General features: G+C 37.5%; 1 protein-coding gene across 1 annotated transcript; it reads left to right on the plus strand.

Annotated features, from left to right (window-relative positions):
* Positions 1-31,208: 31,208 nt before the first annotated feature.
* Positions 31,209-60,377, plus strand: ptchd4 (patched domain containing 4). The gene is made up of 3 exons (XM_007245404.4): positions 31,209-31,928; positions 37,342-37,822; positions 57,421-60,377. Exons 1-3 carry the CDS (start codon positions 31,377-31,379, stop codon positions 59,076-59,078), a joined length of 2,691 nt encoding a protein of 896 aa, XP_007245466.1. The 5' UTR covers positions 31,209-31,376; the 3' UTR covers positions 59,079-60,377.
* The last annotated feature ends 3,055 nt before the right edge of the window (positions 60,378-63,432 follow it).

Here is a 63,432-nt window from a genome sequence, read left to right on the forward strand (position 1 = left end):
GACATTGCTGTTTCCTTAAATGAGCTACTGTACGTCCACAGCGTGAACACTCACACATCACAGCACTGTTCAAATCTCAACACGCCAAAGTCAGAGCACACCTGCCAACTAAAGGGAATGACAACAGGAACACTGATTGGTTTATTTCACATTACGACCAAAAACATCCATGATTAATTAAGATTTATCAATTAGTAAAGGCTTTTTGCACGTTTCAAGCCACGTAAAGCATATTTTTGCGCCCTCACAATACCAAAGAAAGACTTCTAAAATGAAGATTTGTGTGCTTAGTTCACACAAGGAACAGTGCTTACAGAGTTTCTGCCATTTAATTGGGTCATTTAGCACATCTACACCATTTATCTGTTTCATGGTTCCATTTTTCTGCATCTATGCATGCTAAAATAGAGTAGAAACTTAATACATTTAGTTAAACTTGATTTGTTTTTAAAATTTACATCTCTTAGTCGGTTAGTCTATTATTTTGGAGTGAGCCCAAGTATCATCTCCAAACTGAGACCAAGTTCCATATCACAGAGGATGTCAGAGACAGATTGCAAAGTGTGCACCTCAAAAACGACGTCACCACAAGAACAGCAAACGGCTGAATAAGCTGCTTGTGATTCTACAAATTGTCTATGGGTGCAATACTCACATACTCTGTTCTGCCTCTCCTTCCACAAATACATGTTCCTCATAAATGTGGCTCCATTTAAAAAATAAATTAACACACTTTCTAACGATATGAGACTTATTGCCAAGAAGCATTGTTACAATAAAGAAATAATCTACCAAACACAAGCTGTGCTATGCTTGAAATGTACATGTATATATTGTATTGCATATGCATATTGTATACATCATATCACATGATATCAAATATTTAATCTGACATTTTAAAAAGTGGACACAAAAACGTCCCAACACTAAAATGCCCCACATTAGATAAATGCATTCTATATTTCTTTACTTATTATATTTGTGAACATACTTCATGTCGTTCTATTGTTACAGTGGGACAATTCTGTGTAATATTGAGGAATATATGTGCTGCACTTTTGACTCTCTCATTTCCTGAAAGCACTCAGTCAAACAGGCAAAAATGCCCTGCCTAATAAAATACGTTTCTTATCTCAAGGGCAAGAGAAAATGTAATTTTTCAATTTGATGAGAGCAAAGTTCTTATCAGCATGGCTGTCATGGAAAGAGCAGCGTGGCATTCTGGACATTCTGAGGCGAGTCACAATCCTAATTAAAAAGCACGATCCATCGTACGATTATATTCACACTTGTTAGATCTGGTGACTTTGTGTGTAGATGTCAAATAAAGGAGAGCAGAGTAAAACCCATAGTTGATTTAGATGAAATGATCTAAGCTCCTTAGACATATAGAACCTCTTCCACCTGCAGATCTACAGCAAATAGACTTCTTACAGTATTCCAAACACCATCCAGATATCTCTGCAGTCTCACCTAATGTGTACACAGCGTGAAAAATGATCGGTGCATGTGTTAAAGAAACACATGGAACTGGAAAAAAAATTATATATATTTTTTCTAAACTACATATTTGCATAAAACCAATTGAATCCTGTATAAGTCAGCGTATACAGTCTTACCATGGATGAAATATCTGATCAGTCTCACATGTTATGCATGCTGATCTGTTCTGGTCGTTGAACTGCATTTTTAAATAGCCCAGACTTGCATTTTTAACTCACACTCAATTAGCTCACACTCTCTGTCATTAACGAAACAGCGTGTGTTTGGTAGCGGAGTGAAGTCTCCATGCAGTGTTACACCATTTGATCTCATGAATATGCAAAACACACCGTTATGCATACAGTACTGTGCAAAATCAATAATTGATTGTTTAAAACTATATATCCCAGTTGTTAGTGTGTTTCTGTCTCCAGAATTCACATTCTTTGTGATCTATAGGCACTCTATGGGTCCACGTACGATGTTTGTATAAGCGGGAAGAACCTTTTTAAGGATTTTGAGAACCTTCACTGCATGGAGAGGTTGTTTATCAATTTAAAAATTCTTCACACTCTTCACACAACTCTTATATAACTTTTATAACTTATATTATTTCCAATTTTTGAATAGATTGCTATTAAAATTTTTTGTTTTGTGTAATTTCATAGTATGTTTAAGTAACTAGTAGACTCAATAAAGAAGCAAACATAACTTACAAATAAATAGTTTTTAGAATAAATTAAAAATGGATCTAACTAAACCTTTATACTGTACAGTAGAAAGCTTGGAGCTTAAAACGTCCAGAATGAAAAGCAGTGAGTTGTAGGGGATTCTACAGTGACAAAGCAAGCAGAACATCAGGGATAATGTAAACGTTATTGGAGAGAGAGAGTCTATTGGCTGAATAAGACTGGGGTCACTTGTAAAGTGTAGTGAGTAATGTCACGTCCTCTCTATATTTCCCTGCATTTTCCCCGTTTCCTAGTGTGTTTCTCCAGTGGTTTTCCATGACGTGTGTGTAATTTGTAGCTCCGCCCTTTCCCCAGGTGTTCAATGTTTCATGTTAGTATAAGTAGTACCTGTTAGTCTATGTTTGCTGTCGGTCTTCGCACCTTCCTCTATCGTTTGTCTTGCCATGTTTCTAGTATTTTATCTCCACGTCCCATAGTTCTTTGTTTATTAGTTATTCTCTGTTTATTTCTCTAGTTTGTTTCCTTGTTTATTTCTTGTTTATATTCTGTTTATTTTCCTTGTATATTTATCCCCTGCCCTGTTTAGTTATTATCTGTCTAGATTTAGTTCTTGGTTTGTTTCCCTGTTTGTTTATGTTTTCATATTTGCTCGTTTGTTCCTTGTTTGTTTGTTTGTTTGTTTGTTATTTAAAAAATCTTGTCTTACCCGCTTTTACGTCCGCCTCCCGTCTGCTCCCTCGCGTTACAAGTAAAGTTTCAGACTTTAATAAAAACCGTTAATCTTCTTCTTGATAAAAGCGTAAAGTATGTAGGCACAGCTTTACAGTTGCAGATATTTACAGTTACTATGTGCTGATATTGGCTTTTGGTTTTAGCAATACTTTAATAGCTAAACTTACACTTGCTTAAATATTGTGCCTTCCAAGCTGAATGATTGCTCTTGTTACTTTCAGAGCCCAGTGTTTGAACACTTTGAAGCTATATTCATATACCTTCCCACTGCTGTGCTAAAAAGCATTTTAATGAACAGCCTACCTTTACATCCCTTTTAAACTTGTATTGTGATCTGCAATAAGCTTCAAATGAGAACCAAGCCTTGAATGAATACTGCACTGAATAAAAAAGATCTCCTTGGTCAATAACCAATATTTACCTTTTTTATTTATTTACCTTTGGCTTTAAGAGTTTATATTATTCCATTAATGTGAAAATAGTGTATAGCACCACATTCCAAAATCACATATTTTTCAGTGTAACCTGACTATTTCAAAAGGCTCTGCGCAATTAAACTGAACTGAATCTGCCCTTACAAGGCTTCAGTCAGTTTTAACGAACACTGTTTGAATTTATAGTTGAAGCCCTGCTTTAAAAGGAGCCTGGGAGCAGTGCTGCATGTTGAGTCATCATTATCGATGTGGTGACGTCACCCTTTGGCTAGGAAAATATGCCGATTAAGGCAGAGTAAATCCTCTGATGATGTGAAGGTCATGTGCACTGCAGGAGACACGTGGGTGCTGCTTCTCATTTCCTACGCTGCCCATTTCTGTGCATAAAATCACTGCTCTCACTGCTTTCCAGAGGAAAGCAGAGGTTTGGACATTTATTCACTGGGTATTAGTGCATGGATTATATATCTGATCATAATAATACAAGATTTAAGTACAATGTATACTTACAGTTTAGCGTTCCTATATGTTACAGGATGTATATTTACATTTACAGCATTTATACAATCTAATGTCTCCTCATTTATCATCATATATATGTATATATAATACAATATATCATTATACTCTTAAACATATGTAACTATGTGGACCAAATCATTCTTACTTGTTTATTGCAGATTTAATTCCAAAATATTTGCTGTTAAAGCAGCATTATGTGGAAACTGGTGTTTCTGGCTCCAGTGTTTAAATAGGTGGAATTTGTCGTTTAAACAACCACTAAAGGACATACTTTTCAGGTGCATTTTATAATCTGGGAGATATAGAAGCAGAACCAGACATAAAAGAATCTAGTGGTTTATTTTTGGGGTAATATTACAGGATAAATAACTGTGATATGGTTTATACATGGTTACACTATTCTTGGCAGCACTTCCCTGCCCATTTCAACAGTTACAGCATTCCAAGTTACAGCATTTCAAGCCTGCAGTTACAACAGTAAAGCCACAATACAGTGAACCAATGGGGAACCAACATGATTTAAAAGTAATTTTAAGGTAAGTAATTTTAAGGTAAAAATGCTACCTGCAGCAGTAACATAGAGGTAGACTGCCTTTGCTGCCTTGGCTACTCTAACAGCCTCCACTCCTCTTAAAATACTTTTAACTGGTGCTAATGTTTTTCAGCTTAAACAAATCTCCATTGAAAATAGCATGTCTGTGTTCTTGACTTTATTTACACCTTCCTAAAATAATCATTAACACATGATGCTTTTTTGTTTGTGTTTTTTAGGAAACACAATAGTTTAAGAAAATAGTTTGTCATACAGTTGAGCAGTAAAACCAACCAGAAACAATCCTAATTTAACATTTTAACAATATTCATTGAAATAATATGAATAAACAACTGTTTAGTTTAGTTTTAGCTTATAGTTTTTAATAATAAGAAGTACACTTTATATTATATTATATTAAAAATCACTTCTCACCAATTAGGACAAGCCCTGAATTGTGGAAATTAGTTCAGTGAAAAGCTAAATCACATTTTATTATTAATGGTAAAAATAAATTAGCTTATATCACACTCCTGACATATTCTATTACAGTCGATTATCCTAAAAGTGTAGAGTCAAATCATCTGATCAACTTAGGATGCAGTGATTTTAGCACAGGTGGCCATGCTGAATCATGAGGAGAGGATTCAGGCTAAAAAGTTGCCAAATTGCCAAAAAATGACATGGCAATTATTTTTAGGAAGGTGATGATATATGCATGGATAGGAAAAGGATAGGGCTAACATACCCAAACACACTGATTAAAAGGGGAATTAAATCACACATATAGTGATATCGTGTATTTTTGCTTGACCTAAATAATTAAAAATAAATCAGTATAGCTTGAAGAATATCTACTTTTTAAAAGCAATTTTCTCCAAAGATCTTCTAGGATAGCTCTTAACATTCAGGGACTGATTGAAATATGCCCTACGTTTAATTGACACTTGTGAACACTGGTTAATTGATGTGAAATCGAGATTGTAAGGCGCACAGGTCACGTGGAGTAAAGGCCCTCTAGAGTGTAAAGAATTTTGCAAAGCTAAAAATATAACCGGCATGATAGACTTGATTAAAATCCATTTCTATGCTGCTCGACAGTTTCATGACTATTCATATCTGTCGAATGGAAGCATGAGCAGGGTTTTGAAGAGCTTTTGTGTTCTTTAATGACGCAATGAATCAAAATTCCAGTGGAACGTTCGCTCTCAGCAGTGCCATCGATCAATGCGCGAGGCCCCTCTATAAATGGATTTAATGGAGCGTGCGGCCTAGGTGCTTTGCAGCATCTCTTTAATCGTGGAAGACTGCTCTAGCTGCTTATAGCTCTCACCTGCAAAGGTCAGCCACCCGCCCATCAACACAGAAACAGCCCTCGTTACTATTACGCTTAAAGAAAACACACAAATAAACCTGCATGTTCAGTGTGCTATCACAGCACGTTTTATTGCCATAATCAATTAATTGAAAATTCCATATAAAGCCCCTGAGCAGCCAAAATATAGTGAGTTACTGGAGAGAAAACACAGGGATAAATCTAATCTTCAGCCATATTATAATATATTATATAGCTATAGCTATAGCTAATGAAAATGAAACACCTGGTTTTAGACCACAATAATTTATTGTGGTGACGGACAGTTCTGGTGGAAACAGGAGAGTTGAGGTGCACATTGAATTCTGCCGTGATTTGGGCAGCCGTGTTTTTTTGATTTTTGGATACAATCCGGGTTAGCACCCGAACATCTCTTTCAGACAGCTTCCTCCTGCGTCCACAGTTAATCCTGTTGGATGTGGTCGGTCCTTCTTGGTGGTATGCTGACATTACCCTGGATACCGTGGCTCTTGATTCATCACAGAGACTTGCTGTCTTGGTCACAGATGCGCCAGCAAGACGTGCACCAACAATTTGTCCTCTTTTGAACTCTAGTATGTCACCCATAATGTTGTGTGCATTGCAATATTTTGAGCAAAACTGTGCTCTTACCCTGATAATTGAACCTTCACACTCTGCTCTTACAACTAATGAAGATTGGTCACCAGGCTGCTCCAATTTAGCCATGAAACCTCCCACACTAAAATGACAGGTGTTTCAGTTTCATTATCCAACCCCTGTATATTTAGAATGATCAATTATTAATTGATAATTAGATACTCTCTGATGCATCAGTAAACAAACTGACACATTACTCACCTCCTACTTGTGATGGCACAGTAGTCTGTAATGCCAAATTACAAAATTTGCTGCCTTCAGAATATCACCATGGTAGAAATAAAATAGATTACTCAGGTAATATAAATGATTCAACATGTAGAAAATAAAAGTGAAAACAGTAAAGGCTAAAAGTAAAACATAGGTGGATAGGGAAATATATAGGGACTACTGGGGATGTCAGACGTAGTAATGCTAAAAAGGTTGCCCCCCAACCCCACTAACATCAAAGATTTCCAAAATGCTTTATCGCATCTGCTTAAATTTATATTGTTAATAATACTTAGTTATTCCTGGATGGACTGGCAGCCTGTCCGGTGCCTGTTGTGTAGTAGAATGCTTTTGTATTGTGGATTTTAGCCAATTTGAAGAGGGTTTATAGTATCATGGGTCCCGGTTTATGGATCTAAGGAGTTTTTGTGTGTTCTTTCCATGTTCATGTGTGTTTCCTTTGATCGCCTGGTTTTCCTCTACCTTCTGAACATGCATGGTTGGTTAACTGGCTCTGCCAGATTTCGGCAGGTGTAAATGGGCGTGGCCATGACCTTACCTTGGCCCTGACTTTACCTTAATGGAAAAAGCCAGTAAGCAGAAGCATGAAATGGTAAAAAAAAGCACATGTGCATGTTATATGCACAATTTAAGACAGTTTTCCATATCTTTGTTTACTTTATAATAAGTGCCTCTAATAATAATAATAATAATAATAATAATAATAATAATAATAATAATAATAATAATAATGTATATTATTACACGCTGGTTGACAGAACACAGGGGCACAGGTCACGTGGGACACACACAGAGACATGAGACAAGGCCAGGACGTGACAGCTGGTAACACTTGAACATGTGTAAAAACTCATAACTACTCGTGTTGACTTTTATTTGTCTTTATATTTTCTTCATAATTTTATATTTTTTCCCATTTTTAAGGCCAATTACCCAACCCACTAATTAGGACTCCCCCTATCACTAGTAATGCTCCACCAGGCAGGTGAACACTAGCACATGCCTCCTCCGATACATGTGAAATCTTTTCTAACTGCTGCTGATTTATTATTGCTGAGTAGCATCACAGCGTGCTTGAAGGAAAGCGCAGCAACTCGGTTCTGATACATCAGCTCACAGACGTCCTGTGTTGAGCGACATCACCCTTTGGAGTAATGTGGGGAAAGAGCACCATCTACCCACCCAGAGAGAGCATGGCCAAGCTGATGGCAAGCTGCATGATCAGGATTCGAACCATGGTGCTGACTTTTCTAAATGGATTACAGTTACAGTAGTAGTAGTAGTAGTAGTACTACTAGCAGTGCAATGTACAGTGCCCTCCATAATTATTGGCACCCCTGGTTAAGATGTGTTCTTTAGCTTCTCATAAATTGAGTTTTGTTCAAAATAATATAGGACCACGATGGGAAAAAAAAGTAAAGTCCAACCTTTAACTCAAGTAAATTTTAAGGGGGAAATAAAATCCCTGACTAAGAAATAATTATTCTTCATAAAATCACCTGTTCCACAATTATTGGCACCCCTAACAATTCTTAGGAAATAAATTTAATAAAAGTATTTCTGTCACTTCTACAGTAGTTTACGAAGTTGATCAGAGTATGTAGGAACATTTAATTAGTAATTCAAAACTTGCTGTTTCCCTGGGGTATAAATATGACGTGACACAGAGGCCATTTATCTTCAACATGGGAAAGACAAAGGAACATACCATTCAAGTGAGGCAGATGTGTGTTGACCTTCACAAGTCAGGCAATGGCTACAAGAAAATCGCTACTCGCCTACACCTGTCCATATCTACTGTCAGAGGAATTATTAAGAAGTTTAAAACAACTGGAACAGTGGTAAACAAGCCTGGACGAGGACGCAAGTTTATTTTGCCTCCACGCACAGTGAGGAGGATGATAAGAGAAATAAAAAGTTCTCCAAAGCTCACTGTTACAGAATTGCAACAAATGGTAGCTTCTTGGGGTCACAAAGTCTCCAAAACAACCATCAGGCGCTATCTACATGCCAACAAGCTGTTTGGGAGGCATGCACGGAAGAAACCATTTCTCACTCACAATCATAAACGCAAACGTTTGGAGTTTGCTAAGCGGTACTGGGACTTCAACTGGGACCGTGTGCTTTGGTCAGATGAAACAAAGATAGAGCTTTTTGGCAACAAATGCTCTAAGTGGGTCTGGCGTAACACAAGAGCTGAGTATGCAGAAAAGCACCTCATGCCCACTGTGAAATACGGGGGGGATCAGTGATGCTGTGGGCCTGTTTCTCTTCTAAAGGCCCTGGGAACCTTGTTAGGGTGCATGGCATCATGAATGCTCTAAAATACCAGGACATTTTAAAACAAAATCTGGTGGCTTCTGCCCGAAAGCTGAAGATGGGTCGTCACTGGGTCTTTCAGCAAGATAATGACCCTAAACATGTGGCCAAATCTACACAGAAATGGTTCACCGCACACAGAATCAAGCTCCTCCCATGGCCATCTCAGTCCCCAGACCTCAACCCCATTGAAAACCTGTGGGGTGAGCTGAAGAGGAGAGTGCAGAGGAGAGGACCCAGGTCGTTGGATGATTTAGAGAGAATGTGCAAAGAGGAATGGTCAAAGATCCCTCTTTCTGTATTCTCCCATCTTGTGAAACATTACAGGAGAAGATTAGGTGCTGTTTTGTTGGCAAAAGGGGGTTGTACAAAGTATTAACATCAGGGGTGCTAATAATTGTGGCACACATGATTCGATGTTAAATAATTATTTCTTAATGTGGGATTTTTTTCCTACTGAATAAATTCACTTGAGTTAAAGGTTGTATTTTACTCTTTTTTTTCCATCGTGGTCCTATATTATTTTGAACAAAACTCAATTTATGAGAAGCTAAAGAACACATCTTAACCAGGGGTGCCAATAATTATGGAGGGCACTGTATGTGTACTCAGTTCAGACTACATGTGTAACAAAATAAATTGTTTTAGCAATTGTTTTATGCTAACTGTTGCTGCTGCTGCATTTTTTCCTTTTTCTATTCCAGTTATTGAAGTCAAAGCTGAAGCTGCACAAACCCTGCACTCCTGTAATGCATCTGTTGCAATGGCTTTATTGCCAGTAGTTACATTGTTATTACATATACTGTAGTTACAATGATCAGAGACACGATATAAAGTGTATCATTCCTTTCCAAGCACAGTGAGCTGAGTACTGTGTGCTGCATCTCTTGTGATGCGGTCTTTGGTGTCAGATTCTAATGAATGTAAGAAAGATCATTAAATATCTGGCGCATTCCCTCAGCAAAAGCCCAAATGGTGTGCAGCAAACAAAGCACTAGAATTTGCAGCCTATTTTTCAACCATTACTGCTCATTCCTGCAAGTGAAAAGAGAAAGAGAAAGAGAAAGAGAGAGAGAGAAAGAGAGAGATGCAGGCCTGGCTGAGGCAATGCTCAGCAATTAACCTACACACAGAATTTATCACATCACAAGCCTCACACATTATGTCTTGATTGCTTGTGATTACATGGTGGAATGTGCAGTAATTGACACATGCATTTAAATGCATAAGTAAAGGGTGAGAGCTGTCCCTATGGAGGCGATGACTTGTAATAGCAGTGTTTTTAAACGCTTTGACGAATATGGAAAATCTGATCAAAGACGGAGCCATCAAGGCCAGCTTCTTCGGGTGCTGTGCTGAAGAATGCTGAAGCCAGACGGCGGTTGGCACTGATGTATGCCCAATTAATCAGACCACCAGCGGAGTCCGCTGGGAGACACACACCATTTTCCGTCATTCTGGAAGAAGGAAATGTAGAATATCTGCAGGCAACAAGGAAATAGTAGCTGTTACAGCTGTAGTGCTTTGTTTGACCCATAAATGTGAGTTATAGATCACGACTCTCAGAGATAACGAGTTATTTGGGACTCGATGTCTTTTAATACGTGACTATATTAAGCAAGCAATTTGAGCTTGAATAAAAATACCCCAGAAAAGTCGTACTGATGTTTGAGCTGTACCTTTTGCATGTAAATGTATATGTTTATTAAGTTATCTCAGATCAGATCTAATGAACCAGAATCTGATCTTCATGTATTATAAAGATTCGGGTGAAGATTGCTGTTGCTATTGTTCCTACGCAGACACATCACACACAATCTCACAAGCGGCAGCTGCTTTGGAAAAAGCTGCATGCTCTCTCCAGGGGCCCTGTTGTAGCATCTGGATTGCTGTATCATTCACTGGCGCCTTTATAGCCTGCGCCTGTGCTCTGCTAATTGCTGCCTGCAAAAAAAAAGACTGAAGAGATTTGCCCAACGTATCTGTGGCACTCCACTTAAGTGTTTGACACTCACTGAGGATGACGAAAAAGCGAAAAACAGCTCTATAGCGAACTTCAAAGCCTACTTTTACTTCTTTCTGATACCTAAACTGATTCTTAGGAAAGTTGGCACAGCAACATTTATGTCATAATTCCCATTCAAGACCCTATAGCTAAAAGCATAAACAAAAAAAGAAAACTATTAAACAGATAACAGATAACAGATTACAACCTAACATCCTTTTTTAAAATTTACTACAACTTTAAAATGTACAGGGGATGGACAATAAAACTGAAACACCTGTCATTTTAGTGTGGGAGGTTTCATGGCTAAATTGGAGCAGCCTGGTGGCCAATCTTCATTAATTGCACATTGCACCAGTAAGAGCAGAGTGTGAAGGTTCAATCAGCAGAGTAAGAGCACAGTGTTGCTCAAAATATTGCAATGCACACAACATTATGGAGGACAAACTGTTGGGGCACATCTTGCTGGCGCATCTGTGACCAAGACAGCAAGTCTTTGTGATGTATCAAGAGCCACGTTATCCAGGGTAATGTCAGCAAACCACCAAGAAGTACCAACCACATCCAACAGGATTAACTGTGAACGCAAGAGGAAGCTGTCTGAAAGGGATGTTCGGGTAAATAAATTCAATAAATTATTGTGGTCTAAAACCAGGTGTTTCAGTTTCATTGTCCAACCCCTGTATGTCTGTAAACAGTCTCTGTTCTGATTGGCAATATTCATAAAACACTCCTTATATCTTCAGTGAGAATGACTGGAGATAAACCCTTGTTTAACGCTGCATCATTACAGATTATTAAAGTATAATAAAGTATAATGTGTCAAAGAAATGAGTGTTGCATAACATCAGTAAAAAATCTGTTCTTTACAGACTAATAAAACCTTTTCTCTTAGTCTTGAATAAATAACTGGATTAAGAAATGTGAGCAACAGATTCCCTATTGAAATACAAGAACTAAAGATAATTTTCTTAAATAAATTCTTCTTTTATTGCACTGAATCAAATACGTATAATGCAGCAGCATGAATCATCTAAAACTCACAGTCCTGATTCAAAGAAAGCTTCTTGTCGTGTTTACTGAATCTGTAACTGTTATAAAAAGATTTCTGTTAATATTATTTAAATCTTAATAAAAATTAAAGTAATAAAAAAAAAACTGAAGAGTATTTAAATGAAGTGATTCGTATGAGTTCAACAAGCAGGGTCATTGTTTATATTTGGCTTTGATGACATTCCAATTGGTAAAATATAAAGCAGAATTATGCAAGAATTGAAATGTATTGCTGTAGGGCTCTTTGGTGCATTGAGCCTCTTCCCAAGACTAATATGCTTACATGCATTTCTGGACATGCTGTGAGAAGCTGAATCATCACGGAAAGTCAAAGAAGTTTGTGAACTGGCACAGTCATGATATTAGAGTAATATTACAAGATGATTTTATACAAACATTACTCACTTATTTAATTACACAGTTTTCACAAGCATTGTCCTACAGATTTACAAATTGCAGTCAGCAGCTTAGCCCAAAGTAGTGATTATGATGCTATTCACTTTATTACACGTCAGTGGAGTGTTAACTTGATTTTGAAGCTGTTGTTTTTAGGAATGATTACTAAAAATCTTTTGTTATTATGATTAATGGAAATGCTAAGTTAAAGTTAAATAAAGAAAAACAGTTACTACACTGCCTGACCAAAAAAAAAAGATTATTTAAATCTTAATAAAAGATTTAAACACGATACACAATATGTGTACATTTCAGTAAATACGACAGAAATTGATCAACTTAGATAAAAAATAAGGTTGTTACACAAAAAGTAATTGTTACACAAAAGGACATTTTTCTTTTGACCTGTGGCATCAGTGTTTTGAAAAATGGCCATGTCCCCCCGACTCTCATTCACCATCAGTGTGTAGTCTTTCCCACCAGCTAGCATTGTAGCACACCATTCTGGAAACAGTTAATTACATTTTATTTTACAGAAGATGCATTGTAATATAACAGTCAAATCCTGGCAAACAGTGTGCCACTCAATGTTTTTTAGTATGAGGGCTCACTTCATTACATCTTTTATGTGAAAAGCTCTGCAAATTCTTCCGACTTAGAGGAAGTTCAGACAATTTAACAGTTTCCACTGATTTTACTAGAGCTTGTGTGTGACTCACTGCTGACCCACTTATGGTGTAAGGAAATTCTATCAGGCAGACATGGTAGCCAGCATGGTACAAAGCTATTGTTGTGGAAAGAAAGTATAGTTTCTTTTCAATAACTTTAACAGCATGCTTTTTAAGGATATATATATATATATATATATATATATATATATATATATATATATATATATATATATATATATATATATATATATATATATATATATATATTAGAGAATTGTTACCTCCTGTTGTGCTATACCTAACACACTTCAAGATCTACTTCATCTAGTACTTCAGAAATTTCGGAAACTTTGCAAAGAGCTTGGTTTTTAAAGGTGCTCTGATTTGGTCTGGCATTGCTGTTATGAATAAGTTATACAACGGGCCCAATAGATATATATATTTTTTTTTTTTTTATTCTACTGTAAATAACATGTGATCTTGGAGTAGATTATGAGAGCCACAATTTTATTAATGAAAACACATGACCTCAAGAGCTTTTATTCAAAAGTTATTACAAAATAAAGAATAAATAAATAAATGCTTCTGTCAAAAAGTAGTTGAGTTGTTGTTATGCAATGGTAACAATTTGCAAGCCTACCTTAGCACAATAGTCTACAACATGCATTTGGTTTATATTTCAGGATATTCTCTGAATGTTTTCTTTCATTAAATCTTCCCCTTTGCATATAGATATTTGAATGGTTCTCAGAAATATGTTGTTTGCCGACTTCAGTTTTTAGGGTCATTCTTCAAACACCTAATCAAACACCTAATCGAAGTCTAATCACATCAGATTGTTACATGTGACATAGGTGTGATAGATGTGGGGCTTTGTGAATGACAAAAAGCACAATAAATCTGATGAATCCAGTTTTGGCTTTCATTTGGATGTCATTAAAATAAACTGCGTGTCTCATACACAGCAATGCATCTTAATGTAAACAATAAGTTTGGAATTCATGTGACTTTTACACCAGTACAGCTCTCCATTTAATGAGGAGGAGGGAAAATGGATGACAGTGGTGGAGAGGTTTTCAGTATTGAGATTTTGTTTTTGGTTATTGGACATATTGGACATACAAACCAGAGGAGTGAGCATGTCCAAATAACGTGCCACATTTTTTACATTGAGCTCAAATGCATTCTCATGATAGCCCATCTGTCAGCCACTGGATATCTATAAACTCTTACATACAGATCCATGGATTGTTGAGTTACTCATCAGTAGTATACAGAAACAAATAACAACAAAAATACCCACATTATCTTATTGGTAAACAAACAGCATGGTATCAAATGTAACCACACTAAAATCAAGGCAAGGCATAAGGATAGTGAAAACATAAAAAAAAACTGTACTCAACAAAATTTGCATAAATGCATTTTTTATGAGAGTAGATTATGAGATTATGAAAGTAAGTAAATGATGTGGGTTTGATGCTGCAGTTGGTCCGGTCTGGGTTCAGCAACAGTATGTGCTGAAAGAATGAGGTCAGCTGACTACCTGAATATACTGAATATAGACCAGGTTATTCCATCAATGAATTTTTTCTTCCCTGATGACACGGGGATATTCAAAGATGACAATATCAGGATTCATGGTGCTGGAATTGTGAAAGATTGATTCAGGGAGCATGAGATCATCATTTTCACACATGGATTGTTCACCACAGAGTCCAGATCTTAACCTCATTGAGAATCTTTGGGATGTGCTGGAGAAGACTGTGTGCAGTGGTTAGACTCTACCAACATCAATGCTGCTGCAAGATCTTGGTGAAAAATTAATGCAACACTGGATTGAAATAAATCTTGTAACATTGCAGAAGCTTATTGAAACAATCCCACAGTGAATGTATGCAGCAACCAACTTTTTTTGGCCAGGCAATGTATTTTGTTAAACAAAGAATATACTGACTTTCCACATGCCATTATTAAAATAGTAATTTTTATTTTACACATTGCCTGCTGAGATTATATTAAAATTTTCCTTTTAATGATTTAATACACAGCTGTCAGAGAGTGTGTCACCCTGTGACACTATTAAAAATCCCTTAATGCATTTCAGACTGGCTTTCTGTTGTATGGCAGGTCTTTATGTTTGTTTTTCTTGTCAAAAAAATTTCCAAAACTATAGATAATGAGCTTAGAAAACTGAACTACTGGTTTGTTTGACCAAACAGAGCTTTTCTGTTATTAATATGGGTCAGAGTATTCAATTCTGTTCAGTGGTCTTAACAAGCCATGACCAAGTATGACAATACATAAAGGCCCATTTAATGGCAGATAAAAATTTCATTGCATGTAAAGGTTTGATGCAGTCAGTGGTGGAAATGGGACAGAACTATAGTAATTATGTCGTTTTACACTCTGTTCTTTTTATTGGGGGAAAACCATAATTAGCCTTCTTGTTCTGCTCTGTTTTTCAAGTTGTGCATGAACAGAATCTAATTTATTCTGTTGCCCATGGCATACTGTAGAACTGCAGGTTCCCCTTACCCAGTCCCTAAAATAATGCATTCCAGTACCAGTATCCAACAGTCTCAAGTCAAGTCAAGTCAAGTCAAGAGGCTTTTATTGTCATTACATCTGAGTACAGATACACAGTGTAGTGAAATTACATTCCTCCAGAACCATGGTGCAACATGGAGCAGCAATACAATAGACAAACATAAAGTGCAAGAGTGTAACGATAGTACCGCATAAAACTATTACATTACAGTAAAGACAAAAAATACAAAAGACGGGACAATTTAAAGACAGGACAGAGCCAGTACCGATACAATATAATGAAATGTGCATAGTGAAGATAATGTGCAGAGATGTGTAACATACTGTAACATAGAACATACATGATCACAGCAGTTACTGAGGTAGAAAGTTTATAGTTTTTAAAATAAAGCAGCAAATAGTGCTGAGAGGGACACCATTCAAAATAAATGAAAGCAAAGAGTTGCTAATATTTTCTTACTGGTAACATCAGACCACGGTGGCATCATTTAATTCTCCATTCATTCTTGTATCTTTGAAAATGCCATGTTCATCACAGGTTATGGTACAGAAAATACAGTGGAAAGTGAAAGAGGACAGAAACTCTCAAAAGGTACCACTAATACGATAGTAGGGCCTAGATAGCAAGAAGCAACATGCTAAACTCTGAACTTGTAATGTTCTATATTTAAGAAAAAGATTAAGATTTAAGATTGAATTGAGTTTAAATTAAGACTCAAAGTTTAAATATATTTTATAAAAGCCAATATTCTTTACTATTTATTCTTATCATATCCCTACCTAGCATCATTAGTATGGAGAGAAAACAGTAGAAACCCCCCAGCCAATTAATTACTCAGCCTTCCACATGTGGCAGTGTGGGGAGGCTGAGGAGGGGCTGTGGGTAAAATCCCTTGGCTGGGGGGCAATATATTTCCAGAAAAGCAATGTCAGCATGGTGGCAAATACACTGCGACAAGTGAAAATGATTAATGAGCTATGAAAGGCTGCTGCAGACGCTTAACGAGGGGCAATATTTCTGATAAAGGCGTTTTATACTACATTTTCTGAATGGATATTGGGACTTCCCATGACCTTTGAACTTAAGCTGTTTAAGGGGTAAGTGTTATGGAATATGGAATATGGACTAGTGGAATATGGCACTAATAATGCACTTGTACATCCTTTATGTTTCATGTGATTTAGGAACATCTAAATTTACAATAGATTTAAAAAGGTGTCAAAATAAAAAATATGATATACAGATTAAAACTAGACTAGGTCTTTATGGAATTGGAATTGTAGTATTATACCAACTAATTGTGGAATGGTAATTGTATAATACTTAGATCCCTACTTCTGGACTTGTAGTAGCAGTGTAACTAGTTACTTGTGGAAATGTAATTGTAATATTATTTTTAGCAAGCTATCTTTTTGTGGACTGATAATTTTAGAATAATTCATAGCTTGCTTTCAGTGTAATTGTAATTGTAGTATATTATCTAGCTGACTATATGAGGAATTGTAATTGTAGTGTAATATCTAGCTGACTATATGTGGAATTGTAATTGTAGTGTAATATCTAGCTGACTATATGTGGAATTGTAAATGCAGTATAATATCTAGCTGACTATAAGTGGAATTGGAATTGTAGTGTAATATCTAGCTGACTATATGTGTAATTGTAATTGTAGTGTAATATCTAGCTGACTATATGTGTAATTGTAATTGTAGTGTAATATCTAGCTGACTATATGTGTAATTGTAATTGTAGTGTAATATCTAGCTGACTATATGTGTAATTGTAATTGTAGTGTAATATCTAGCTGACTATATGAGGAATTGGAATTGCAGTATAATATCTAGCTGACTATAAGTGGAATTGGAATTGTAGTGTAATATCTAGCTGACTATATGTGGAATTGGAATTGTAGTGTAATATCTAGCTGACTATAAGTGGAATTGGAATTGTAGTGTAATATCTAGCTGACTATATGTGTAATTGTAATTGTAGTGTAATATCTAGCTGACTATATGTGTAATTGTAATTGTAGTGTAATATCTAGCTGACTATATGTGTAATTGTAATTGTAGTGTAATATCTAGCTGACTATATGAGGAATTGTAATTGCAGTATAATATCTAGCTGACTATAAGTGGAATTGGAATTGTAGTGTAATATCTAGCTGACTATATGTGGAATTGGAATTGTAGTGTAATATCTAGCTGACTATAAGTGGAATTGGAATTGTAGTGTAATATCTAGCTGACTATATGTGTAATTGTAATTGTAGTGTAATATCTAGCTGACTATATGTGTAATTGTAATTGTAGTGTAATATCTAGCTGACTATAAGTGGAATTGGAATTGTAGTGTAATATCTAGCTGACTATATGTGTAATTGTAATTGTAGTGTAATATCTAGCTGACTATATGTGTAATTGTAATTGTAGTGTAATATCTAGCTGACTATAAGTGGAATTGGAATTGTAGTGTAATATCTAGCTGACTATATGTGTAATTGTAATTGTAGTGTAATATCTAGCTGACTATATGTGTAATTGTAATTGTAGTGTAATATCTAGCTGACTATATGAGGAATTGTAATTGCAGTATAATATCTAGCTGACTATATGTGGAATTGGAATTGTAGTATAATAACTAGCTGACTATATGTGTAATTGTAATTGTAGTGTAATATCTAGCTGGCTATATGTGTAATTGTAATTGTAGTGTAATATCTAGCTGACTATAAGTGGAATTGGAATTGTAGTATAATATCTAGCTGACTATATGAGGAATTGTAATTGCAGTATAATATCTAGCTGACTATATGTGGAATTGGAATTGTAGTGTAATATCTAGCTGACTATATGTGTAATTGTAATTGTAGTGTAATATCTAGCTGGCTATATGTGTAATTGTAATTGTAGTGTAATATCTAGCTGACTATAAGTGGAATTGGAATTGTAGTATAATATCTAGCTGACTATATGAGGAATTGTAATTGCAGTATAATATCTAGCTGACTATATGTGGAATTGGAATTGTAGTGTAATATCTAGCTGACTATATGAGGAATTGTAATTGCAGTATAATATCTAGCTGACTATATGAGGAATTGTAATTGTAGTGTAATATCTAGCTGACTATATGTGTAATTGTAATTGTAGTGTAATATCTAGCTGACTATATGTGGAATTGTAATTGTAGTGTAATATCTAGCTGACTATATGTGGAATTGTAATTGTAGTGTAATATCTAGCTGACTATATGTGGAATTGTAATTGTAGTATAATAACTAGCTGGCCTATATTGTAATTGGAATTGTAGTGTAAGACCTAGCTGACTACTTGTGCAAATGTTATACTTAGCTGGCTAGCTATGGAATTATAATTACATTAAAATATCTAGCTAGCTATTACTGTCACTGTAATATACCTCTTAGCTATCTACTATCTACTGTCTATCTATCTACATGTGCAGCTGCAACTGTAGTATACATTTAATTAATGGACATTTGGTATCATTCTTATAGAGCTATATTTGCCCTGCTGTTAACATTAGACTACATGCATCATACTGTCTTTATCATGTGATCTACTTCACCTTCACCAAGTTTATGTTGCATACAAGGAATTATGTGAAATATTTAGGATTTTCTTGCATTTTCTGATCCAGATTATTTTGCAGGCATTGTGATGATAGTGACACTGGAGTACTGAATTGAACTGCTGCTTCTTGTAAATTAAAGATGAACTGGCTTTACACAGCATTTAGACATGACAGTCTACATTATAATCCTTTTTGGATCTCTTAAATTGTGTATATTGAAGTGATACGCGATGTATTGGCTGAAGTGATAACGTTTTAAGGCCCATGTGGAGGGGAGTGATGACGGAGAGGACTACTCTGTGATCGCCTGCCGTTAGAGGTGCTCTCCGCCACCTCTCGCTGAATGAAGTCTTTCTCTAAGAAATTAACATCGGATTTCTACAGCAGGTGGTGCTTCCTGTTTTCCTGAGCAGGAGCCAAAAAAACTCATGACTCAAGGGCTGCACGGACTCCACTGAGCACGAGGTGCTGTGTGGCGGGGAGCATCTGAAACTCATTCATAATGCCGTCAACAACAGAGAGGTGTGCTGCTGTCTCATCGAGCAGCTCCGCTCTCTCAGCCGCCATTCTGGATTTGATTAATTGCTCTAGCACACTGATGAGAAAGCGGAGCCAAGACTTTCATACCTTATGTATCAAGACTCACTATAACCACGTTCAGTGAGCTAGTGTTGTAAAATGTAGATTTAGGAACACAATGATGTAATATATATATATATATATTTTATATATTTTTTACACATCCTTAATAATGAGTAATGATCATGAACATTGAGTTGTCACATATGTGCAATTTGTAGGTTTACATTAAATTAAAATTAATTTTCTGAATTATGTGCTTTTAAAGTTTGTTTTTTTTTTTTTTTCAATTTAAGTGGAACTGATCTGAATTCTCTGATTACAGGCTTTTTAATAGAGTTTAAAAGAAGAAGTTGATAATAGTGATAATAAAAAAGCTACAGGTGACCCTTATCTCAGCTTGGAAAAATCTGCAATTTTCTTGAGCTTCTATGATTGAGCCCTGTGGGACTGCTTTAAAACTGCATTAATCCGTCCATTTAAAACAGATGTACTTACTATAGGTATATTGACAGAAGCCCCTTTTTTAGGCTCGTCTTTGGGCATGGAGAAAGCACTCTTAATTAAATGAGGTCGTTTGTTTTCTTCAGGACGTGATTTATACACATTAATGCAGTGTGTGCAATCCTCTGTCCTCCTGACTTTCTTCTTTTTTTTTGTTTTGAAAAAAATAAAGCCTCAAGTCATTAAAGATAAGCTCTTTTCATGTAGGAAAATATATGACATGAACTCCTTATAATTTGAGGATAACATGAGGTAGATTTAATCCAAATAAATAGGATATAGGCTCATTAAATGTGTCAAAACGAAAAATGTTGTCTCTTTAGAAATGTAAACAGATTTAATTAAAAAAACGCTAATAGAATCCCTAGAAAGAGCTTGGGAAGACCTTTAGAATCCCTAGAAAGAGATGCCTTTAGTAGTGGAGTGGTAGGGCACTGTTCTACACAGCTTGACGCTAATGAATAAAGGGTTTTGGAGAAAAAGAACAGCTCTATAGCTGTTAAACATGGGAGTGGTTTGTTCATGCTTTTTAGCTGGTGTAGTATAGGAAACTGTTCACAGGTAGAGTGAAACATGCATTTAAATAAATACCATACAATATAACACTGTGTGTGTGTGTGTGTGTGTATGATGCTGTGTGTGTGTGTCACTGTGCATGCGTGTGCTTCCTCCTGCTCACGAGTGCACCACCTGGCAGAGAGGGCTGGCAAGAAATTCACATTAAGCCGTGACTGCAGGCCCATATCCACTGAGACTGCATAAATATGGGATTCCTCCCTGCTCCACTTTCCCCCCTCCATCTCTAGCATCGTGCTCTCTCTCACTCTGTGTCCTTCAGCCACCGCTTACACTGACTGTGCAAAGCCTCAAAGCACCTCACAAAAACAACTTTTCACAGCACCTACCATTTAGGCGTACTTACATAAAGGGGGAAAAAAAAAACGTCAGACTGGAAACACATTCTTTAAAATAAACTTTAAAAGGTTCAAGCCCCCTTTTAGCTCCAGGATTTTTACGTGATTATGGGAAAACTCAAGAGGGGTCTAAAGTTTATAGACTATAGACTCTATTTCAGCTATTTGTTGGTGAACTATCAACCCTGCAACTATGCAGCTTGAGTTAAGGGGTGTCAGTTTGTGTTTGGTATCGTAAGAATAAGTAAATTACTTGCACAACTCAAATTATGTACTAATTCTCTTAATTAATCATGGGTGTGTTTTGGACGTAACAAGAAATAAACCAATCAGCGTGTTACTTTCCATTTACGCTCTGACTTTGGCGGATTGGTATTTTAATGGCGCAGAACACTAAAATATATGTTGTTCAAAATAGTTTGCTTTATCATAAAGTAACAGCTTCAAAATCATGGTGATATTAAACTGTAAAGGGAGGAAGTGTCTCTAGCATTGCTGTGTAAGGCTAACTGCACCATGTTGTCATTAGGGCTGTCTCAAAAGTGTGAGTAATGCTGAAATAATGTAATACTAACTTAAAATTTCTTACATACTGAATTACTTTTACAGGAAACAAATTATATTTCTACTTTATGTCAATTCACACCAAAGAAGCCTACCGGGCAATTCAATCAGAGGGGACTACCAGCATCTACCAACTGCCATTTTGATGTGTTTTGATCCAATTTTCACTGAAGGAGGAGTTTCATAATTTATGGCATTAATATTTAGCTTAGTTTGTTTCAAGGTCAATATGTGCTGTAAATACTTTTTCATGGCTAAGATGTTTTGATACATTTTCCATCGTGACTTTATGAATGAACAGACAGCATTCAGTCATTTCATTGTACATTCACTAAAGAACAGCTAAAAATGATCTAAAGTGATATTCAATATACTACAATTCTTCAGCCACAGAAACTATGTATATGAATCAGTGTAGCAGTTGCTATATGGTACCTCATGTCTGGCACACACTGATTGTCTTAATTAGCCTCCACTAGCCTAGCTTAGCCTAGCTTGTTAGCGTAGCTTGCTTAGCCAGTGTACTATATTGTACACTGACAAAGCACATTTGTACTATCTATACACATTTGTACTATATTCCTACATTTTGTATGTACTATATTGCAGTTGTTTTACCTACTTTTAATAGATACCGTTGGACCTAAAGGATTGTGTTGTACCCTTGAGAGTATGTTTTCAATATTTGCAACATAGTGACCAAAAATGACAATGTATAGAATACTTCATTACTGTTAAGGACACATCAAGACCACATCATCATTTTACCACACTGACCACTAGATCAGATCACCCGACATGCATGTTAATGGAAGGTGTGAACAGGGTCATAGATCATAGATGCAAGTTTGGGGACGAGGAATGATTTCATGTCAAATCTGATGCTGCTAATCATAGCAAAAAAATTTATAAATAAAAATAATGAGAGGAGAAAATGGGCCAATCAATTGTCCCTGCAGCTCCATTCTACTTTGCTTTACCCATATCATATAAATTGCTTAATGCTTAATGAAGATCACCATGGTAAAAGTAGTGAGTATGTTACATTAACAGCAAATTCAAGTACAAAAATAGGAAAAGTTCAGAATAAACTGTAATAATACATAATTGCAGCAACAATTACACTTCAGTTTAACAGGACAATTTTAAAGTATTATTTTATTGCTTGTAGCAACTCACTAACATAATTGCTGCCGATGATTCAGATTATTTAAAAAATGTGAAAATTAATGCAAATAACTAATATTGTATTGGTGCAATATAATATAAAATACATACAATATTATATACTGTGATGTGTGTTTTCTGTTCTTAGGTGTGTTAGTGCCTGTAGTAATTTTTCATACTAATGTGGTGAAAAATGCTAAAATATTCCTTTAAGGCTTTTTTAACCCAGTAATTACTGTTAATTTTACAGTAACTACTACAAAACTACAACATAGGTTATTTAGGTTGTGTTTAGTTTCTGTTTGTGTGTGTGTGTGTGTGTGTGTGTAGTCCCTTGTACAGATGTCATTTTACTCAGTAAACATAAAAAATAGCACTTAAACGACTGGTGGAAACGGCTCTGATGTGGAGTTAATGACTCTCAATTTGGGTGGAATTAGCTTACCTAGAAAGGATGAGCACATGCTTAGTAGGGGGGATTGGGAACAGGGGGCAGGTAAGGACAAGGCGCATTAATCACCAGAGCTGTACCCTCGTTATGGCACCACAGTGGGGGGTGGGGTGGTTATACTGTAGGTTTCTGCTGTGTTATGTTTACATCTGTGCCATTCATAAAATCTATAGGAGTAGCTTTAGTGAGATTGGGTGCACTGTTATGAGGGGCTACAACAATATATTTCTAGCAGGAATGATGCTCTACATGGGTTCTACCCACTTAATTTGCAGGCTGTCACACTGCCGCTTAATTGACGGCCTTCTCCACCAATCAGAGAGCTCCTTCTGCCCTCCCCCTGTTATGGCCACCAGGGAGCAGTTTGGTTGTGTCATAATAAACACCACCTAGCCGCAGCTCCGGCGGTTGTAAACACACCAGCACCCAGTCCTGTCGTGATGAATAGAGCTGATTAGTCAGTGTAGCTCTGGCTGAGCCATAGGAGCTGCCTTACCGGATTACAGGCCATCACTAGGGTGGTATGAGATCAGCCGTGCAGAAAATTACTTTCATGAGGAGATTCCATTAAAATAATACTCAAAGCACAAATAAGAAAAGATAAACAGAACAGGAACGTGTCTGGACGAAAAAAAAGAGTCAATATCGTACAGCTATAAAAAATAACATGAAAGAATGGGTTTATAGTAATGCAAACAGGAAAGCAAATTCTGTCTTCCCCTAAAAGGTTTCTTAATAAAGCATTAAAATTGTATTTATCTTGGTATAGTAAATTAATGCAATAATGCTATGATTCAGTAAAATGCATTGGGCACGTGGATTATGTTTTTTTTAAGTCAGTGTCTGTAAGGAGACTGGTGTGTTCTCCTTAAGTCCACATGGGTTATTCTTATTTTCTCCTAAATAAACAGTAGATAAAATTGACTATACTCTATCCTCAGGCTCCTCTAGTGTTGGACTGGTGCCCTGTCCACAGAATGCTGCGCAACACAACCTGACCAACAAGAAGCTGACATAAGATGAATGAAAGAATGAAGTTGCCATATCATGATCCAAAATAATACATCTATGTATGTCCTATCACATATGTATCACATACGTATGTGTAGTTTAAGTATGACAGGTATGTACTTGTTATGATAGGTGAACTTTTAAAAAAATGCATTGAAGTGTATTTTTAAAGTGTATAATTTTATAGAGAACAAAAGTTTATCTACATGTTTATTTCAGTACCAATGATGAAAAAAATGTAATTAGAAAAAATAGAAATACACAACATGGACAACAATCTATTGTGCAATAACCCTGTTGGATATCCCAGTACCAATGTAAGATCCTGAATTAATTTACATTTCTCAAAGGTTTTTCAGCAGATGTAAATTGATGTGTATGATTACTGTGGACCTCTACCTCACTCTGCCTCACTCTACCTTGCTTTACCTCACTTTTCCTTGCTCAACCTCACACACTCAACCTCATTCTTCTTTGTTCTACCTCACTCTACCTTGCTGTACCTCATTTTACCTCACTTTACTTCACTCTACCTCACTCTCACTCTTCCTCACTCTACCTCAATCTGCCTTGTTTTGTCTTGTGGGCACAGTCTGCAATCTTGTGAGCTCCCTCTGTTGCTTCACGTGGAAAATGCAGTTTACAATATTTTTCCTAAAATGAGTTGAATTGAAAAAAAGAACAATTGAAGCACAAGAGATGCTAAATACACATCAGTGTTCGAGATAAATGGTTATTTATAATATCATTACTCAAAGAAAGGATTCTGTATCAAACTACAAATATGATTGGGCTTGACTCAACATCCCTCTAGATTTATGAAGGACAGTCACCATGCCCTTTCTCTGCGCTGACATCAAGAAATGACCTTCTCCTATTGGAGGAACCTTCCCCTTGGGTGTGCTTATAACCGAGTCGCTCACCGTCTTTAAATGTCTACTTAAGACCCATTGCTTTTAAGAGCACATAATTCAGCACTAAACCTCAATTAATTAAAGGCGTGTGATTCCATTTAGATGTCTCACTTTGTCTCCAACACTCAGACATAGTGGACTGCACTGAATCTAGATGTTACTTACTGTGCATCTTTTGCGTATATGTATCCATACTGTCTTTCAATTTGGCTGTGTTTAAGATTAGAGGTACGTTTGGACTCTAACCTATTTATCGTTGCTGTCCAATGAAAAACACTTATCTCCATTTTTGTAGATTTTTAATTTACTACATCATTTGAACAGACAAACTGTCTCTTACACTGTGGCAACATTTCTTGATTAAAGGACCAATAAAAACTCTTCAAAATTACCTGAAATAACTCTTTTTACATTGACTTCCATTGAACGTATACAACGTATCTGTTTTTCATCGTTAAACTAACTAGGGATATTTTCTAAACGAACAGCTAAGAATTTCTGTAAGACATTTTTTTATTAGAGCTTTTGCTAAATGCTGTAAATGTATAGACCAATTAGCAATGATTTTTGTTAAATACAGCAGTTTCTAGGTTCCTGTCATGATTAACCCTTGTGGCAAATCCCTTATAATCTTCCCAAGAGATGCAAGCTATACTGCAGGTCCATTATAACTTAGTCAACCATTGCTCCCTTGAGAAATAACCAAACTGTAATGAAGGAAAATGACACTAAGGTGTTCATGCAGCTTAGATTAGAGTTGAAGAAAGGCTTTGGTTCCATGTTCCATGCTGAGCAAATCCATGGTAGGTTTAATGAAATGTTTATGAGAATGGTTTACTGTGTGCTGATTCTCATGCAAAGGAAAAATACTGGATTTAGCACAGCATTTGCTTTTTTACACAATTTGATCATCCACAGAGGTTAATTTCATGCATACACAATGAGAAGAATTCAGTCACCTCAGTGCAGGAGAATCATAATGGATAAATAATACACTAGCCCAAATGTGTTCTTTTGTAGCTACTGCTTAGAAGGGTGGCAAAGATACCACTGAATCAATAATAATTTGTAGGTCTGTCAAAAACTCTGCTACAGGAAAAAAACACACAATACTGTAGATGTGGCTATTCTTAAAATAGCTTTGTCTTCTCATTATATTATCATCAATATTTACCTGAGGATTATGAATCTGTAGACAGGATTGATGCACTGCCTCAGTTTTTATTAAGCCTTTATCAGTTAGATAGTATGTACTGATTCACTTACCTACAATATCTCTTTAAAGCCATTAGGCCAGTTACCAATTTGTTCAAATCTTACTGCACAACAATTTGCAACTTCAGCTTCAGTTGCTGAAGTCATGGGGAGGAATTTGATGCTTGGGGTCTCTTCCCACCAAACACCAATACTGCCAGTGTAACTCAAGAGCTCATGATAGCATTTCCAAATTGACACACTGCCAATGTGGTTAATAAACTCATTAGCAATAACATACATTTGCTTTTTTCACAGCTTTTTTATTACTGCACAGAAACCATTTTTCATATAAGGTAATCCCCATTCATAAAAGCTTTGTTTTGAATTCTGTTAAATATAATAAAAAATAAAAAAGCTTTTCTGTATTTCAGCATATGTGTTTGCTAATTCAGCTTTACTTAATACATAAAATGCAGTGTCTTTTGGGTTTGTTTGTATAATACAACCTCTTTGAGTAAAACGTACATATTTTCTATTGGCTCATGTCACTCTCTGTTTGTATACAAACGTGTCCTCCAGTCACTGGCATTCACCATCAGTGTGTTGTCATTTCCCCTGGACAACTTTTTCTTTTAGGTATATATGTATATCTTGTGTAATGGTTCCCTGCCTAGCCTCAGTTTTGTTGGTTGTAAAATCAAGTTATCATTTTTTGTGTTTGCCTCAGAGTTCTTTGATACATGTTATTTTACAAGATTATACTATCAGTCTTTGGCAAACTCATAAATAAAAACTTAAACAACATTTTATTATTTATTTTTTTAGTTTTTCCAACATCCAAAGTTTGTCACCTAAAGTACAGCTTAAACTTCATTTGTTAAACTTATGCATACTAAAACTAATGTAGTATGTAGAGCATAAAACATTCTGAAGGTAAAGTTTACTTTAAAAATATGTTATATAATCACAAAAATTTTGGATTTTCTGAAATTGTTCGGTTTTAAAGTGCATTATTTTACGAAATAATAAATGTATGAAAGAGAAAAGGTAGTCTTCATATTGAGAAGTGGAAGACAGACATGACTAGAATGCAACTAGATGGTCTACCAGAGCCAACAATGTACTTCCCAAACATAAACATGTACTCAAAATATGACTTAAAATATAAAAAAGTACCAAAAATAGTAAAAATATAAAAATTTAGATGTCTTCCTAAACAGTACCCTTACTATAGGCCTTAAAACAAGGAACTGGTACTACTACCAGTAAAATTTTAATCTTTCTACTAAACAAAATTCAAAACTTTTTTCCCCAGAAAACAAATCATGCCCAACACGACCCTAGTCAGATGTTGGATATGAAATATTTGTCCTAACCAAGCCTGAAATTAATATTAATTTTATTATTCTATTTCAACTGACAGTTAATAACATTCCTATTAAACATAAAACATAGATAAACATATGTTTTAACTGCTTAAACAGTTATATATATAGCAAAATGGTTCTTCTCTAAAATGTGAAGATTTAATAAACATTCTAAAACCTTCTGTAAGGAAGTGACTGTTTATAGCAACAAAAAAACAAGGAATCATTTTTGATGCTGTATAAATCCTTTTTTTATATACAGTGTATCGCCTTGTGTGCATAACCTACACCCTGCTCTGAGCCAACCATAACATGAATAGTTCATCTTTTCTTTAAAGACATGCCATTTACCAGCCACTACAACTCTCTCTGGTACTACTACTCTCTTAAATATATCTCTTCATTATGAGGTTCCTAATTTAAAAAGATAATAAGGATAAAAAGGTTGTCTACAAAAGCATGGACACAGTTTGTTATGTGTAAATTTAAAGCAACACCTTTTGTCAGTTATGTAACATCTTTATTAAGACCAAGAGAACAGTGCCAAGCTCAGTATACTGTTACTGTACAAATCTTAAAATAGGGCATCTCCTGTAGGACAAACCAGTGCTATTCACAGTAAGACAGAACTTCACCAGCACATCCAGAAAAAAGTTTTTTTTAATGTTTCTATAGCAAACGCAATATATCTGTGTATACAGAACATATAAATGTATTTGAGAGGACAATTCGAATGTAAAATAATTATTTCCTTTATGTAATGATTCTGCATAAATGTGCAAGCAAAATATATTTTAGCTTCACAGAACATGGTTTTGTAGCAGAGGTTGCATGTAGCTCTTTCGCAATATCATCTTTAAAAAAAAAGCTTTTTTTCAAGTTCTTGATCTAACTAGGACTGTGATAAAAGGTCATTAATTTACATCGAACAAAATTAAATTATTACATGGGATCCTGTGGATCAGGTGTTACTGATCCTGGCCTTGGCCAGTGGCTATTAAGGTGAAATAGAAAAAGAAGAAACCAGCTACAGCCTCATTTAACATGCCTTTCTCAAAATATTTCATGAAGTAAACAGCTTGAAAATATAAAAATAGATTTATTGTATGTATAAGTATTAAGTTATACACCAATCATGCATAACATTAAAATTCTAACATTAAAAATGTTTCCCAAAAAAATGTTTAAAAAGGTCCCACTTATGCTGACAAAACTGTTAAAACATGGACTGCAAAAATACCCAACCAGCATGGAAATGTGCTTTAGCAGTTGTTCTGTAGAATCAGATGTGAAGGGATATAATTTACTCCTCATGCCCATCATAGAGCCTTGGGTGACCATGACCCTATTCCCAGTTGTACAGGTTAAACTAGCATCTGTATACACTATCCACTGCTGAACAGTTGTAGATACTGGCCACTGCTTAACAGAAACCATAATGTTAAACATGCTGTGATACAGCCATCTAACTTTATCATTTCGCCTTTGTCAAACCAACTTAGATACTTATATTTGTCTGACTACAGCATAAAAAACAACCTACACTTGTTCAGAACTTACTATTATTTTTGCTCTACTGTTGCTGTTTGTGTGTTGCACCATGTGATGGATAGAAGCATTTAATCAGCCCACTTACTTTAAAGGCACTGGAGGTCAGATGTGCCACTCAAGCTTGCCATAATTTCCAGACTACCAAAATTCTTTAACTTTGATAAATCTATAGCTGGTTTGCTCTGGATCGAATGGGTTATTTTTGCACAGGGGTACAAATAAGTTAAATAAAAACCATGTGAGAATATTTTCTTTCTACTAGATGGTTAGATCTGTCTGGGGGAGGAGCAAAAAGGTAAATACAGGAAAAAGGTCCTGTACTCTGTACTAGGGCATGTTTATGTGCAGTTTAACATGAGGCAGGAGTAGATATAGCATTAAGTAATAATTATGTAATAGCAATGTACCAGGTTTAACTGGACATGCCAAATAAAATTTAGTTTGAGGATCAAGGTCAGATCACATTATTACCATAAATTAAGCACTCAAGAGTGTGTTTTGAACTAGACTGAGACCATCTCCCCTGCATCTGAGTACAATTACTGTATTAACACCCTCCCAAACAAATCACACTAAGGATTAAAATCAGAATCTGATTTAACTAGACTAATACATGCTGGTGTGAAAACATCCTCAGAGAGAGTATAGAAACATATGAATTAAGACTGGGAACCCCTGCAGTATAGATGTTGCTGCACATCATATATGAACCATTGTGCATTACCTAACACTTCTTTCACTGGAAATGAAGAGCCATCTCAAACAGAAAAGCCCCATCCACCAGCTGCTCTCCAGCACTTCTACTGTGCTTGTTGCTCAGGTTCCCCCTCACAACCCTAACCCATCAGCAGACCCCCACCCCCCATTCCTACAGGCTCTATCAACCCAACAGCCCAGCCGTGCTTGCAGTCCAGCTCCATTAGCTCAGAATGAGGCTCGCATGCTCACGAGAACGCACGGGGAGGTGTTGTGCTGCTCTTGCTGCAGAACGACTCACACAAATCGCCGGGTTGAAACGTGAGGGGGGGTGCAATAAAGGAAGAGAGAGGGGTAGAAGGGTAGGATGGCTCGAGATGAAACCAAACGGGGCTGATCAATATCTGAGCGTCTTATTGTGAAACGCTGCAGCGCTGTAACAGGGTAACAGGTACAGATCAGCTAAAAGAGCTGTTTATTTATTTATTTATCTCTCGTTCAGACACCTCCAGAAATAGAGGGAAATGCAGACAGATACAGAGAGAGAGAGAGAGAGAGAGAGAGAGAGAGAGAGAGAGAGAGAGAGGGAGAAGGGAGACAGAAAGAGATGCATAGAGAGAGAGAGAAAGAAAGAGAGATACTGAGAAACACACAGAGAGAAAAACTGAGTGAGATACAGAGAAACACACAGAGAAATAGAGAGAGAGAGTGACATATACATATAAAAAACCCAGAAAAGATACAGAGAAACAGAGAGAGAGAGAGAGAGAGAGAGAGAGAGAGAGATAGAGAGGGACAGATACAGAGAGAAAAAAATTGAGAGAGATAAAGAGAAAGAGTGAGAGAGTGAAAGGTAACAAGAGAGAGAAAACAGAAAGAGAGAGAAGAGAGTAGTGTGAGTGAGAAAGAGAGAAAAAGAGAGTGAGAGCTACATAGAGAGAAAGAGAGACAGATACAGAGAGAAAAAACAGAGAGAGAGAGAGATAATAAGAATAATGTGAGAGAGAGAGAGAAAACGAGAGTGAGAGATACACAGAGAGAGAGATACAGAGAGAGAGCGAGACAGCAAGAGAGATACGGAGAACAGTGTGAGAGAGAAACAGAGAGAGAGATACAGAGAGAGAGAGAGAGAGGGAGAGAGAGAGAGCCACGTGTCACATGTGCTTCACAGCAGCAGCGAGGAGGCGCGGGGCATCTGCAAGCCGGATCCAGAGGAGGAGGAGGCGGAGGAGGAGGGAGTAGAGGAGGTGGAGGATGCTGCGGCAGGCGATCCACCGCGGGCTCAAGGCGTCCTTCTACTGGCTCGGCCTCTTCGTCAGCCGCCACCCCGTGTTCTTCCTCACCGTGCCCGCCGTGCTCACCGTGGTGTTCGGATGCGCGGCGCTCAGCCGCTTCCAGCCCGAGACGGAGCTCGAAGCGCTGGTGGCTCCCGCGCACAGCCTGGCCAAGATCGAGCGCAGCCTCGCCAACAGTCTCTTCCCCATCGAGCGCTCCAAGCACAAGCTCTACTCGGACCTGCACACGCCCGGCCGCTACGGCCGCCTCATCCTGCTGGCTAAGGCCGGCGGCGGGAACATCCTGGAGCTGGCCGAGCAGGTGCTGCACGTGCACCGCCAGGTCCTGGAGCTGCGCGTGAGCCACAAGGGCTTCAACTACACGTTCGCGCACCTCTGCGTGCTGCGCCACCGCGACCGGCGCTGCGTGCTCGACGACATCCTCGCCGTGTTCGAGGACATCCGCGCCGCCGTGCTCGCCAACACAACGCTGGCCAAGGTGCCCGTCAGCTACCCCAACACGACGCTGAAGGTAGAGGAAACCCCCTCCCCCTCACCCCCCACCACCTCAACGCATTAACACGCCCCCCTTTCGGAATATATTTTTTTCACCCCCTGTTCCTCACGCGCGGGGTTGTGTTGCTGCTGGGAATAAGTACCGGTGGATTTACTGGGTGATGTGGAACCGCAGCACGGCAGCAGCAACACTAGCTAAAGGTCTGGAATAGGGCTAGACGATATGGACAACATTCGTATCACAATGTCTATCTTAATTTCTTAAAATCGATATCAGCATGTTAAAGACCACTGAACAAGTGCAGATGTAAAAATTGAATTTGCCAGTTCATGTGAAGCACTCTGTACTAAACATCAGTTAGTGATTTAAATAATGTATACTAAAATCCTACCTTTCTTGCAAACATTTTATAACTATTATTGTCCAGCCCTAGTCTGACATGAACCAAAAGCTAGCTTAGAGTTTCTCAGAATAGTAAGCCTCAATTCCTTCCACTACAACAATCTAAGCTTCTTGCTTATTTGTATGTGCCGTATCAGTAAAGGTGAGTATCTTTGCTACAAGTCTCATTTCTATCAGCTGGTTTTGTGGGGTCTGTTGCTTCAGGTCTGTAACAGTAATCTCACAAATGACAAAACAAAACAAACTGTTGGAACACACTTCAAAATGTGCCACATTCATTGTCCCTGGAGTTCATGAACCCAGCTAACATGCTCATGTGGTGTTCACACAGGTGGACTGTGAGCTATGTGTTCTTACTGGATCCTTAATGGGCCCCATCATTACAGCCTGTATTTGCACCATCTAGGCCCTGTGTAAGGTGTAGAACCCAGACAGGGCCAATGTTTAACCGCTGCTGGTCCCATTACTGAATCTGATGGAAACCTTCACTGACATCCATATGTGGGGCCAACATGGAACCTGTGGACACATCTTATTGGGTCCCAGATTTACTTATCCTACAGACCCCACATTAATTTGTTATCTTAGAAAGTGTCATGGCTGACATCTTATGCAGCTATCAATTTTCGGTTCAGGTCATTTTTGATTGCTGTTTGGTTCTCAGGAAAGTTTTCTTGTACAGAAATAGAATGTTCCCATTTGGTTGCACATTATAGTTCTGGGAAAGTTCCCCAAATGTTCTGATAACCTTAATATGACTAAAGCTTTAGGTAACTTTGAAGGAACTTTCTGGGATATCTAGTAGGAGTTATCTAGTAGTAAGACAGATTTAAGCACACCATGTAGTATCATAAACGTTTTGATAACGTTTTTGTAACTACAGTATTATTACATTAGCTATGTAAATTCCTTTAAATACAGCTCAGATGCATTTTCTTTACTTTTTTGCATTTTTCTGTCTAACTGGACCATGTAAAACCTACCAGGAACGTTACTGAAATGTTAAGATTATACACATGAGAAATAAACCCTTAAGGCAACATTTAGCTACTGTTCTTTGGCGGTTTTCTTAAAAGGAAAGGAAAATGTTTTGTTTTAGTTTTTAAAACATTGTGGGAACAGAGATGACAAGTTTAAAGGAAAATACAACGTTAAAATAACGTTATGTTATGGTTACCCTATGGCTATTTTAAACCTAACGTTACAGGAACGTTCATTGTTGGCTGGGGAGGACACGGGGGAGTCTACTACACCTGTTCATGCTACATTCAGCCTACATTCATAAAAACCGAGCCCGCGCTGTGAGATTAGCCCTGCTGCTAACCAAACGAGCTCTAGCAGCGGATCAGCCGCGGCGGGGGCTAGTGTAGGTGCCCGTCCTCCCCCTGTAGTAAGCTCTGGTTATGAATAGACTACACTGCGTGTGTGTGTGTGTGTGTGTGTGTGTGTGTGTGTGTGTGTGTGTGTGTGTGTGTGTGTGTGCTGGTTATGAATCAGCTGCAGAGAGCTGCACTGCACTCGGGGAATGCCGCGGAAAGCTCGCCGCTCTTTCTCACACACTAGCACTGCTGCTGCTATATGCTGTTAGTAACGTGCTCCCTCTGTTAGCGAAAAAGGCTACAGAGAAAACCTGCTACACACAGCCTCCACAGCCTATAACCTCCTTTCTCTGTGCAGGTGGGGTGATATTGGCCCAGTCTTCTTTATGTATACACTTAATGTGTACATTTAGCAGACACTGCAGAGAAATCCTGGTTTCTAAATATCCTACAAAAGGTGGCTAGTCAAGGGTTCCTTAGTAAAAGCAACATTTATAGCTACATCAACAGTGACCATTCAAAGAAAAACACTTGCATTGTTATTTTCACCATTAACAAATGGTTGTTCTCTATAATAATAATAATAATAATAATAATAATAATAATAATAATGTATGTCCACCGGTGTTCATAATATTAGAACCCTTTTTAATAACCAATTTAAAATGTAGTACGGTGAAAAATGCCTTTATGTTAGTTCAGTAGAATGGAAGAGTAATTTTGTCAGGGAAAACAACGAAACAATTTTTTTAGCATGTTGCATCAACATTGTGTTCTAACAACAGCAATAAGTGACTGTCTTATATTGTGATATGCTGTAAATATATTTGGCTATTACAACACAGAATATATTGTAATTTTGATCAAGTTTATCATTATTATGAGACACTCTTTGATAGAAAAATGTGTCATGAAAAATGAAACGTGTCATTGTCAAAACTGCAGAGTACTCACTAGGCTAGATCATCTTTTTGATTAGATTTACTGGCGCAGTTAATTTAGTCAAACTGTAGGCATAACTTATGTTGGCCTACATTTGTGTCATTGTTATTTTCATTGTTCTAAATAATGCGTAGTATCCTTAAATCTTAAATCTCGGACATCACTTCAATCCAAACCAAGCGGATTGAGAACCACAAAAAAGCTTTTGCATAAATCATTTATAATTATGACCTTTTTAAAATATCTCACAGTACCAGTATATTTTCTGATTGTATCTAGATGCTTATTTCACAGTTATGTCATACCATCTTGTATTAGTGACATGCTGAAAAAGACTTTTTGCCTTGCTTGGTAGCAATACGTATCCATACAACAGGATTACCTAAATCCTCTGTTTATCCAGCATACTATTAAATAAATTTACATGTAAATATGTCAGTCAGATGTAAGCATATGTGATGATGTTACTGTGCATCCATAAATGCGTACATGCTCTATGTATCTCCATCGTACAAATTATACAATCTACACTCTTTTGTGAGTTTAGGGTTTAATGCTGTTCCATTTGTGTTTCAGCAGCTCCCTACAGTCTTTCTTTTTGCATACATTTTCTAAAATGGTTGTTATGGATGGCGGACTGCAGCAGTAAAGCCAGTGAAAGCAATACGTAGTCGTTGCTACCCACCAGTCGGGTATCACACAGTAGAGAACGAGATGCATCTGAACAAAACATCACTGTTTCTTCTGAGAAACAAAAGTGGCAGCTATTTGTCTGTCCCATGTTACCCTTCTGTACCACAACATCTCCAGGCTGTTATACTGCAGCCGAGGTGTTTCTGAAGGTGATAGCACCTGCCCATGTTCCTTTCAGTTCAGTTCAGATTGTCCCAGAGACAGTGACCATTCTAAGACACCTTCAGGTTTGAAGCTAACCTATAACCACATAAAGCAAAGCACATTAAAACCTCTGACACTGCAGCTTTTCTCTGTTTGTTAAAATATGACTGTTGATCGGGCCATGGGATTTTTAGGGATACGCCACTGGGATGGAAAAAAATGCTTGGATAAATGTCATGCCAGGCACCCAGATTTGATTCACTAGGTGAGATTCTTTAGAGGTCTTTTTCTGAGAATAGGACTGTTGTTGGAGGCTTAATCCTAATGGATTTATCAAGATGTCATGAAGATATGGAAAATGATAACGCATTGCAGGGGGATTAAGATGAGCACAACATGTTCACCTACACAAGTTGCCCAGACCAAAATATTTTAGTTATTTGCTTATAAAAGTATTTATTAATAAATGACCACCCATATTGAGCGCAGAAAACAGTTGCGCTTACTATTACTGTTGATATAAGCTAAGTAATCACTGTGCTGATTTGCTGGTCTTACCAATAATATTGTTAAAATGTTAAAATATCATAACAATAACAAATAAGTAAAAAGAAATATTTTGTTGCTCCTTATGTTTGTTTGTGTTTGTTTTGCTTCAGGCTTCCCAATTCTTGATGTTATATTTCTAGAAGTGCTATGGGCAAAAGTAGGGGCCGGTCATTTTGCTCTATAGTTTTACAGAGCATTCATTCATTTTTACCTTAGGGCTGGCAATCCATGTCATCTCAGCTTGAAATATCTGTCATCTATCTTTGGCACACCTCAGATGTGTCTTGTGCAAAAAATAATTTAACCCTAAACTAGCATTTGCCAAACTCCTAATGCAAACATCTTTCAGCGGTTTAAAATTTTGCACATCTCACATACATTTCACATTTAGCAGATTGTGGAGTGGGCAATATAAAAACATATAACAACATCAGATTATTTATGTTACATGATACATCACAATATTTATTAAGGATTTTTTAAGGATGGATTAGTTGAAACTCACCATATTTTGTAAAGCCATTGAGTACAGTATAACGATTTTTATTAAATAAAAATTAGCAACTAACTATGCTATTTCTAAAGCATATTGTAAGACAATTTGTGAAGATAACCAAAGAGATTGCATTGCTTTTAACTTTCTATTTATTTTTTCCTAATTTCTTATTTCTCTAATTGTGTTCAAAGAGAAGAATTGTACATGTTTTCTGGGTACAGTTAAAATATAGCACACAGGAAATGATGTAAGATCTGTAGTTTTGTGTTTATTTGATGATAGATTTGAGAACATTACTCAACATGTATGGCACCCAAGCAAGGAAAACCTTCAAGCAGTTTTTAAATAAAAACACAATTGATATAGTCAGTGCACAGTGCTTACTCAGAGAACCCTCTTCAGAAAGGACCTTTGACCCTAAATAAAAAAGGGTTAAAATGCTGCAGTAAATGTACTTCAAATGTACTTCATATTTATTATATATTCATTGCACATTTCTGTGAATTTCTTCAGTAAAGCTACCTGATCCTTGGAACATGCACATGCATGTGATTCACATTTATATTCTTTAGGGGAAGCAAGTAATCACAGTTTATCAATCTACTAAAGATCCACAAATCAAAATATGCTGGTAATTTTGTAATAAATGTACTAAATCCATAATAAAATATCTTCTACATTGTTTGCAAAGACTAGTTTAGTTTTGAATGAAAATTTAGAGTCCACACTGTCAGAATTTCAGTCTGTTTTAAGGTTATTAGAGAAAGTAATCATATTGAATTACACCATTCTCTTTATTGATTTTGCTTTCTAAATGTTTAAATCAGAAATGTTTACATCACCTCTCTCCACTGTATTTCACGTCCGTCTGTTTTATGTGCAGGATGGCCGTGTTGCGTTCATTGGTCACCAGCTGGGCAGTGTCGTCCTGGCTCCACACAGCCGAGACCAGCAGGTCAAGTCGGCCCGCGCCATCCAGATCACCTACTACCTCCGCAACCTGCGGCCCATGGTGCAGGACGCAATCGCAGAGAAGTGGGAGAACGAGTTCTGTAAGCTGGCGCACCGACTGGCCACAGCCAGCCAGGACCTATACATCCAGTCCCTCACCTCTTTCAGCCTGTGGCGGGACTTCCACAAGACTGGTGTGCTGGCTAAGAGTGAGGTGCTGGTCAGTCTGGTGTTGGTGCTGCTGGCTGCTACCATCTCCAGCTCCATGCGTGACTGTCTGCGTGGAAAGCCCTTCCTGGGCCTGCTTGGCGTGCTCACTATCTGCATCGCCAATGTGACGGCCGCTGGCATCTTCTTCATCTCTGACGGCAAGTTTAACTCCACGCTGCTCGGAATCCCCTTCTTCGCCATGGGTAGGTGCACATGTTGATTGTTGCCTTCCATTGTTGCGCAGGATTTAACTAATTGCAACTCTTCAATGACAGGGGAGGGGGGCATAATTGTTCTGCGCCTTTGTCACCATGGACTGTTTGTGTCAGGAAAGTAAACAAATACAAAAAGCTGGTGATGATTACAGGCCTTTTTTGCAGCAGGATAAACAAAACATGTTTACCTCAAAACTCAGAATGTCATGATAATTTCATTATCGATTTATTGTACAATATGTACACATGACCTGAATACGTTTTTCTGGTCTCAAATCTACCCATTATGTTTACCATTTTATTGGTTTACACAAAAATAAATATCACTACTATTTTAGCAAAAAACTTAAAAGACTGAAACTGAAAGAAAGCAAACTAAAGAAGACAAAATATGTCCATGTGGTTATATTTCATTCATGTTTATTTGCAGGTACCTTGAAAAATCATTTTCCAAGCTGATATTGGGATTTTCCAACAGCATTATCGCACGTAGTATTTTTTTTTAGTGCATATTGTGCACCCAGACTAAAGACGTGTGTAGATGTTGAGTGTGGTAGAGTGAGGTAGATGGTGGTAGATGATGGTAGAGTGAAGTAGAGTGTGGTAAAATGAGGTAGAGCAGAGTAGATTGTAGTAGAGTGAGGTAGAGTTCCACAGTGAACAAACACACCAAACAACTTCCTATCCTGAAAAAAATGAGTACAGCCACATGCTGAAAACCTTAGAGGAGATAAAACTAATTTAGGATCTTAAAAGCACTGTGTTTACGTCAACTCGTCAGTTCATGGCCTCGCCCACTTCGGCTTGGGACCGCCAACAGGCAGAGCTAAAGCCGGGCTGCAGCAGAACCAGCACTGTCTCGTCAGCTAAAGAGCTAACAGCTCTGTTTACACCAGCTAGTTAGAGTTAGTTATCCTGTGTAAGAAACTACAGGTTCAAATCAGATCTCTGGAGGATTCCGTGTTTTACAGAGACCTTTAATATACACTAGGGAAGAACACCGCTCGGCAGCGTCTCTTCCCTCTTCTCATGGGCGAGCGAAGTTCATCAAAGTTTAGAGGTAAACTTTACCTTGCACTCAGTGCTTTGTCTTCATAACTAAGGCTTTATCTCTGAAAAAAATTTGTCCTTGAGTTTTAGAGCTATAAAATTGACTGTGGGGGAAGACAGGTAGCGTTTTCTGCTGCAGTGCTGTTAGCCAATCAGAGGTGCTATGTTTGCATGTATGAATATTCATGAGCAAGAGCCGAAATCCAGTAATTCAGTGATCTAAAGGATCTAAAGGCTTGAACAGAAACACAAGAGCACATTTTTTCACAAAATATGGCTTACATGGCATTCATTCATACTAGACCACAACTACGATGAAATGAGACCTTTTATTAATCGTTGGGATTTGTGATTTTTTAACAGCATCGCATTTTTAGTGCATATTGTGCACCCATAATGAAGACTAAAGAAGTGTGTAGAAAAGAAAAATAAAGGAAGCCATAGTGACAAGTCTGAGTACATTGCTTTTTGCCCCAATGTTTATAGGTAAAACGGAAGCATATGAAACGTAAATCATATTCAACTGACAACTCCATCAACTACCCTAAATTAAAATCTGACTAGACTTGACCAGCAAGACAAGAGCTGCGGAAAAATCTAATTAAGGTTAAAACTGTGGCAATATAACTCTCACCTTACACAGCTCTTGTGTGTGAGGTTGCCAGGCTCAAGTGTGTGTAACAGGGCAGTATCACAGTAATTGTCCTCCTTCTTTTTTGGGTTTAAAAGGCAGCAGTTCTATTAGACTTTGTGGTTATTGTAGATTTAATCCATTGGCAGCTATTATTGAAAATTGTATCTGATATCTCACCGAGGATTTAGAGAAACCCAGTTGCCTACCATAACACCGTCCGACTGGTTTGAAAACAGAACGTGTTTGACATTCCGTCCGGCCTAGCAGATGTCCACCAACATCCTGTCACGACAAGGTAGCAGGACAGTAAATCAAACATGAATCACAGTCCTATCCTGTCCCCTCTGTGGTGGTGTCTAGTTGATTAGAGCCCTGTCAGCGCCTTCTCTGACAAGACGTATGCTGCGAATGCAGATGCCACATGGTAGACCTGTGTTGTTATTTTTTGTGTAAATCAGCTACAGGAAAGGCCAACATGAAGAGAGAACTATAAATACTGACTGTCTAATTAGACCCTGTTCAGTTACACAGGATGCCCCTCTGGCATTATCCATGTGAACTCCCAAATCTGGCGAGCCAATTAAGATTGAACTGAATGCAGTGGGGTTTTTTATTTGGTGATTTTTTTTGTTGTTTTTCTTTTTGTTTGTTTGCTTGTCACGTTCTCTGTTTGACATTACATTTTTTTAACACTGATTTCACCGTCACAACATATAGAGGGGCAAAAAGAGCATTTTATGCACAATTAATAGGCATTAAATGAAACTACATAATTAGACTGCTAAAGACAAGGCCCATGTTTTATTAGTCATACATTATTGATAAAAAATTATGGTCTTGTAAAATCCAGGGTAAGGTTATAAACCCGGTCAAGGTTACACATAATGTTCTGCTCTTTGTAAAATATCTCACTTCCATACTGCACCTATTGTGTCCCAAACGATCTGAGCTGCTTGGACGCTCAGTGGTAAAGCGAGGCTAGTCCAGCGTGGAAGATTAATTGTGATCTGACCAGTGGATTTTTTGAGCCTTTTACGGAATGCCAGCGAGCCCTGATTTACTGAGCTTGGACCTTACAAGGGGGGCACAATCGGGTGGGATAGATTTTGTCCCGCTGGACAAGATGAATGTTGACACTTTACACTGCTGGCCACAGGCGTCTTGTGACGTGGGAAGGCGTCCCTGGAGACCCAGCGTGATTCTGATGGGCAGTGGGACTGATGCCGGGACAGAGACAGTAAAGTGAAGAATTTTAAGTGTGTCCAACCAAATCCTGTCTAAGTAGTTCACAGATTTTAGACTATAATCATCATTAGTATTATTAATTGTTTTCACAAACATTTGTATGTCACTGTATCTTAAATCTTTACGTAGACTTCAAACAGATACTGTTGAATGTTTCATTGGTTTTGACAAAATTGTATTGCAGCAAAAGAAGATTGTAGACTGTAATCCTGTATCATGTTTCTCTGCACACTATTTATTCTCCTTTTTTATTCTTCTTCTTTTACTTTTACTTATTTTACTTTTACTACTTTAGCTTTAGGAATGCTACCAAAGTGTAGACAGTTATGTTTAACATAAAAGATAGGGAAGATTTCAAAGACACAGATTAATCTTATAGAAACACTCTGGTGTTTTTAACCTTTCTTCCATCTGCCACATCTGTAGCATAGTGCTGATTATACATATAATAACTAAAACCCATTTCACTGTACTTACAAAAGAAATGAACACCATATTCTTCATTTGTAGATACTGTTTGTGGCAGAAAGTACTTAAAGCAACCTGTCTATGATAATTGATCGTGTGCTGCAGATGTGGGAACTTACAAAAACAATAATAATAGTTTAAACTTATATGTGGTGAATCATGGCTGAAATATTATTTATTTTAATAGTATACTTAATCCATGTCCAGGAATCAAGTCCAGAGTAGTTTATTCCTAATATATTAATGCAGTTCTGGTTTTAGTAGAACTCTTTGTACTCTGTTGTTATAGCATGGTGTTCTCATCTGGCATTAAGAGCATTAAGTGCCCTATTTTAGCGATCTATAGGCAAACCGTATTCCCTGCACTGTGCAGCTTGTGTGTCTGTCTGTGCATTTGGTATTGCAAGGATGCAAAAAATACCCCTTGAACGGCTCAAAATGTGCAAAAGGCAGGTCTCTTAATTATTGTTGTTTTGGGCATAACATGAAATAAACCAATTAGACCAATTAGACCATTCCCTATTAGACCATTCCCATTCCCATTGAGCTCCACTGGCTACCAGTTGATGCTCGCATCAAATTCAAAACTCTTACAGTCGCCTCGCTTTACCAAACAAACACTCACACAAAGCAATCCAGACTGTTCTCATACAGAGTTCCCCAATGGTGGAACAAGCTACCTTCCACTACCAGATCAGGAGAATCTCTCGCTATCTTTAATAAACTCCTGAAGACAGAGCTCTTCAAAGAGCACTTACTCTCTTAACACCTCTAACACACTAACTACTTCTAACCTCATTTCCTTCTTCCCCTCCTGCACACTTTATTTTCCTTCGACCTCCTTTAAGCCCTATCTAAAATGGTTTATCTTAATTCCTATTACTTTTGTACTTGACTTTTGTAAGTCGCTTTGGACAAAAGCGTCTGCCAAATGTAATGTAATGTAATGTAAAAAAAAAAAGTCAGGTGCACTCTGACTTTGGTGGATTGGTATTTTAACGGCACAGTGCTTCTGCTCTTCTCAGCAGAGGAAATTGACCTGTGTGGTCACACTCCTTGTGTGTGTGTAACAAGCGAGGTTGTATGTCCACTGAGAGCGTGCAGTGCGCTTGCATTGCCAAGATAGTAATGAATGTCTGAAAAATGTCTGTAATATACCGTAAATTTGCACATTTAAAAGTGAGGTGAACACACCTCACTTTAAGACTAACACTTGTGAAAATAGGGCCCTAAGTGTACATATCCAAATATAATAAATGTATACAGTATTATTTGCTTTTAAAAGTTTACAGTAAATTTTTTTATCAGTCATTTAATAAACGTTAAACCATCAGTCTGGCAACAAATGTGTTCAAACCTCTGTGAATCAGGTGGGAGAAACTTGTTACCATTAGCTTAGAATAACATTCTGTTCTCTGAAGAACACTGTGATCTCGGCCCAGGGAGAGGCCGAGTCACGTGACCGGACCGCAGAGCTGGACTCAGAAACACAGCACAGAGATTGCAAATGCAAGTCACCAAGCTGTGTTAATTTACACATTGTGCCAAATCAAAACTAATAAACACCTTTACAAGTTTCTCTGAGTTCTCTATACATCTCTCTCCATGGCCAGAAACAGCTATGCTTTTAATGCTGCAGTGTGCTTACTGAAAAGCAGCACCTGTCCGTAATCAAGGGAAAGAGAGTCCCAGCTCAAATATTGGGGGCGAACTTGGCGACTGTATTTCTTACGCTCAAGTCTGGGCAACAGAACCCCCTCGTATAAATGTTTGGAGGAGAATGACTCAGATAGAGTGACTGCTGTTGAAAAGACAGAAAGCTGAAATGAAAGCTTTTCCCCCTGTGGATTTTTCTGTATCTGACTCACTAAGCTAACTCCACCGATCCTAGATCCATGAGTACCACACAGCAGCTGTGCTGCTACTATGGCTAACTGCTATGTTTCTAACACAAGTGTTGACGCCAAAAACTGTCTGAGAGAGTGAAGTACAGCGACTGTTGTTGGAGGGAGAGGAGTAACAAATTATTAATGTTTAAATAAAAATAAATGTTTTAAATAAAATGTTAGAATAGATAGAATAAAAAGTTATTTAAAATGTATATCACGTTTTTTTTATATTCATCTTTTTTTTTGGCATGATTAGGCTTGTATATAGGTTTGTGGCTTATTCTTCTGTCAGGAGTGCATATAATGCAAAATATTAAGGCTTTAAATGGAAACTTTGATTACTATAGGGTTTACTTTGTTCCAGAAAATTACACAATATATGAAGGAAGAATGTAAACAATACAACTAAAAAAAGAGATATTCCCACAACTTCTGCTTCTGTTTTAAAACGAAATATTTTAAGGCATTTCTATAAAATGCTTGTACTGTTACTTCTTGAAATTTTTCACATTTTGTCACCGTACAACCGCAAACTTAAATGTGTTTTATTTAGATTTTAAGTGATAAACCATTTGATTAGAGCAAATAATTGTGAAGTGGAATGAAAATGGAATGAAAATTTATTCAAATAAAAATATGAAAAGAATGACTTGCAAACGTATTCAGCCCCCCTTTATAAGTACTTAGTAGAGCCACCTTCCACTGCAATTACAGCTGGAAGTATTTTGGGGTTTGTTTCTACCAGCTATGTGCATCTAGAGACTGAGATTTTTGCGCATTCTTCTTTGTAAAACAGCTTAAGCTCAGTCAGGTTAAACGGACACATGAATTCTAACATATTTTAAAATATTTTTTTTTCATATAAACCATTCCACTGTTGCTCTGACTGTATGTTTAGGGTCATTGTCTTACTGGAATATGAATCTCTTTCCCAGTCTCAAGTCTTTTACAGCCTCCAACATGTTTTCTTCCAGGATTGCCCTGTATTTACCTCCATCCATCTTTCTATCTATTTTGACCAGTTTCCTTGTCCCTGCTGAAGAAAAGGATGCCCACAGCATAATGCTGCCACCGCCATGTTTCACAGTGGTGATGGTGTGTTCAGTGTTAGTTTTCTGCCACACATAGCACTTTACATTTAGGCCCAAAATTACGCCAAAACGTTAGTCTCTTTGGACTCTTCCGCATATGTGCACTTCTTATGTATTTCTTTTAACAATGGTTTTTCATCCTTTTCACACTTGTCCTGAATAAATTAGTCCGAACCGATTCTATGTGTGTTTAGACGCACATCTTTTTCCGAACTCTGGATCTTCTGTGCAATTCCATTCCTCACTGTTCTATGTGAAGAAGATGTTTCTCCATGCAGGCCAGAGCCAGTCCAGTGTTTATGCTGTTAGTACTATCACTCACTCACTCCAGTCCAGTGAAAGTGTGTGTTTTAATAAGCATTTATAGATTAAAGCAGAGTCAACACGATAATTTGAAGCAGTCATGTTACAAAACGAACTTGCACGTGGATCCAGACACGGTTAGCTTCCACACCTGGCACAGTCCACATTCGAGTCCACATAAAGCAAATCCCAGACCACCAATTTCAGGAGGATCTGGGATCAGTACCCGGGCTCTAAAGCAGCTTTCACACTTGAGTGTACATACCAGACCTGCGGGAGAGGCACACCTGGGAATAAAAATGGGGGAGGCTCTCCCAACTGTTAGCTAACAGATTTCTTATGCTAACTTGGCTAACACTAGCTAGCGTGCCATTCCACACAGCACTCTGCAGCAATTCTAGCTATATAAAAAAAGCATAACGGAAGTGGAATTAAAGTCTTTATAATGGTTCATCCACCACTAGTGTGTAACTAAACTACGTTATTTACAATAAAACAATATATAGGTGTAATTTTTAGACAGGAATGCTTGTTGAATGTGTATCTGGTTACTCCTTTTTTAGCCACATTTAACAGACTGGTTTATTCGTGTTTGCTTGTTCTTCCTTCATTAAACCCAAAACTACCAGGTTTTTTTAATTATCTTGCCTCTTTTGCCAAGCAGTGAGCTCTTATTCCTGTACATGGAACACAAACACAGAAGAGAATCTTGACACATCTTAAATTTTGTCATTTTGAAATACCATGTTCATTTGGAGATGCCCTCATTATTTTTAAATGTCACAGTAAACCCGTACTGTTATACCACAGTATTGTTTGGATGCCATTTTACTGTGTAGGGAGAACAGAACCAGTCATAATATAAATAGAGACATTCATCAGGGGAACTGCATTATTGGACAACTCATTTTAAGTGTAGTTTTTACTCTACTAGCTGTGTATTACTGACAGATTAATTCTTTCACATTAAAGTTAATAAAATGTTTTGACTTGGTTGTCATCTCTCAACATGAGGACCAGTCAGGTGTTAATTGTAAAAGGAAAAAAAGAAAGAAAGCAAAAAAAGAAACATATAAAAATACTAGTATTCAGATCAGCTGTTACACACTGTTAAGAAGAACAGGCTAATGAGCTTAAAACTAGAAAAACAACCTCGCATGTGAAGCCAGTCCAGCTGTGTGCAACACGGTTTCGGAGACAATGGATGAGGAGAGCTAGAGTAAGACTGGAGTTATTTTCATTCAGATGCATGCAGTGTGCCTATTTTTAGCTCCATTCGGAGGCTGTCACCCTTCTTGGCAGCAGAAGCGTATACGTACTGCCTTGAATGGACAAATGACAGGATGGCAAATCAATGACACATTACGTATTCACCTCTTGATCTCAGTCTACACAAAATGTTTGGTAATGTCCCCACATGTTAATCAGTGTGAATTATTGTCAGATTTTGTGGACAGTCATGGTGTAATCTCTCTGTATGTCATATTCTGGTATGTATATGGCTATAATAGCATCAAAATAGCATCCTTGGAAGTTTAGAGAGCTAACCAAGGACAAGACTCCCTCTGTTTCATGTTTTTGTAGGTTGTGAGGCTTTATGCTGAGAATAGCCATTTTCAAGTTCTTCTCAAACAAACTAGGTCATCAGGCACTGCTAAAGCAAAACTGCATAGCTAAACATTCTGCCTCATTAGCGTACAAGCATTGTGGTGTCAGAGCAAGTCAATTCTCAACTGCCACCAACCAAGAGTCAATTTCCTCTTGGTTAACCCCTTATGCTCCCTTAGGTATTACATCATAAGGATTACTAATTGGTGAAAACTTGCAAAATAGGAGAAAGTAACAGAGTTGTTCTTAAGTTATGGTGAAAAAGCAGTGCCAGTGATTCTGCAGAGCTCATATGTCTTCACAATAATAGGAGAGCTTTCTGCAGCCCTTTGTTGGTCCCTGTAAAGAACAATAGCAGAATGGAATATAACACTTTTTTTTACAGAATCAGTGAGAAACATTAATGTCGTCTTTAAGCAAACCAGTTTTAGTGTAAAAGCAGTGCTTGCTGAAAGGACAAACTACACATATGATGTATAAATAAATGTAAAAACAAAAGTGCAATTAGCACTTTTTTTAAAGTGCTTTAAAAAAAACAAGTAACGCTAGGAATTTTTTACTGGTGGTGGACAAAAAGATTCAGTTTTTTTAAAAATTGCAAAAGCACACCATCTGTTAAAAAAGCTGAGGATTAAAAAAGTATGAGCTTCTATAGCATAGGAAAATGATCCTAAATTATCCTAAACACGCCTCAAAATCAAAGTGGAAGTCACAATGGACTTCCTCCAAAACAGCGGTGGACAATATATAAGTTAATATAATTTGTTACTGGCATAGTTTTTAAATTTATCTTTATTTTTTCGAAGTATTTGTATTTAATTTTCACTTTTGGTTTTTAACTTTAACTTCACTACATTTCACAATTAAATATTATACTTTTTGCCCTAATACATTATGCAAAATCTGTCATTCCTTTTCTGTCATCTGTCATTCATTCCCTTTATGTGTGCATAAAAAATGGAAACATGGCAAAATTTAAAATAGCACAAACAAGCTCACCAGTCAGTTCTGAACAAGTTTGTTAAATGCACAATAGCTACCAAGTGCAAATAGATGGTTGAACATCAGTGTAACAGAGTAACCTGCAGCAATATGCATTAATATTCAGTAGAGTAAAGAAAAACTCAGTTGTGTTTAAGTATTAAACCAAAGCATTGCTTGTTCACAAAAAGCTACTTAAATGTAACTGATAGAAACAAAAAAGTTTGCCTTCAAATAGTTTTAGTTTTTACGCAAGTAGAGATTTAACAAAAGATTTCTATCTGAGGGTTTTAATTGTGAAAAGTGTATTTGTAACATACTGGGCCTTATGGTTTATTGTTTAGTATGTTGAGTATGAGGGGCTGGTTTATTATTGTTCATGTAGGACTCAGTGATCGGCTTTTTTTAAAAACTTGAATGTTAATTAGTTAATTACTTTTTACTGTAAATACAAAATGCTGGTCATACTATGATATTTAAAAAATGTTTTTATGTTCATTCAATAATAATAGTACAACCCATTAGTTTTTTGTATGCAGTTAAATGAATTTCTTTTGAAATTAGCCAGAGTACATGTCCCTAGTCTGTGTTTGTGTGTGTGTGTGTGTGTGTGTGTGTGTGTGTGTGTCCCTTATGCATGTGTGCCTGTCGCAGTGGCTGTCTCTCCAGCCCAGCACGTCATTCTCATTGATCGAGCTCATTAAGGGCTGCAGACTGTGGAACAGCTTGTGCCCTCCTCTCACGCACTCCCTGCTTTACCATTCACTCCACGTGTGGCAGGAATGTGCCTGGTCATGGCTAACATGCTCACGGTGCTCAGAAAACAGGTCGTCTGTCACCGGACAGCAAAAAACACCTAATCACCAGCGTCCATTTCCCACCCTGCAGCTGATCACAGGGGATTCCACACCATACAAAAGATGATGCAGAGTTAGCTGGAGGATTGAAACCTCAGTGGCGGGAACCAATGGTATTATTGATCAGCTGCAGCACTAGAAGCTCGGGATGGGAGGGCCTTGAGAAGAGATTAGAGCTGAGCTACTTAGCATGAATGTCATCAAGCTTTAAATATTACATGCCATTAAGCCAGTGGCCATATAAATTGGCTTAGTCAGGGCAGAGCAAGGATCAAGTGTTGTGTAGGCCACAGATAACAGATGTATTTGCAAGTTCAGTGAAGTGGAACCACTGCAGAAATACACCCTAACAATAGAGCAGTTTTCCTTACTGTATCTTTTTTTGTAGATGGTGTGTAGTTACTCCAATATTGGACATTATAATAACGTAATAATTAAAGCTTGTTATATGCAAATTAGCCTTAGAACAAATCCCTACATGTTTTTATGTGCTCTAAGCACACGGACCAATTTGCACTTGAGTTAAAATATTGTATAAACAGTCTATGTTTATGTACGTATATATTTATTATATAGTTTGGACACACCATAAATGATGTGGTTTTGTACATATAGTCATTCAAACTAAGAAAAAACATATGGAATTTTTTGTAAACAAAAAGTGTTAAAGCTGATGTCCGTTAGTTCTTTTTAGAGCCCTCTCTGGTGGGAATGGGTAATTGCACCGAGTATATGCAGAAGAATCATTTTAAACTGGGCGGGTGTGATGCGAGCTTCTTTCAGACCGGATGAATCCGATTCCAGGTTATGTTCAGAGAGAAAGAGAGCGCAATCAGTAAGAAACTACACACTTGGTTTTACTATGGGTGAATGAGCTTCTGAGGTCTGAGTTTCCCTTTCTGAAGTCTCCATTGCTCCACCAGCCACTCGCGTTCAGTAAAACTGAGCCGGATCCTCTTTCAGACGCTGTACGTGTGCTATAAGTATTTAAAGACGCGTGACATGGCCAGAAGAACTTCCGCAAAAAGCGATCCGAGACCCCAGTTTTAGCACACTGGTACCATTTAACTCAATACTTTGTCCCTTCTCCACCCAGAAATGCTACAGCTTTCAGTTTAGAAACTAATTAATATTGATTGCCACTTTTAACAAACCAGAATATGTTTTATATTTTAGATTCTTCAGTAGCACCTCTTGATTAGATGACAGTTTTGCACATCTTGGTATTTTCTCATTCAGTTTAATGAGGTAAAACCTGGGATGGGTTTCAGTTAACAGCTGTTCTAAACTTGTCAAAAGTTAATTACTTGAATTTCTTGCCTCTCTTGTTTGAGAGCATCAGTTGTGTTGCAAAGAGGTAAAGTTGGTATACAGTGAATAACCCTATTTGAGTAATGACATATATACTTATTAAAAATATATATAAAGTTTGATTGGTTTAGAAACTTATATGAGCAATATTTATTAAATTACACATACAGAAACAGTGTGTAATGCATGTGTAACTAAGCACTGCATCCATGAGTTACATTGTGCAGTAGCAGAGTTCCAAAATGATTTTAAAATGATTATTTTAATCCCAATATAACTTCAAATTATCATCCAAAAAATATTCATGCAATTAAAAAGGCTAAGGAGAATTCTAAAAAACATCTTTGTCCTTTTAAGTAGAATGTATTTTACTCTTTATTGTATTTTAATGAATGGTACAATGAATGGTATAATGTTGTACATAACATAACAATTAAAATTCTCTTTTGTAAAAAAAAGATAGTAATAATAATATCAATCAAATTTTCTCAAATTTTGTACTTTAAATTTCTTTCTGACTGAACCAGTACAGATACAATGACATCTTCAGAGTGTGAGCTCTGAAAGGAGAAACTGAGCTGAAAGCAGAGGCCTTGAACTCACTGCTGTGCGCTGACAGTGGCGTGATATACACTGACATGAAACTTTATGACAGGCTGAAAGCTGTGCTTTGAATTTATGGGAATGAGAAGAGTCTAACAGAAAACATACACAAACTGTCCAGTGTGCTTCGGCAGTTTTCTTCCTAGCTAACATGCTCTCAGCTTCAGTGGAGAGCTGCAGCTGTGTCTATGCCTTTTCTGGAAAATAAAGGTTTGTGTTGTTTTCTGTCCACATCAGAATACATTTCAACATTATTAACTAAACCTCTGATGTTCTAAACAAATTAGCATTTATTAGTAAAGACTATATATTGCTGTACCTGCCTTTTACATCATCTCTTTAAATAGCATCTAAATTAATAATATAAAGTGAATAATATAAACTTATTTAGCTGTCTTAACTAGATCAGAGTAACATCAGACAGATCATTTCAGGAACATTTTCCTGTATCTTTCTTTGTTCTATCTAATGCTGACAAAATATCAAAGTGTTGCATCACTCAGGATCTGTTGTCCCTGAAGCATTTTAGCAGAAAGATCTTTGATGGAGGAGGAAGTAATTGTGAACACTCGCTGTAACATTTAAGATGATCTAAATGCTATGATGCTTTGGGAAAAAAACTGACCCAGGACAAGAACAAAAGCTGTCAAAACTAGACAATGGAACATGCTTTAAGCAGTCTTTCTGCTTTCACTTCACTTCTTTACTTTTTAGCACTTTTGTACTTCATACTTCTCAGACTGTTTTCTTTTTTAGTCATTCTCCTATCTCTCTCTCTCTCTCTCTCTCTCTCTCTCTCTCTGTCCATGTGTCTAGCCTTCAGTATCACTAATTCTCTCAGGGCTTCTCTGAAACAAGTGAACTGCATACTGATGGATGAAGCTCAGAACGAACAAATCATTCTTTTTGAAACACACTACATACTCAGTTCTTCTTTGGACCTACTGGATTCTGAGAAAAACCAAGACCAAAACCAAGAATTTGCTTTGATAAAAATATTAAAACTTATAAATCAATCATTGTAGTGCTTTATAGAGTAACAGTACTGGTTTCACATTGCTTTCATACAGTAAAATTGGGAGTCTGTTGATGTGGCTGGCCATGGCATAGCATCTGTGTCTTCAGTGAAAGCTCATGGCAGTATGAATGAGCATTGTCCTGTTGGAATATCCCATTCATAAAAGGTGCATGTCTCATGTAGGCCAGACCAGGGATAAAAATGACAGAGCTTATTACAATAGTGACTAGGCTTGCAAGAGTTATGAGCGACAAGCAAGGTCAGTAACATACCAAAGAGTAGTCAGGCAAAGCAGGGTCATACACAGTAAATCCAGTAACACAAGGGAGAAGGCAAAAGAGAGGTCCAAAAATAAAAAAACAGCAACCAGTAAATAATCAAATGGGCAAAGCGATAAAAAAGACGATAAACAGGAATACAAAAAAGGTTCAGTAACGAAGTAGGAACAATAATAAAATGCGTCGTAGAAGAGCTAGCAAAACTAGATTCAATACTCAGCAATGAACTGAGCAAACTGGGGGGTATATATATACTAGGGAGGGCAGGTGGAGCCAATTAGTAACTTGGAGAGCAGGAATACCGTAGCATAATGTGATCAGTGGAGTCAGGGAAGTCAGGTGTGTTCTGGGAAGTTGAGTCTTTATATCACAGCTCAGAGTCTGGAGCAAGCAGAGTGAGGACTGACCGGACCTTATTAATGTAATATGTGGCTGTCAAAGTAAAAAAGAAATATATAAATCTTATTGTCTGTTTTTCTTTTCATAATAGTTTAATTGTTTGAGCATTTCTGTTGGCCTACTCATCATGAAACATCATGCTGACACAATGTGAAGAACAAATGCCAGTGAAAAACAAAAGTGTAGATATGGTGTTTTTGTGATGATATATCTTATATATATCTTCAGCATTTTGGTTGTTTTAATGTTTTTTTTGTACATTTTTTGTAGTTCTGCAGTGCTACATGGCTCTTTACACAAAATCTTATGTTGTGATGCAATTTGAAGAGTTATGGTGGGTTTGTGTGCAGGTAAGAGTTATGGGATAGTGCGTTGTTTTGTGCGTAGTTCATTTAATTCTTCCAGATGTGTTTAACTGTAAGAGGTTTAACTGTAAGAGTTTAACCTAGCAGTGATCTGCTATGTCAAGATAAGAGAACATTTGTCTGTAAATATGACATACAGGTAACAAATACACTGGAGGGATTCAGGGGATTGCTCTGAATTCCTTTGTTCCTTCACTTTATTCGTGACCCAACCAGAATGTATGTTTGCTAGTTCAGAGCATGACATCAGTTTGTAATTATTCAAGAGGATACGGAAGAGAGGGGAGGGAACATTTCGGGCTGGAGTTTGCTTGTCAAACGCAGTAAAATTGGCAGTGCTATATGAACCTAAAAATTTAACACCCAATGTTTCAAATTAACACTAATAGTGTAGTGAGCCAGTTCTCCCTCTCTGATAAGTGGAGACAGGAAGGAGAGATACAGAGTTGAAAAGATGAGACAGGGTTGTGGAGGGTTCTTTGTTCTTTTTAATTTTAAATTTGACATCAACACTTATGAAGGAAGATGCACCAGGAATTATGCATATAATGAACATTTCAGGCTAAAGAACTCTGTGTTTAAGAACTAAAGACTAATTTTGGCCTTTTATTATGAAGATTAGGACAATTGTGTTGCATTATCAAAATAGCACTGCAAATGAGCAGAGACCTTGCCATATATATATATATATATATATATATATATATATATATATATATATATATATATATATATATATATATATATATATATATTTATTTTGTCTGTTGCTGAAACAGACTGACACCGGCGGGGACCATTTTTCCCCATCACCTGTCAGAAATGGATATGCTTTATGAGCTATATATTAAGACCTCATCCAGGCATGTTTTCTTGCAGCTGATGGATGTGTTTGCCTCGTGCACTGTGCTGAAGTTTCAAAGCAGTAATTCTGTTTAATGACTCGCTGACGCTGGAGGACTGTGTGCACGCGTATGTGGAAGGGTGTGTGCGCTGCCGTTATTGGAATGTCGGAGCGCCCTTTCTCCAGCATATCTCGTCTAGAAAGATCCACAGGAGGCCCTTATGACAAACTGCCCCTCTAAAGCTCTGTTCCATTCTGTACCTGTCTAGCAGGCACACAGAGACATGAGCTACAGCCTTTCATTTGCTGGGCCGCTCCTGGAGAGACCTGGCGCAGCTAAGTTGCAGTCCATGATCATGTCCTCGGGTGTCCTCTGACAAAAAAAATAAAATAAAAGAGTAGAAGGAAGAATATCTATGGTAGGCCTGATCAGGATGTGCTAACCCATTTAGATAATGTCAGGAGGATGATGGCGCACAGTGGCTTCCCCGCTGCACTGTGTTTCTCTCTCTCTCTCTTTTCCCGCAAGCACAGCTGCATGCGCTAGGTCAGGATACCCACCATGGCTGGGGGGAGACAACTTCCCTGTGGTACCATTACGTAAACCACTAACCTGGGCGAACTAGAGCCGATATGGTTGAGATAGCTGATACAGATGTTACCACAAATCCCATATTGTTTTTGTTAGTTAATAGTACATACAAAGCATATTTCTGCAGAAATTTAAGTGTACATTTTGAAAAGTAGTCTGTGTGTACCTCATATAACAGTAGGAGGCTGAGGGTAAAGGTGATAGACTGACCTAAACCCAATAGGATTCACCAGCTCCGTGATGTCATCATGGAGGAGTGGAAAAGCATTACAGTGGGAACCTGTGAAGCTCTGGTAAACTCCATGCCCAGGAGAGTTAAGGCAGTTCTGGAAAATAATGGTGGCCACACAAAATATTGACACTTCAGGAACTTTCACTAAGGGGTGTACTCACTTTTGTTGCCGGTGGTTTAGACATTAATGGCTGTATATTGAGTTATTTTGAGGGAATAATAAAGTTACACTGTTATATAAGCAGCACACAGACTACTTTTCATTGTGTCAAAGTCTAATTTTGTCAGTGTTGTCCTATAAAAAGGTATACTTAAATATCTGCAGAAATGTGTAGTCACTTTTGTGATACACTGCATTTCAGTAGTTAGCTGTAGGTTTGTATTGGTCTCTTGTCTTGTGTTAAATGAAGTGTAGTTAAATTCTGAGTGTTAAATTAACACAGAACACCATCCCTATTTTTGATTTACTCCCAGAGTGTTAAGTGATCTGCCTTTACCACCACCCCATAACATGATGCCAAGCACTGGGTAGGCGGGTAGGCTATGCTAGTTATTGTAAGCTGTGTTTTTATAGCTGTAGGTGGCACTAGGCACAGGGTTTACAACCACAATTACCATTTAAATGTGGTGGTGTGATTAATGACCTCAGTGGACTTGACTCTAAGAGTCAGGTAGTTCCAGAAATTAATACCTTCCAAGTAAATTCATTACTTGACTTTAATAACTGCTGTGTGGAATATTATATTTATATGTGTTCTAAAACAAATGTAAATAAATACAGACTCTATTTACTGATATACAGTAAATAAACATAGTGATATACACTGATATTCAAATCTCATAGACCCACATTTTATTCACAGTAGAACATAGAACACATATCATGATTCTAACCTAGAAATCACTTCATGGGTTTAGGAACACTTCCAGGAATCTGTAAAAAAAAAAAAACATCCACATGACAACACCATCCAGAAACACCCCTGATAAATTAGATGGAGTGGCAGTTTGATTTAAATCTACGATTTGATGTTTCTATAGATGGTGTTGACATACATCTTTTTGCATGATACAGCTTTAACTACACAGTTATTTCATGGAAAACTTTGACCTCAGAAAATGTTGAGGAACACTTTCTAAAAATGTTCCACTATTTTTAGATGTAGTTTTTTGCAGATTGGTGAACTTCTGTCCATCTCTGCTACTGAGAGACTCTGCCTCACTAAAACGCATTTATACCTGGTCATGTGAATTCACTTTCAACACATGTGACATGTGTTCTATATTCTACTGTGAATAATGTAAGGCTGTGAGATTTGCAAATCATTGCATTATGTTTTGAAATTGTGCTTGTACTAATTTGAAATTATTTCTTGTAATTATGAAAAATTTAATTTGACTTTATATAGCCAGAGAAACAGTGGTTTTGTTTTACCAGCACCTGTAAGCCCTTGATATTTGATGTTATTCATTAGATCCACATTTAATGTAACGGTTAACTGGAATAACATTTGATTGATTCATACATAGTATGTTAAAATTCCTGTAGGTGTAACTGAAAGTAGCATTATTCTGGTAATATTAAGTGCATAAGACTGTTAACAACGTGAAACTTATGTATGTTTTTTATTATTGTTGTTGTATGTCAAAATGTTATTAAACTTACTAGAATGTATGTCAGATTAGAACAAAAGAACTGAAAGTAGGCCCAAGTATATGTTTAAGTTTATGTTATTGTTGTAACATAAAAAATGGCACGTTATCACGTTAGGGAAACCTCATCATTTAATCATCATACATGAAATATTTTAACTCTATGCTAATTTTAGTTTCAAAGTTTCATCCCTCAGGCATTTTTACAGATTTCATTTCAAATGCTACAGTAATCCTCTTTCTAACCCTGTGGTTTATAGGCTGCAGAGGAAGACCTCCTCTTGTTTTAGCTTATGGCCTATCCACACTCTGCTTTAAATCCGGACGATTCTGTGCAGCATTCCTGAGTGCAGACAGCAGTGGTGGGATCAGCATGCCTGGTTTAGAGCTGTCATTTTTTCCCGCTTGTGGTATTAATAAAGATACACGCTCTGCCTGCGGTCCCTGCTCTCATTTGCATTCTTGAAGGGAAGAAAATCTTTGAAAGAGGTGGTTTGACGTGAAATCTCTGTCAGAAGCGCTATTTAAAGAACACACACTCACTCTGATTTGCATATTGTTATTTTCTTCCCTTAATCTTTATTTCACCTCTAGCCTGCCTATCAGGGTCAATGACAGCTCGCTCGCTGTTTGAAGCTCTGAGGCTGCACGATTTTGTATTTGTTGTAAAAAAAAAAAAATAGTCAGAAAAAAACAGTTGAATAACAAGCAGGGAAGACATTTTTTCTAGAAAAAGAAAAAGAACTTGGTCAGAGGTAGTGTCCACGGTGATGCATCCCTACGTGATGCTCACTATTGCTGTTTTCTAAGGGTCTTATGAAGTTTATAACACCTTTGTTGCCTTTAATGAATTGTATTAGTGCATGACTCATTCAGTTGTATAAGTTAGGCAGAGCAAGCAGCCTCGTGCTGTGAGTTTGACGCATTAAAGATTCTGTTCGTATCCTCCACCGCAGCCCCACGTATCCCCAACACTGTGAAGCCCCTTGTCCTTTCTGACTTAATGAGTGCTACACTAAATTAGCATCTGAGGAGATGATGACATATTTTTTTCAAAGCTGACGACTGCCACAAGCGGAATTTCAAAGTGAAACTGTCATCTTTGTGTTTCTCTGACACTCAATTATTTAGTCAAATTATTAATTTACCAGTGCTTAATAATGAAGAATTTGATGAACAAGGCTTTAAATATAGTCTTGCCATCTTTGCAGAGAATGACAATCCAGCCCATGGTTGTGTGCTCCAGTTCTCCATGGGCTCTCTTCTTCCCTGAGACTAAACGTAACTGGAGCTTTATGCATTAGCTAAGCCCCTTGATGCTCTGCCGAAATGGTGAATTAAATAAATTGGATATCGTTGGTCATATACCCTGGAGAAGACTAGTTCTGAATGTTTCTCTGTTGTAATGATTGCCGTGAAGTGCTGTAATGAAAGAGAGACGTTGAAGAGATTATACAGTGTGCAGCTAAAGAACATAGCTCATAGATCTGGGCAATATTTCATAAGGAAAAGTATAACTGCTCTGTTTTTAGCAGACATTTTTAACATTATCAAAGCAATGTGTAGCTGAAGTGACAACTTTATTATTACTTCTTTCATTTTTACATACATTAGGTAACTGACAAAAAAGTTTTGTGTTACAATGCAAATACTTATATTTGTGTCTTCTACTTTGACATGTATTCACGCAAAAATATTATCAGCTCATCAGCTCTTTAATAAAACTAAAAGCAAGCTGACTCATCATATCAGTGTAATCCTTTATAGTTAATTAGCTGTTTTCTCATCAGACTCAGATGAAGAGAGATATACAACAAGGTAACATGGGTCGACTTCCTGACAAATTGTCAGCAGAGAATAGCAACATGAAGATAAGCTGAGCCCTGAGTAATATTTAGTAGAAGCATGATTGTCAAATGTATTCATATGTTCTCAGAAGCTACTGCTGTCCATCACGAATTCATGGAGTTATGTCAGCTAGTATTCATGCTTATTATAATGTGTGAGTGAATGGGAATAGTGCATGTGTCACAAATGTGATTTATATGGAAAGTTATTTACTATGTAAATGTCTATAGTGTTCCTTTCAGCAATGAGTTGACTGTAATATTAATGAAATTTATAAAGCCAGTCTAAAATGAAATTTTTTTGGCCTCTTTTTTCAGGACATGGAACTAAAGGCGTGTTCGAGCTCCTGGCTGGCTGGAGAAGAACGCGGGAAAACTTGCCCTTCAAGGAACGAGTGGCAGATGCCTTTGCTGACGTGATGGTGTGCTACACCATGACCAGCTCACTGTACATCATCACTTTTGGCATGGGTGCCAGTCCTTTCACCAACATAGAGTCAGTGAAGGTGTTCTGCCAGAGCATGTGCGTAGCCATCCTGGTGAATTACTTCTACGTCTTCTCCTTCTACGGCTCCTGTCTGGTGTTTGCCGGCCAGTTGGAGCAGAACCGATATCACAGCGTGTTCTGCTGCAAGATCCCCTCCGTAGAGTATCTTGACCGCCAGCCCACGTGGTTCAAGACTATGATGAGCGACGGCCACGATCTCTCCACACACCACGACAGCGTGCCCTATCAGAACCACTTCATTCAGCACTTCCTGAGGGAGCACTACACTGAGTGGATTACCAACACATACGTCAAGCCCTTTGTAGTAATCCTCTACTTGATTTACGCCTCTTTTTCTTTTATGGGATGTTTACAAATCAGCGATGGCTACAATATAGTAAACCTATTAGCCAGCAATTCACCCAGTGTGTCATTTGCCCTGACCCAGCAGAAACTGTTCAGCAACTACAGCCCTGTGATAGGCTTCTACATTTACGAACCCATTGAATACTGGAACTCTACAGTGCAGGAGCACCTCAAGACTCTCGGCCAGGGTTTCAATAAGATCTCGTGGATTGATAACTACTTCAACTATCTAAAAGTTGCCAATGTCAGTGCATCAACCAAAAGTGATTTTATAAACATTCTCAAGAATTCCTTCCTGAAGAGCCCGGAGTATCAGCACTTCACGGAGGACATCATTTTCTCGAAGAACGGGGACGAGTACGACATCATCGCATCTAGGATGTACCTGGTAGCTAGAACCACAGAGAAGACCAGGGAGGAGGTGGTGGAACTGCTGGAGAGACTCAGACCACTCTCCCTCATTAACAGCATCAAGTTCATCGTCTTCAACCCTACCTTTGTGTTCATGGACCGCTACAGTTCCTCGGTCGTTTCGCCAATCCTCACATCGGGTTTCAGCGTCCTGACCGTCCTCATCCTGACTTTCTTCCTCGTCATCAACCCCCTGGGGAACTTCTGGTTGATCCTGACCGTCACTTCTGTGGAACTGGGCGTCTTAGGCCTCATGACGCTCTGGAATGTAGACATGGACAGCATCTCTATTCTGTGCCTTATTTATACTCTCAACTTTGCCATGGATCACTGTGCCCCTCACCTTTTCACATTTGTACTGGCCACTGAGCACACGAGGACTCAGTGCATCAAGATCTCGCTCGAGGAGCACGGGGCGGCAATCTTGCAGAACACTTCGTGCTTTGTCATTGGGATAATGCCCCTGCTTTTTGTGCCTTCCAACCTGACCTACACACTGTTCAAGTGCTCGCTCCTCACCACTGGCTGCACAGTGTTGCACTGTTTCGTCATCCTCCCGGTGTTTTTGACTTTCTTCCCCCCCTCCAAAAAGAGGCACAAGAAAAAGAAACGGGCAAAGAGGAAAGAGCGAGAGAGGGAGCGGGAAAGGGAGAGGGAGGAGATCGAGTGCATCGAGGTCAGGGAGAACCCTGACCACGTGACCAGCGTCTGAGGCAGAGGTGTGTCTTGGCGTGTGGTTTAAACAGGGAGAGCATGTCCTGTCCGGTGGGGAGCGATGTCACGTAGCACTTCACAGGTCCAGGAGGGTCAGAGTAGAGCCGCCCTCTCGAGCGGGATGACCTTCAACAGCTCCAGCAATCAGCAGCCTTGATGTCTAGAATAGAACGTATTTTTAACGTGCACCCTTCATTCAGAACAGTGTATAGCATCTGCAGCTGCCGGCCCCTGTTGCCTGTTCACCCGAGAAGCTGCCAAACCCTTTTGGGTAAGAATTCAACTGGAAATATTCACCTTATTTTACACAACAGTAAGGACAGGGATCTTTTCTACCTTGTGGGAAAAAAACTGGTGCAGATCTATTGAAACTCACATTGAATCCATCTTCTAAAAAAGAGGACCTTTGCTTGTAGATACTATTTAAATTTAAAACATCGACGCAAAACATCTGTATGTCAGAAAAACCTACACCAGAACATCCTTACTAAGAAGTCTGGTGAAGGGGGTGCATCAGGGGGTGCTTTTGAGGCTTAACTGACATCTAGTACCAGATGCCTCTGTTTTACCTTCATAACAAAGTTTCCCTTCCACAAAACAGTAAGAGCAGACATATGGATGTCTGCGTGGATGTTTTAAATTTCATACCATCAACCATATATGCAGCTGCTCCCCTTTGGAAGGTGGTGGATGTAAATTAAATAATGCCCCACAACACTCTGATCTTTCTGTGTTGTGCTGAAGAGCTAGTTAGCTATGCTTCAAATAGCCTTTCTTAATGTTAAATAGATTATTGGAATGTTAGGTTAGCATAGCTAGCTACTTAACGATCACTTTAGCAGTAGCTACTTCAGATTGCATTTACTTTGAATGTGTTATGACCATGCAACTTTAAAATTAAAACTGGCCGTGGTGAAATAAGGTGAATATCAAATGCTCCAGGAAGCCTGTACTGTTTCAGAATTGTCAACTGTAGCATGAAGCAGACTTTTTTCTTATATATTTTGTTTTGCTTTTTTTTCAAGAAAATTCCCTTAGATGTAATATTTAGGGTGTAGCTTATTTTTTTTTATTCTGGATGCATATAGATGGATATTTTTGATTAGTTTGAAAGCCCATGTTTGTGAATGATAAATTACAGACTACTATTCATTGACAACGTATACAGATGTAAAGGTCAGTAATTATGGTTGTTAAATCTGAGCAAACGTTTTATAAATGTAGCATGAGTTCATCAAATAGCAGAGCTCGGCAAAGCAGATGTTATACACTGTTCAATCTGGACAACTGAATAGGAGGAGATTTCAGTGCATTTCAGTGGAACAAGATGTGTTGTTTCTTCTGTTCTGAAAATATGTCTGTTTCCATACCATAAGGTACACTTTTTCTACTACATTGTACTACATGAAACATAAAGCATGTGCTAGCATAACTAGCAGTGTTAAATCATGGGTAATCTCAATGTATCTGTCCTAAATAGTTAGCAGTTCTGCTAAACCCTCTGTGGTTTGAAATATGGCAGCACACGACAGAGCCATGGATGAATCTTCCTGGTAACATAACTGACAAGTGGCATTGAAAGTGCTTGAGGTGTCAAGGCAAGCTGAATTCAAGTATGTAAATGGAACAAAAGACCAACAGATGAATGAATTACAGTGAATTGAATTAGAATATGCCAAATTAATAATAATTACAGTTAGCAGCAAACCTTGATATGCATTATCAACTGTTTATTAAGCTGTCTGATTTCATTTCCATCAAGTCTAGGAATAGAATAGAATGATACAAAAAACTGTCAGTGTGAAATCAAAGTAATTATATTCATATACGTATCACATCAGAAATGCCAGGCTAAATTTGTTGCATTTGCTATAAGGCACACTCATTTTATCATTGCCCTTTACTTTTAAAAGAAAATGTCATTTTTTAGCCAGTGTGTTCCCTGTTTCATGACCTAAGATCACTCTAGCAGTTAGTTTTAAATGAAAGAATTGTGAAATAGCATATATCTGGGGAGACTGATTAGAATTTTAAGGTGGAGACCATGGTTAAATCATAAGAATATGTGGATAATGTTGCGCAGTGTGCAGTGCTAGCTTTGAGCAATTAGCTATTAGATAAAAAAAAAAACTTCTCCTTTTTAACATCAGCCTTGCATTATTGATTGTATCCACTGTTTACATCTTGTTTCTATTTTGTTTGTAAAAATGTGCACATTTGATTAGAAGGACATTGCCAGTGTTGCACTCACTTGGCCTTACTGATCCAGTCAAGGCACTGGATGTATTGTAGAGTCATTCCAAAGGCAGGTGGCCTCTCTACGCGTAGGAGAGCCATGTCGGTCAGAGTTTACGAGGCTGGTGGAGTTGCTTGGACCAAAAGGTTGCTACAGAGCTTGAATAAACACAAGTAGAATGAGAAATAAGTGGCTTGGAAATAGACCACATAGCCAATCTTTCAGTGGTGGCTTGTTGATGACAGAGGACATGTAGGCTTCTCAGCCTGTCAAAGCAAATCTCATTATGGTCTGTTTGTTTAAGGAGCTAGCATAACGCCATGCTGTGGTTAGATATTCAGTGATATGAAGGCCGTTTGAACAGGACTGAGGCGTTCTGAGCCTGGTGTAAATGTCCATCACGTTCATCTAACCAGTGGTTAGAGACAATATGAGATGCAACGTATTTAAAAACTCAGCAAGCAAACAGAGACCTCATAACTAGTACTCAGACATCTGTCACTGAAAAGGAGCTAGGTTGGTGTAATTGATGTCTGCCGCTGATGGCATCACCATATCTTGTGAGCCATATGATATTCGTGTAGGACAAGGGCATGAAAACTAAATAGGCTATATGAAGAAAATAAATGCATACTAAAATCATATACTTCCCAAAAAGACTGTCTACCGCATGTAATGTATGTATGCATGTGTTCAGTAAGTGTGCATTTTTGTTTTGTTTTACATTATGAGAAATGTTGCAACAGTATGTTCTTAATTTGTTTTTAATGCATAATTGGTATCATTTTGTCAGTTACTTGAAGAGCTATTTGTGTTTTGCGTTGTGCTAACAACCAGAAAAAGAAAAAAATATGAACTGTAAAATAACTGTATAGGATTTTATAGTTTTTTAAAGAAATGAAAAGTGAACGATTTTTTTAAGCTGAGATACTTATTATAAAAATGCAATAAAGTACAAAAATAAAGAAATGTTAAGCCGAGTAGGCCAGTAATAAATTATGGAATGTCAACTGCATACTCAACAGATCAGTTCTTTCCACACAAAGAATGTTAAATGTTAAATAGATCAGTAGTGTTTGGTATGTAAACCACTTGGCTTAATTTCAGTCATTTTCCTAAAATTGTCATAGCTTAGAGGACTTATTCCTCTGACACTGAGTAGCAATTATATTTCATTTCTGAACAACTAAATCCTCAAGGCAACTTACAATTTAGAAATAGAAAGATAAGTACAAATGGTTCACGATAGGAGTTAGTGCTGTGTAGTAAATCTCTCTGTAAAGTAAAATGCCAAATGTTTTCAGTTCAGGAAAACACATTTTATGAAACTCAGATGAACTGATATTATAAATTATTAGAAGGCATTAAGACTTACTCCTTGTAGGCTTTTATTATATTATATTTTAGGAGATTATGCTTCACACAGCATGATCTGAATATACCAATCTGTCACAATTCAATCACAAATCACCTGGTTTAAAGACCAGATAAAACACGTCTCAAACCAGAGCCATTTAAAATATGCTCTCTATATCCTTCTATCATATCATATATCATTAAATAGAAACAACACTTAAAATATGTACCTAAACGCCGACATATAAGATTTATAATATCACAGAACACTACCTTAACATTTATATGTTATATTTGCACAGTTAGTTCACTCGTCAGTGCTTTACACAGATCAGGGGATGAGCTTTTGATCAGTTGCAGTGTGTTTCCGTATCTGTAGCACTGGAACATTATCTCAGCATAAGTTATATTCTTACAGTTACTAATAAATGGGTACATTTTTGCAGTAATAAGGTCAGTTTTCACATACAGTTAGGCACATAAATATTTAGATAGTGACACAGTCTTCATGATTCGGGCTCTCCATGCCGCAAAACTGGATTTAAAATGAAAAAAATAAGATGCAAAATACTTTCAAGGGGCTGAACAAAAATATGCTATGAAGTATTTAGGATTTACAACCCTTTTTCGACAAAGCTAATACTTTGTTGAGAATTCTTTGCAGGCAATGACTGCCTAAAGTCTGGAAAACCTATGAAAATGACTAAACATCGGGTTACATCCTTGCCATGCACACACTTGCGGAATGTGGACATCCAAG

The sequence above is a fragment of the Astyanax mexicanus genome, chromosome 1 (assembly GCF_023375975.1).
Source record: "Astyanax mexicanus isolate ESR-SI-001 chromosome 1, AstMex3_surface, whole genome shotgun sequence".
Taxonomy (NCBI): Eukaryota; Metazoa; Chordata; class Actinopteri; order Characiformes; family Acestrorhamphidae; genus Astyanax; species Astyanax mexicanus.

Bases quoted from the DNA above. Each gene is read 5' to 3' on its own strand.
- ptchd4 (XM_007245404.4), top strand. From the start codon at position 31,377: ATGCTGCGGCAGGCGATCCACCGCGGGCTCAAGGCGTCCTTCTACTGG. The intron at 31,929-37,341 runs GTAGAGGAAACC...TTTTATGTGCAG, and splicing joins ACCCCAACACGACGCTGAAG to GATGGCCGTGTTGCGTTCAT. The intron at 37,823-57,420 runs GTAGGTGCACAT...CTCTTTTTTCAG, and splicing joins AATCCCCTTCTTCGCCATGG to GACATGGAACTAAAGGCGTG.